The sequence below is a fragment of the Pithys albifrons genome, chromosome 1 (genome assembly GCF_047495875.1).
Source record: "Pithys albifrons albifrons isolate INPA30051 chromosome 1, PitAlb_v1, whole genome shotgun sequence".
NCBI lineage: Eukaryota > Metazoa > Chordata > Aves > Passeriformes > Thamnophilidae > Pithys > Pithys albifrons.
This window is the reverse complement of record NC_092458.1, coordinates 58697561-58758571: the sequence shown is the minus strand read 5'-3', so window position 1 is coordinate 58758571 and position 61011 is coordinate 58697561. Positions and strand designations below refer to the sequence as shown.

Below are 61011 nucleotides of genomic sequence, written 5' to 3'. Positions count from 1 at the left end.
CTGTTTTCTGTGTCTTCAGTGCACATCTGAGTCTTGTTAGGAGGCTCTTAGTGGAAACCTGTGGACTGGAAATGCATTGGAGTTGGAATGGTTGTAGCCAGGTGGGAGTCGGCCTCTTCGCTCAGGTGACTGGCAATAGAAGACATGGACCAAAGATGCACCAGGAGAGCTTCACTTTAGGCATCAGGATGAATTTCTTCACAGAAAGGTTGATCAGACATTGGAATGGGCTGCCCAGGGAGGTGCTGGACTCGCCGTCCCTGGGGGTGTTTAAGGAAAGACTGGACATGGCATTTAGTACCCTGGTCTACTTGGCACGGTGATGTTCGGTCATAGGTTGAACTCGATGACCTCTGAGGTCTTTCCCAAACTTGACTGATCTTGTGATTCCAAGAGCACCAACCGCAGATTCTCATGCAACGACGCGGCTGCAGCAGAGGGCGCATCTGGCCTCACCAAAGCAGATGCGCCGTCCTTTCTTCCCACACCCACGGTTCCCTGTGAGTCGCTGCCGCCTCCTCCCACCCTTCCCGTTCCGTCCCGCCGCGCCTCTCGGGAAGGGCCGGGAGCGGCCGGGAAGGGCCGGGAGCCCTCCCCCGGGCCGCTCTGCGCATGCGCCGCTGCAGTGTCCCCCTGGGCGGGCAGGGGCGCTGCCGCGCGGGGGGCGGTTCCTTGGCGGGTCCGCCCCGGAGCGCGATGGCGGCGGCGGCGGCGGGCGGGGAGCGGAGCAGCACTCGGGAGCGGCTCCTGGCGGCACTGGACGATCTCGAGCTCTTGGCCAGGTACCGCCAAGGGCCCCCGCCGACACCGCATGGCGGCGGGGCGCCGGGGGTGGGGCGGGGGCGTCCGGCGCGGTGCGTGCGCGGAGCCTCCGGCGGCAGCTGCTGAGGTTGGTGCGGGAGGGCATCGGCCCGGCCCGACCGCCGGCCCGGCTCGAGTACATGTTTTCCTGCTCTCCTGCTGTCCCCAGGCCGGCTCCTGCGAGACAGGGGCTCGGCCCGGCGCTGCCCTGGCGCCCACCCCGCTGGGAAGGCACTGACGGTGCTTCGTTTCCCGTTTTCAGAAGGAAGGGGAGGCTCCCTGTTGTCCCACTTGCCGTTCTCTCGTGGTTGACACCTGCATTTTCTGTGAAATGCACACTCACAGACCGACTGTAGGCACTTTATTAGTCACTGCCACTTATGCTGGAGTCAGAAATGGGTAGACGGTGTTGCATGACACAAGCTGTTCTGCTCATTGCGTGTATTTAGTTCTAAATGCACTCCAAGTGGGCTGCAGGGCTCGTCTTAGGGTGATGTAAGTTCTCTGATACGTAGTCCATGCTCTTGAGGCCTGACCTCATCCCAGCTGTCCACCATGTTGTGGAGGTGCCACTGGCAGTGAAGTTGAACTGGTTCCTCATTATTTTTCACCTCTTGAGGAGAGCAGGAGCTTAGGAAAAGATTTTCAGAGGGAATAACCAATACTAGCCATATAGCTGGCTCTATGATTGCCACTAATAGGGCAAGGTATTGGTCAGTTGTTCTTGTTGTTTTCCAGGTTTTATCCTCAATCTTAGATTTTATTGTGACATAAATGTTCATAGAGAACATGTGGGTTTGGAAAATAAAAAGCAAAAACAAACACTTGTTCTTTATCTATACATTTTTTTTTATGTTGGAACTAATGTTCCACCATAATGAATCTAGAGCAACCCTCAGCAGCATTTAGTGAACCTTCCTGTTGATCAGCAAAGTGTTTGCAACACCCTGGAGCAAGGCCTTTCACAGTCACAATACTGGTTTGCTGGTCGGGGCAAAAATGAAGCAACATGTCTAATCTGTAGCCTTCACATAGTTTTGAATCTGCGTTGTGCATTGTCTGGCTAACACAGAGCAGAATTACAGTGCCCCATGACATCAGCCTTGATGGCATGAGTTGACCTACCTAGTGCAGATTTAATTTGCTACTGCTCCGTGTTGCTCAGGTAGAATAAAAGTTTAGTGAGAATGACACGTTTCTTTTACTGTTTAAAATGGCTGTAGTATTCAAGAATGGGCAAGAGATATAGACCAAGGTGCTATTTAGAGCTTTGCTGGTTAGGGCTTTTTCAGACATTTTGCAAAGTATTTGTTTTCATTTTAAGGTTCTGGCCCTGCTTCTGTATCGGTTGTACATCCCACTGAGCTGCTGACAGTGGACCAAGCAAAGAATCAGCGCTTCCAAGGACAGTGTCTTCAGATAGATAGTTATTCATGCATAGGGTTGAACTGTCACATTAGGAGCCAATTAACTTTGCTGAGTTTACAGAACATGCCTTTTTGCATCGTGGTTCCTCAGAGGTTCTTGCTGTGGCAAAGGGGCTGGGTACCTGGAATCATGATCAAGAGGTTTGTTTGAGAAGTGATTGTAGCACCAGAATATTACTAGTTTTTTTGTATTTTTGTGTGTTTGATACACAACTAATATATCATTGTGAAAACACATAGTGTAAGAGTAGTTTCACAAGAGACTGTAGGAGTTTGAAAGTTAATTGCTCTAAATGCATGTGTAAAACTTGCTCAGTTGGGGAAAAATCCAGAAAAAGTAGAGAAGTAAAATAGTGAAGACAACTTTTGTACCCTCTTGCAACAAAGGCAGTAGAAGAAGGGTATGAATGCAGTTCATTATGCTGTTTCTTTTTTCAGCTTCTGCTTATGTCTTTTACAGTTTGACAGGAACTAAGCACATTTCTTGAGTACAAATACAGGAGTTCTTCATGAGCTCAAAGAAGAAAATTTGCTCTCTTGGTTGAGAAATGCCTGCCCACACTGTACTATAAAACTGTAAAATACTCAGGTCCCTGACTACTTTGTAATGATACCAATACTGTGATAATTTTATGAGGACTTTATGTGGTCATGCCCTTGTAGAAAACTGTGCAAACAGAGTTTTCCTTTCAGGGAACTGATAGAAATTTTGGCAATTTCAAGAAACCAAAAGCTTCCACAACCAGGAGAGGAGAGCCAGGTAAGTGGACTTTCTAAACTGTACTTCTTTGGGTAAGCATAATGCTTTACTTCTAATTTCTTTCTGTTCGTCCTTTTGTTCATTCTTTCTCTCTTTGTCCTTGCCTATACTCAAGCTAATGTTGCTGAGGGGACTTTGGCCCTGCTACAAAGGCATTCTTGGTTCTCGTAGTGTTGTTTATTTGTTGTATGCTTCATAGGCTGTTTCTGCAAACAGGAAGAAATTTTGTTTAATTTTTCATTCAGACAAAAATACTCCTATGGATGTCATTTGCTCTTCTTTGTAGCACAGCTGAGTGTGTTGTTATTCTAGCCAAATTAAAAGTTCTCCAAAACTCTTGTTCAATAGATCCTGGAACTGCTGATTCAGAGAGATGGAGAGTTTCAAGAGCTAATGAAGTTGGCAGTTGATCAGGGAAAAATCCATCATGAAATGCAGCTTTTAGAAAAGGTAGTGGAAAAGCGGGATAATGACATTCAGCAGCTGCAGAAACAACTAAAAGAAGCAGAGCACATACTGGTAAGTTCATAATGATGTGTGTTCTTTTGAGCATCTCCTTGTGGAAAAGGTGGTTCTGGGGAAAGTGGTGTTGTGTTAGTTTGAGAAAATTTAAATATTTAAAACTTCGTAAGAGCTTAGTGGTTTGGATTTTTCTCAGTAGTCAAATACTGTTTAGTTATCATGGTATTCAATTTTGTTTTATGATGCTAATTTTCTTCTAAACCTACTTTTATGTCTGTATATTTTGAAAATGTTCACTGACTAGTTTATCTCTTCAAATGCAATTAAACTAAGGGGTTTATTCACAGAGCTGATTTTATGTGTACAAATCAGATAGATTGAAGGTTTAGCTTACTTTGTGTGTTGTTTTTTTGTTTTGTTTTTTTGCATCTAGGCAACAGCTGTTTATCAAGCAAAGGAAAAGCTGAAATCAATAGAAAAGGCGCGGAAAGGTACCCGTGATTGTACATACTATGAAATGCAGTTGTAAAGAAAGTTGCTAGTGAGCTCAGATTTGGGCTTTTTTATTTTTTTAATTCTACTATCACAGATTTTGGATGCTTTATGTGGAAACGAATTTCGATTTCATTGTGAAACTATTTCCTGAGAATAAAAGCAGGAATTTAATATTTTTTGTGGCAAACATATCTTAATATTAAAGTGTCTCGACAGTGTTCTTGGACTGATAATAGTGTATCCGATTACGCAAGTGTCTCACCAAATTCCTGCAGTTGGTCTGTTGGGGAAAGGAAGACAATATTTGTTTCTATGTGCATTGTATTTGAAAGACTGAGTAGCTGCTGATACTAGTTGGTAGCAATTCCTGCATACTGTGGCACTTGGCAAGTTAAACTGACTATTTTGGGGGAGGCCTTTTCTTTTTTTTTTTGGTTTGAGGGTTTTTTTTACAATATCTTGTACTATTTTGTAATACTTCTTTCACCAAAAATTCAAGGAATTTCATAACAGTTTATTTCTCTGATACAGGCACATATTTAGAAGAAGTTTATTATGTATGCTCTACAATTATTAAAAAAACAAATTCTTTACTACAGCAAACTATAATAAATCAGGTGCTGAAGTTTTAAGAATTGTGTTTGTCAAGTACACTGTTTAAGAGATCAGTTTGTGTTTTTCTCAAAGTTGGAGAACTGTTGGCATCGAAGTTGTACTGAACGTGTGGCTGTAAAATCAGTGTGAAGCTCATCTTTGCATAGTCTGAGACTCTTCTAAACAGTTATTGCATTTGAACTAGGCTCTTAATATTTGACAAAATCACATTCCGAGTCTTTTAGATATTAGTGTTCAATATTGTGAAATAATTAAATGATGCAATCCTTGACAATATAGCAAATTTTTTTCCATTCTCCCAGGTGCAATTTCCTCTGAAGAAATAATTAAATATGCCCATAGGATCAGTGCTAGCAATGCTGTTTGTGCCCCTCTGACGTGGGTACCAGGTAACTATCCTGTTTATGACAAGAGATGTCTTTATTGTGATAAATCATGGTTAATATCTGGTCTTATAATATTTTTATACCACTGGGGTTTGTTAGAGTACCATTGTGTTCAGCTGTTACATCTAATATTATCAACAGAAATCGATATCCAGTTCACATGTCTTCAAAAGGCTATGAAACTGTATGGTTCCATTAGCTGATTGGTGTCCTCTCCTCTCCTTTGTTTGCCTTTTCCCCCCTGAATGTCAGCCCTGATTATAAGCATGCTAAAGGCTTTCACACATGCTTGGTTGAATTCCCTCTTGCCCCTTACAATATTCTTTTCAGAGGATGCTAGTAATGCATGGAGTCAGAAGCAGGACTGTCATTATGTCAGGTTGCAATTTTGGGTTTTACCCCCTTTGTCCAAAATGAAAATGTTTGATCCAATTCCTGTCATTGCTGTTTAGATGTGAAGTAGCAGGGAGAGCACAGGTATCTTCTAAACATAGTGGGTTTATTTGTAGTTGTTTTGGGTTGTTTGGGGTTTCTTTAAATGTGCACTTGCTGCCAAGTTTGAATGAACAAAGAAAGTCGAAGTGAAAGACAGACTTGGATTTTAATAAAAACAGATGTGATGCTTGTTGCTTATCCAAGCAGTGTATGGGGTTTTTTGGTCATTAAAATAGGCATTGAAGAACAAGCTAATGTCTGCAAGACAATTGTTAAATATTTCAAAGCATTCTTTTTTTTTTCCTTTTAAAGGGGACCCACGTAGGCCATATCCTACAGATCTGGAAATGAGAAGTGGTCTCTTGGGTCAGATGAACAACCCATCCACCAATGGAGTTAATGGACACTTACCCGGGGACGCACTTGCAGCGGGCAGACTGCCAGGTAAGAGAAATTCAGTTTTGGTTTGCTTTTTTTTATCCCTTGTACAGTCACAGCAATTACACATTTCCCTTTGCAAAGGCAAATCAGAGGTGTAAAGTAGTGAAAATTATGGTTAATGTTGTTTCCTAATAGCAGTGAAGATGTAGTAAATGAAGTTAACAGTTAGAAATTGCATAATTTTACTTTATTCCATGCTAAACTGCAGACACTACAGATATATCAACATAAACAAAACTCAGTTCATTTATTTTAAATGGCTTTAAACCAAATTAGATCATACTAGAAAGAAGCGTTTTCAGAGCAACCTTTTCATAGTAGTGATGACAAAGTATGGAATTATGAAAACTTTATTTGGAGGAAAAGAGGTTTATTGTTATCCCCTACCTTTCTTTGACTGGATTGAAAAGACACGGCAAGGGACAAGTGGTGAGATGGTCCATTGACTGTAGGAATTGAGCTTGAATCCCTTAATTGCTTAGTGAAAAAGGCACTTCCATTGACTTCAGTGGGATTGATTCATTCATGCTAAAATAGAATTTAGCAGTAAATGACAGTCATTGAATCAAGAGTTTAGTTGTTCTGTACCTGTGCAGTATTAATCTACCATGGCTGGATTAAATTGTGGAAAATTTCCTAGTTTGGATGCATAGGAGCTGTGTGACAGTTCTTACCTCTCTGTTAAGCCACTTTCAGGCATTATGGAAAACTTGTTTACAGAAATTATGCTGAATTTGTTACAAAACCCAACTATTTCAACTTCACTGGAAACAGTAAACTTGGCTTTTGTGTTTCCCATCATCTGTCTAATCCTATTGTTACCTCTTAGGAAGTGATGTGAAATTCTGCATCCTCTTGCTTGGTAAACCTCTGGCCTTGGATAAAACGGGTCAGTGAGCTGAATAGGAGTAGGACCCTGACATCTGTCTGTGGCAACCACGAAAATGCTGAGGATGGGTCCACATATCTTTTCTGTTCTTTTGAGCTCTATATGAATATATACTATTTTGAAGTGGAGTGATGAGAGATCAAGAGCCACCTACATAAATGGGCCTTTCTGGCAGAGCAGGCATTTACAATCAGAGAATCAGTCCATCATGAGATATTTTCGAGCTGTTAGAGGAGGATTTCATATGTTCAAAATTCAAAATGGATTTTAAAATTTGTTTTGATTTTAAATTGCACTTCTGATTGAGCTGTCTTGTGCAATTTTTTGATACACAAAACCCATAGTTTGGTTGATTATGCCCCTTTTTTCCAGATGTGCTTGCTCCTCAGTATCCTTGGCAGTCAAGTGATATGTCAATGAACATGCTACCTCCTAATCATAGTAATGACTTCATGTTGGAGCCTCCAGGACACAATAAAGAGAATGAAGATGATGTAGAAGTTATGTCAACAGACTCTTCAAGCAGCAGCAGTGACTCAGACTAGGTACAAGAGAGAGACATTATTTATCCCTAGTAGACCTTTCCTGTGGTGAAGGTAGGTTGGATGCTGTTCCTCACAAACTGCAATATCCTTTTGTTACAGTGGCAGCCTTTTGTAGGAACAAGGTTATGGCTGGCTCAGAAATAGGGTGACTAATTTAAAACCATGGACTGGAGATTTTTTTTCCCTTTAAAATGACTAGGAAAGTAAAATGACTGGGAAATTTCTGCTAGGGGAGAAATGTAAAGTTTTCAGTGAATGTATGAATGTGTGTGTTTGCAAGAGACACGTGTGTGTGTGTGTGTGTGTGTGTGTGTGTGTGTGTGTATGTATTTACTATACATTAGATGACAAAACCTCCTGGGAAAAAAAGGTGTAAGGGGAATCCCCTTGTACGTTTGTTAGTAACTTTACTCTTTTGATGATAACCTTTTCTATGCCATGGAAATGAGACATGAAGTTTGTAAGTTTAATATCTTTTTTTTTGTTACTGCCTAAATGCATGTTCTTGATAATCTGTGTATCAAGAAGAAAAATGCAGCAATAAGGTGTAAGTTTGTAATATCTGTATTATATAATGAATGATTTGTCATAAATAAACTCAGCTTTGGTCTAACTTTAATTTTCCAAACTTGAATATTAGGTGAGTTTCCTTGTAACTTCAATACTCAGCACATTTTATCTCAGTATGTTGTTGAATTCTGATTGAGTTTCAGAAGTTTGTACTCCACTTTTGCCTTTGCAAAATGCCCTGTCAGTGTTAGATGCAGCTGAGTCATTGTCAGAAACAGAAAGCCTGTCCTTCTCAGGTACACACATAGCTGGGCAGACCCTGAGGCAGCAGAGTGCCCATGCACAAGGCTGTACCAATACTTGGTTAAGCATCCTGGAACCTGGAAATGACACATTTTGAGGCGCGCTACAGCTTCAGTTCCTTTCAGTTCAGAGTGTTCACAGAGTTTTTTATTCTTGTCATCTGTAATTTTTTCAGTTCTTTGAACCTGCTAATTTGTTTACTTGGTCAGTTGCATTTACTGCCTCAACTACAATGTTATTTTGTATTTCCAAAGATATTTCCTTTAGCTTTCCTTTCCTTGTTCTATTTTTCTAAAGGAATAAATTTATGACAGCTGCTTTTCTCTTAAGTAACTTTGTGATCAAATCCAAAAACTAATGTGAACTGTTGCTCCTGGCAGTTACAGGTTTCTATCCTGCAGCAAGGCTTCCTGCAGCACAGATCACAATTCTCTTCACTTTTCCATTTCGTAGATTCCTTGCAGGAAGTGTCTGATCAATCAGGTACACTTCCTCCTTTGCTCAGACAGTCTTTCAAATATTGCTGTCAGTAATGCTGCCACATATGACCAACATATATACAAGTCCCATGGTAATACAGAAAGAGAAAGGACTTCAGTCAAGTTCAGTCACGTAATATGGGGCAATGTTTTTTATTTTAAGAGAAATGGATAATCTGTTTTTGTCTCAGCTGTTCCTTTTGGAAGTATTTTCAGAGTTATTAAACTGTCACCTCTTTCACAGTCTGAAGTTATTCATATACATATATTTTTTAACCTTTATTCAGTACAGTATTTTCCTCTTAGGTATTTGCCTCCAATGTCTTTCCTCTTAATTTATGTTAATCCCAATACATTTGCCTTGTCTCAGTTATCCTAGTTAAACCTTGCCTACCCCTGTTCTGGTTCACATTTTATCTTAAAATGTGTGATCAGATTCATACACAATATTGCAAAATGGAGTTTCTTAATGCTTTTTATCATGGGATTAGTATTTTCTTTCTAAATGCCTTTCAATACACGACACAGTTCACTAGTCTATCTTCCAATTTACAAGGACATTCTTTTGTTGGAATGAAATACAAAAACAGATAATTAAGTCATGGGATGTGTAATGTTGCAATCTATCCCAAACTCTTCTATGGCTGTTTCATGTAGTTCACTAACTGAAATACTGTGGAGGTGGGTGATTCTTTCCAGACATAAATAAGAGGCAACTGAAGCAATGACCACTTCTTTTTCTGGGTTGTGTGTTACTCTATTAAAAGATTAAATGGGATTAATGTAGAAAAAAGTAAGACAACAACTCTGCCCACTGTCCACTTGGCATAAAAACAGACTCTGGGTATAAGATGCATTCCAAACAGTTTGTATCAGTGCTCCAAAATATGTACAGTTCATGACTATGTTTCTCAATGCTGCCTAACTATAATGCCATTTTGGGTGAATTCTGTCTGTTACAAGCAGTTTAGTGAATCACAAAGCTGTAACTGAGTGTTCTGTTATTCAGTGGCTTAAATACATAAATAATAGATTTTCCTATTTAGCAAGTACCAAAAAGCAAAAGACTTAGTTGAAAGGATTGGGTCTTAGCACTTAAAATCTACTGAATCAAATTTTCAGGGGAGCGGTGATGGGAATGGATGGCAAATACAAATGCATGATCCATACAAACAGTTATTAAAGTTGAGGATTGCTGACAGCTGGCTGCAGTACTGTAGTCATTTAATCAGTCCACTTAGAAAGGATACAGAGAGGCGGACATATGGAGATACTATTTGTGTCCTCATTTCAGTAACTACTTGTGTATTTACAACAGAATGAATATAACCATTAACAAAATATGGTAAGAAAGTATTTATTGCATGACAAACCATTTTACAGTGGACCCTGTTTTCTCATCAGGAGCTAGATACCCTCGAAAATATAAAATTGTACTAAATAATTTAATTTTTTCTACATTATTCTTTGTGACAGAGGAGTAGGACAGCTGTCAACTATTGCTGCAGCTTCTTTGTTGACAGCTGAGCGGAATAATTCTCAGTGTACATAAGGTTGCTTTCAGGAAGTGAATCTCCACTTTTGAATAGAAAAAATAAGCTTTTTAGAAAGGTACAGTAGCAAAGGAGTTTTTGGTGGCATTTCCTGTTTCAAAACTGCTGAATAACATTATCTTCCTTCTTCACTGCAGAGACAGGGTGTTTGTCCTAAGGAAAGTTGCACATGGTTAATACTTTAAACTCTAACCAGGAGGCTTCCCATTGTCAGTAGCATCCTTACTCAGCAAAAAGAGTCATCTCCATTTAAGAAAATATATGTGCAAAGTAAGGAAGACCATTAAACCCTTCAAAGTTGTTTAAGAACTGATGAGTCCATTCATAATTTCAGACAATTTTAATTTTTCAATATTGTGTTTGTGGTTTATTCAAAAGAAATTGAAGATATCTCACCACATTTTTGTACAATGAGCATATCTAAAGAAAACAGACAAGAACTTTGGTTTAAAAGAACCCTGATGAGAAAAACAATAAGCCAATAATGATCTCTTTAATAATCATATCCAAAAATTAATTGCTGATGTCCCAGTGGCTACAGCTGGAAAAGAATCACATTTGGTTACAGAGTCTAGAAAAACTGAAAATACAAACTCATTGGTTTTGTCTGTCTTTGTGTACTGTGATTTTGTTCACTACCAATTCAGTCATTTAATCACATCAAACTGAAAATTCACAATTTCATCAAATCCCAGTAGCCATACAGAATTACAGCCCTCTGTGCTGCTTAATACTGACAACTCTCTTTAGCCAAAAAGTGTGACTTTTGCCACTGAGCTACACCTATAAATTAGATTAGTTTGTTACTTGTGTCAGCCTAGTATAACACTGTAGGCACCTCTCCATTATAAGAGTTTATAATATGAATTCAGATCAACTGCAGAGATCTGTGACATTTTTGCAGATAAATTCAGTGTAACCGAGGCTGCAAACAGAGCTCTGTTACAAAAGCAAGAGGCAAGAAAGACCAGAGAATTTGATTCCCTGCAATAAGCCACCATAACCCTTTCATATTTATAATGCTCTTGATTTTCAAGTATATACTGCTGTCTGCAGGAGAACAGGACATTGTCTATGAAATGTAATTTTTGTTCATGATAGCAAAGAAGAGACAAGGCTAAGTTTTAAAATTGGTCCAATAATTACCAGAAAGCAGCATGACATACAAAGTAGGTTTACATAGAAAGCAGGACAGTGGTTTAAACAAGTAAGTTTCCTTGGGCCTGATGCTGCAACTGTTTCCAAGTCAGTAAGGTTCTCCGGCTAGTTCTGACTTCCAAAGGGCTGTTCATCTATATAAAGATTAACCAGACAGAACACTCTTTAAGTTTTTCTATAAAAGCAAACATTAATTGATAACCACTAGAGCTGGAAATAGCTCTGGAATGAAAGACCACTGTCCTATGAAATACAGTAAAAGGACTACAGCATCTGGCATCTTTCTGGCTTTGGAGAGGGTAATATTTTCACACGGGCAGGGTGAGCACGATAAACCCTTTTTTACACAAAAAAAAGCAGGTACCCTTTAGTTTGTTACATATGTACAATTTGGTTTTAATCTAATTGGTGACTTCCTGTGTACCCCTTTAGATGATCAAGCTCTTCAGTAAAGGGATTGTAACCTTGTTCTCTTAAACAGCGCAAGGCCCAGAACATCTGATCTTCTGGAGGAAATTCATCCCATTTAACCCACTCCCAACCTGTAGGGGGGAAAGAAAGACAGAAAAATAAATCAGAGAATAGAATTAAGACAGGATCTGAGGGAATGGCATTGATGCCGAAGGGATTTTTGATTTTCACATTTTGTAGATTTTAGGAACACAGTAACTGTAGCAAATGTAGATGTAATGTGCTAATAGTCTGGCAGCCTAAGTTCATTGTTTATACATCCTAACCCTTAGCATTTATCAGTAGCTCAAATTCTTTTAGTTGCTTAGTCTCTTTTTCAAGGTACAAGATTGGATGGCTATCAGAAAGGCCTACAGAATGAAACATAAACATAGGTCAGAGTGACCCAGAAGTCAGAACTGGAAGAGCTCCAAGAGACCTTTGTGTGCCCGAGGAAGAGGAGCTGATGAAGACAGAGGGTCTTGACCACCCCAGACCCAATTCCAGGGGGTGGAACAGGGGTGGGACTGGGGCTGGACTGAGAAATATGTAAAGCAATGATTGAAGGGATCATATTATAAAAGCCATGAAAACTAGAACTGAAGAGCACATGCATGTCATCATGTATTCCTGTGGGCCATAGGCCTGTGTTATTAAAGGACCTTTACTTTTTATCTTACCCTACACTAACGTGGCTCGGAGTCCTGCTTTGGGGGGGGCTCTTACGGCATCAGCATAATACTGTCAGGTGAGGTTTAGGCTGGATATTAGGAAAAAGTTCTTCACCCAGAGGGTGGTTGGGCACTGGAACAGGTTTCCCAGGGAAGTGGTCACAGCACCAAGCCTGACAGAGGTCAAGGAGCATTTGGACAGGGCTCTCAGGTGCATGGTGGAATTTTTGGGATTGTTCTGTGCAGTGCCAGGAGTTGGGATTTTGATGATCCTTGTGGGTCCCTTCCGACTTGGGAGATTCTGTGATTCTGTGTTGTATCTGCAAGTCCAGACGGAGCGTGCAGAACCTACCAACACAGTCGAGTTCTCTGTCGCATGCAGAGTCATTCTGCAGGAGCAACTTCTGTTGTTTGAAGCAGCTGTGGATGCCCCATCCCTGGAGGTGTTCAGGGGCAGGCTGGATGGGGCTTTTTGCCACGTGGTCTAGAGGGAGCTGTCCCTACCCGTGGCAGGGGGGTTGGAACTGGATGATCTTTCATGTCCCTTCCCCCCCAGGGCATTCTGTTCCCACTGCTCATGACTCACCCTCGTTCTTGTCGGGCTCCTGGTTTCGCGGCTCCGCGCCGGGCTCGGCCTCGCCCTTCATCACCACGGTGAGGTAGTGGTGCCCCGCGCGCGGGCACGCCGTGTTCACGGCCGACGCGAAGCGCACGTGGCGCAGCCGCAGCGCCGCCTCCTCCAGCGCCTCCCGCTCCGCGCACTCCGCCAGGCTCTCCCTGCGGCACCGGAGGGATGGGCAGGGATGGGGAAGGAAGGGAGGGCACGGCCGCCTGGGGGCACGGCCTGGCACGGGAGGGGAGGTCGCAGGGCTCCTACCCGAACTCCAGGTGGCCTCCGGGGAGCTGGTAGGTGCCGGCCCCCACCGTGCCCTTCCTCTTGCCCAGCAGGACGCAGTTGGGGTGCGCGGCGCTGATGACCACCACCGCCACGCCGACCCCCGGCCGCCGGAGCTGCAGCGCCTCCTCGCCCATGGCAGCGCTGGGCGCCCGGGCAGCCTCCGTCACCCCGCGGGGCGGGCGGGGGCGCCTCCGCCAATCAGCGCTTGGCATCGCAGGTTTTGGGAGGCCCTTGCCCGGGGTTGGATGTGTTGGGAGCGCGCAAGGTGCGCCAGCGAGGGGAGCGGGGAGCACCCCGGGTGGGCTGGGGAGGGGGCGATGCTGAGTGGAGAGTTCCCCGGGCGGGCTGGGGAGGGACGATGCTGAGCGGGGAGCTCCCCAGGCAATCTGCAGAGAGGAGATGCTGAGCGGGGAGCTCCCCGGGCAGGCTGGGAAGGGACGATGCTGAGCGGGAAGCTCCCCGGGCGGGCAGGGATGCTGCCTGCGCCGCGCTCCGGTTTTCTGCCTGTTTGGGGTTCCTTGGCCGCTGAACGCAGAGCGATTGGTGAGGGCACCGAGAATGGAAGGCCCGTTTTTGCAAATGACGGTCGGCTGAAAACGAAGATACAGCTCGGGTTCTTCTTGGAGGTCCACGGAACCAGCTGGTCTCTGACTACTGATATGTTCAGAACTTAAAAAGTAGCGCTTCCTTGGTTAGGCCACAGTTTTACTTTGAAATTATTTGAAAAGGAAGATACAAACTTAGCTAAGCAGAGCTCCAGAGACAGAATGACAGTTCCTGGCTGATAAGAAATAAAAGTTTCTGCTAGCAAATAGTTAGTCATTTTCACATTTTTTTAAATCACAGAGATATGTAGAATATAATACACAAACTTTCATTTTCTTGTAAACAACGGTAAAGTTTGTCAGATTTTTCCCTTCCTCAGTCTATTGATCACAACACAGGGATGAAGATTTTATTTGCAGACCTTTCACATGATTTGTCATTGTTCGTTTGTTTTATAAGATTTTAAGGTATCTCTGTACAGATGTTTTTATTTACATCTGAAGATCACAAATTAAACTGAAGCTTAATCATTACCTTTTGTGTTACTGGTTTTCTGGGGTTTAATTGCTCAGTACAGCATCAGATGAGTCCCAGTGTTAGCATGAGGGAAATTTCGCAGGAGTGAATGGCTGGGTGTGCTGGAAGGATGCCCACTGGCAGTGGTTGGCTCTCCTGTTTAGCTGTGGTGGCAGCCCATACCCTGAATTACTGACTTAACAAAATAATAATGGCCAAGCTTACAAGCTAACTGACTTTTTGTGAACCAAGCTCATTCACTCATATCTGTCCCCCAGAACAGTTGGAGTATCTTAATCTCCAGATGAAACATCTGTCAGTTATGTTACTTCTCTATTTACATTTTAAGAAGACAGTGATCTTAGGAAAGCCCTATCAAAGACTCCTCACCCACAAAGCTCATTCTGGTCCAATACATTAAAACATCACAAGGCTGTTTATCTGAACAATAAAAACATTCTACTTTCTGTGTAGACCATTTTCCTGTACCTTTTAATGAACAGTATTTAGTAACAAGACTGAAGGTGACCCATTGTTATTCTACTGATACACTTTTAAGTACAAAAAATATTCATACAGTCATTATGCTTGTTTGGAATGTTAGCAGGATACAATTAAATGAAAATATATAAAGATTATTATGAAGAATATAAAAATATATTTTTATAAACAACTGTAATATTTGTCAGTAGGTTAAGACTTTCCCTTTAGCATCCTATTGATCACAACAAGCATGTGAATTATTACTCCATTACAGGACTTTAAAATAGCTTTTTTTTTTTTGCTAAGGTTTTGAAATCTGCTTGTATACAGGTGTTTAGATTTAGTTCTTTCAATTTTTTCACCTTACATTTGTAAATATTTACATAAAGAATGTTTTATGAAAATAAGCATTTTGTTGACTGAATCTGTTTTAATTGGTTTCACTCCAGGATTCATTTAGGACATGGCTGTCCTAAATCAGCTTTTGCAGATTATGAAGTAAATATAGGCTGGTGTTTCTGAGTTTGATAGTGAACAGACATCCTCTGAAAAAAGACATGAAAATAAGCCAAGAATGAGAAAATAGTAAGGTGGATCTTCTACCATAATAATATGTTGAAAGGATTGCAAGGTTATGATTTATATGCTGTTGTAAACTTGTTTAATAATATTTCATCTGACAAAGTACTTCTGTGAGACACAAACTAAAACAGTGTATTTAAAGCACCATGTGTCCAGGGGGCTCTTGAGAGAGAGGTACCTACTTTTCAGGCCCAATCCCTTTCTTTATGCTAACACTGTTAATAATCGCAGTTGCTGTGCAATGAGCTGGATGAGGAAACTGATCTGGATCTAGAAAACTTATTTTTTTTATTGATTTGTTTTCTGGCAAGCTGTGGGTGCACAGGGAGGGGATGGGACAGGGTTTGATCAGATTAAATAGCACAAAGCCAAACCTGACTCAGCAAACTGGGAGAGAGATTATTTTTCAGCAGGATATGTTTCCTGATGCAATTTACAGATCAGGTACATGAATGCAGGAGGCAACGAGAGCAGCTGGGAAAAAGAATGGTGGGACTAACCATGTCAGTAACAGGCCAGATTTATGTTAGATTAAAATGACTTCACAGCCATTCCCTAAGAAGAACATACATAGAGAAAGGAGGTCAGAAAAGCACAGAGTGTACAACAGCTTCTTAAAAAGCAGTTGCACAACCAGGAAACATTCATTTTACTGAGAATTTCATGCACGTGTTCCCTGGCTGTGGAATTTACTATATATTCACATTTGCTTAGCAGGAGTATGAAACGGAAGATGTAAGGATTATATTTAAATATTTCACATTGTAAAGCTGTCATTGAGAAGCTGGGTGGAATGTGACAGCAGTGCATGGCACCAAAGTCCCGCCAGCAACCTGGCTGAAACTTGAGCTCTGAGGATTTTCCCTCACTTGCATTGCAGTTGGTTGTTATCCTAAACTCTGATACTGAAAATTTAACATGGGTAACTGTTTCCTCACTTGTATTTTAGCAGAAGCATGATGCCTCATTGCTGTCTTTGACCATAAATCATTCCTTCCTGTAATGTTACGGCTTCATAGACATTATTAGTGGAAATAAGGCAATGCACAATATGTTGTTTTTATGTTGAAATGTAAATAGGATCTGATTGCATTTACATAATAGAGAATAATGGTGTGCATATACGTGACCAATAGGACAAATCAGAGCTCTGCTACAGCTGTACTCTCTTCATTGCTTGTTAATGATTTCTTTGCTCTTCCTTGTACTGAAAAGACTGAGTCATCCGAATGAGTGTAGGTGGTGAGGCAATTCTGTTTTGTTTGTAGCTCTGCCACTAACTTATTAAGTGACTTTGGACAACTGGTGAAGAAGATGGACTGTGCTTCAGCTTCAATCCCAGAGGAGACTGAATCAGAAAAATATGAAAGTATCCATTAGCTCAGGACAAAAATTCATCCAGCATAAGCACCTGGCTGTCCAGAATGGATATCTGGAGTATAATAGGCAAGAAATCATGACAGGGCTTTTGACTACTATTCTACAGCCATCTATGTCTTGGTGACTTCTCAAGGCAGAGGTGGTTTCTGTGTATTTACTAACCCTCTTCTTGTTTCTCATCTTTAAACCTGCCAAGACTCCTCTCGAGCCCATGTAAACTTCCATCATTTGCAGCATCCATCGCAAGGTGCTCCACAGGTTAACTAAGTGAAGAATCACTTTTGGAAACAAAATTCTTTGCTTTCATTGAACCTTTCACCACCCAGCCTCCCCTGGTATTTCACAGTTCTTCTGTTGGGAGAGACGGTGAGCTGGTTCTTAATGTTTATACTGTCCCCTCTAGAAAACTGGACCCATCCAGACCTGAGACTGCAAGTATTAGCTGTTTGCTAAGACAGATATCAGAATCCTTGACAGAGGCTTTGGCTTTCTCTCTCTGATGTCCTTCTTGCAACACCCTCTGTCCTGATGTTTTTCAAGTTAAATATCAACCATTGGAGCTTACAAGATCTGGGAAACTAATCCCATTGTACTATTGTCACTGGGAGATGTAAATACATAATAAAGCAAATTCATATCTATTTCTTAATGCCTGAGCCTTCTGGGATACTTAATTTGGCCTCAAACAGCTGCTTGAGGCTCCTTCTACCTCATTTGTACCTTTTCCTTCTTTGTAGTTTTAAATACAACTTCAGAGAGGGCCTCAATTCTGTGTTAAAAAGCTTATTCTGACTTCAGCAAGAAATCTCAGCATTTTAAACTTTGAATAGGAAGGAATCTATTTGTGGAGATTTAGAAAAACATCTGGATATCTACCAGAATACTACAGGGAATTTCCCTTTTTGCTCAGTCTCTGCATTTGCAGTACAGATACTGAATTAGGCTGAGCCTGTACAAACCTGAGTTAATTTAACTGGACTCACTAGGAATTCATCTGGTCGTAGTCAAAATTGTTATATTTTCTTGTTTCTCTAAGAAAGTGAAGAAAAGTTGAATGTGTCATTTCCAAGAACTGTTGTTTTTAAGGTTTGAGTTGTCCCCTTGTGCTGACAGTCTGAGCCAAACGGTGGCACTGCTGATCAGACATGCTTGCATTTTTACAGTGTATCCCAGTTATCACAGCTGAGAAAGGAATCAGACAATACATCATCCAGATAACTAAAGCTCTCCATACAGCTGTGTATCAGACTACAGACAATGGCATCAATCTTTCTAGAAGTCCTTCAATATTGTCAACCATGTAACATTTCTTTTGATGTATAAGATAAAAACTATCTTAATCTTAAAGCTGAAAGGGTAATTCACTTGTAGTGAGAAGAAGAAGATACAGTAGTAGTTTTACTCTGAATGTCTTACAGCTCTTTGCTAAGGCAAGAGTGAATTATAAGCCCAGAGAGAGCTGTCCAATTTTCTTGCAGTAATAAGCAACTGAGACAGGGTATTAGTCTGGTTTCCTGACCTGCAGCCAGTACTTATCTCTGAACAGTAGCTTTGGGCTTACAAGCTTAAGGTTTAAAGTTTTGCTAAGCTTCATTACATTGTCTTGTAAAATTTCTTGCATACTCTTTCCAGGGTGGAGGTCATTCTGGGGACTCTCTCGGATTAATGAGACTTCCTGAGTTTTTATGTGAGGAAGTGGCATCTGGGTACTGTCCTGTGATGGAACCACAGGCAGGCCCAGTGACTAGAGTTGAACCACTGTGTGAACAGAGAAGAGAAAGAGCACAAAGTTTAAGTGCTTTGTTTTTCCCTTTCCCTTGGCAGAAGGAAATGTTTTATCAACTCTGGTGGAAAATTTTGGACGGTCTATCAAAATTTTGCAGATGCTTAAAGGTCCAGTAACACATCCTCCTACCTTGCATGTCTGAACAGAGGTACACAGCTAAGCATTCTGCTGAGCTCACTGCAGTGCTAAGGGGTGACAACACAAGGACAGCAGAGGATCAGAAGCAAAATAACTGAACCATGGTTACTCCGTCTTTTGCAATATTCACCCCAGGAGAAGTTATGATAATGCATTCTCAGTTTCAGAACAAAAAGAGGCAGCTTGTCCAGTTAATGGATAATGCCAGCTACAAAACTCAGGAGAATCATAGCTCCAGCATGGCTTTCCTTCAAATCAGATCTAGCTTTGATGTTCATAATGTAAAGAAATAACTGCAATTTTCCTTATCATTGGTAGAGAACATTCTCATTCCAATTTCCTAGGCCACTACTCTTTTCCCTGGCAGTTCAATGCCTCCCTGCCATCCCATCCCGTCACATCTCGGATGCTCAGCAGGGTCAGCCCCGGTTAGTACCGGGTGCTGTGACAGTCCCAGGGACTTCCCTGTCACTGTCCAAGCTCGCTCGGCTGTGGCAGATGGACCTCAGGACTGAAACGGTGGGACCAGTTCTGCGCACGCTGTGCCTCACGTAAAAAATCCACTGCGCAGGCTGGAAGGGCACGTGGGGAGAGCCCTGCCCAAATCTGCATTTGCAAAGTCTGGGCATACACATACACATACACTCTTTTCCCAGTTACTGTTTTATTTTAGAGCAAAAAGCTTCACCTCCTTGTGAATCACAAGGTCTGGTCACTGGTTTCTGTGGAGATGCAATTTCTCAGTGACTAACTGAAGGCCACCGAGGTACAGACCCTGAATTGCAGAGGGGAAGGCACAGCTTGGAGCTGCGTGAGGCACAAATGGGGTTTTTGGCATGGGGTGGGGGAGAGACCTGGTATGGGCTGCAAAACACCTAGAAATACTGAGACTTCGGTCACAGAGTCATAAAATGGTTTGCGTTGGAAGGACCTTAAGGATCATCTGAAGGATCATCTCGTTCCAAGCCCTCTGTCCTGGGCAGGGACACCTTCCACTAGACCAGGTTGCCCAGAGCCCATCCAATATGGCCTTGAACACTTCCAGGGATGGGGCGTCCACAGCTTCTGTGGGCAGCCTGTGCCAGGGCCTCACCACCCTCACAGCAAAGGATTTCTTTGTAAAACCCAATATAAACCTGCCCTCTTTCAATTTAAACCCCTTCCCTCTTGTCCTATCAAAGAGTCATAGAATCATAGAATCGATTGGGTTGGAAAAGACCTCCAAGATCATCAAGTTCAACTCTTGGTCCAACTCCAGTCCATTTACCAGATCACGGCACTCAGTGCCACAGCCAATCTCAGTTTAAAAACCTCCAGGGATGGGGAATCCACCACCTCTCTGGGCAGGCCATTCCAATGCCTGATTACTCTCTCTGTAAAGAATTTTTTTTCTGATCTCCAACTTAAATTTCCCCTGGCAGAGCTTGAGCCCATGCCCTCTTGTCCTATTGCTGAGTGCCTGGGAGAAGAGACCAACCCCCACCTGTCTATAACTTCCCTTCAGGTAGTTATAGACAGGGATGAGGTGATGAGGATGAGTGATGGGTGCGTTTGAGTTGTTGCATGAAAATACCCTGAAATAGGAAAAAAATCCTCAGAGTAAAAATACTGGAAAATTTTCCATTCTGAAGCTGTGCCGGTGGGGCGAGGTGGCCAGAGAGGAGCTGTGCCCCTCTCCTCCCATTCGGCACAGGCAGCGCCAGCCGAGGCCGACGCGGCGGGAACCATGTCGGTGGATTGCAACCCCTTTTTAGGATCCTCGTGAGAAAAAACAACCTTTATTAAAACCAGAATCCCGGGAAAACACGAGGCAGGGGGCAGGGCCGGGCGGGGCGGAGCCGCTTCTCCCTCAGGCCGGGGGTTGGGGAGGGGGGGATGGGGGTGGGGGAACATTGGCGCGAGGCGCTTCCTGCCCCGCCCGCGCGGCGCGTGCGCGCTGCCGGCGGCGCCCGAGGGCGAAGGGGCTCGGCCATGGCGGCCTCCATGATCTGCAGCCGGGCGTCGGCCGGGCTGAGGGGCAGTGGTCTCCGCGCCGCGCTGGGCTCCGCCGCGGCGAAGGTACGGCGGCGGCTCGGAGAGTGGGGGAGGGCGGGCATGCGGAGCCGGGGCCGAGGCAGGGCTGGGCCGGGGTCGCGGTTGTGGTCGCTCCCTGAGGAGCGCCGACGGCAGGAGCGGCCGTCTCACTCCACTGCCGCCGCCGTCCTGCCCTGCCCTGTCCTGCTGTGTTTACCCTCTTGCTTGTGGCAGCTCTTCCCGGCATGGTTCCCTTTACATCCCTTTTCAGCGCCCCGCTCCCCTAACCTGCTTGGAAAACCCAGTGTTTACATCTCCGCCGTCACCTTGCCCATAGGAGGGGTCACGCCGTGCCACTTCACCTCTTCTAACTCTCATCCCCGCCAGCCTCTGCTTGGTCCCTGTGAATGCCACTGCGCGCTTGGTTTTGGCTGCAGCACCTCTGGCAGGCGGCGCAAGGGAAAGCGTTCGGGGGCTGCAGTGTGTGTATGTGACACTGTGTGACACTCGGTGCCACCTTCTCCTCCTGCCACGTTATGTGACACTGTGTGACACTCGGTGCCACTTTCTCCTCCTGCCACGTACGGGGAAGGTCGCTGTGAGCGCCCCTCTCGTGTTACGCGCAGCCTCCTGGCTGGCGGTCACTCGGCGCTTCTCCCTTGGATTCCGTGCCAAGGAAAGGGCCTCCTGCTTGCAGGAGGAATCCTTTGGAGGTTAAATAGAGCCTGTCGATTCGCCAACTTGGAATGCCGTAGTAAAAGCTCTTGTGTTGTCTGCTTGCTTATGTGAAGTGAAACAAAACCTTAAAATCAAGCTCTAATACAGGCTGATTTTTGCGGTGCTTGTGCCAATGGTGCACACTAGAAAAAGATAAAAATAAATGCAAAAGGTTTTTTTGTATCCAAGTTTGCTTTTTCGTCCTTTTGCTGTGAATCTTTTGGTACTAATCTGTGTTCATGGATTAGCTAAATTCAGTGTTCTTGCTGTTTCATGTGTGTAAAAAATTAAGGTCTTGTTCCTGTGTAGTGAAGTACGAAAACAGAAAACATTTTTTTACTTTTGTTGTTACTAATTTTCGTGTTACGAAATGCTTCTGAAATTCCTTGAGGTTCTTTTCCTTACAGGTGTGTTTTCCTTAAAGTACTTAAATGCTAACTGAATACTCAAGGGTGTTTTAACCCTGCCAGTCCTTGTCAGTGCTGGCAGCTTTGCCAGCTCTTTCCCACTGCCCAATAAAACCTCCAAAACCCAGTACCTGACTGGACATGAATGACTAATATGAAAGGTAGGATTAAGTGTTCAGGTGTTTGTATTGGTCCACTGAACTGTACTCATTTAATATGTAGCCTTTTTTTAACCTAAACAAAGAGGGCAGTTTTTCACAATAGTCATGTTCTTTTTTACTTTTTTTTTTGTATTTTTTTTGTTTTCCTTCAGACACTTGCTGGAGGTCCAGGGATACTCAACAATCATGGATTTCAGGTGCAACAACAGCAGCAGAGGAGGCTATCACTCCATGAATACCTGAGCATGGGACTGTTGAAGGAGGCTGGCATTTCTGTTCCGCATGGAGTGGTTGCCAAGACGCCAGAGGAAGCTTACAAAATAGCAAAAGAAATAGGTATAACATTAAAGAGAACATATACAGATAGGCATGGGATTGATACAAGGTGTAACTACTTTGTCTATCTGTCCTGGTACGACATTGGTTGGAGTTCTGAATATGCCTTCTCTTAAAGAGAGCCTTTCCTGTGAAGCAAGCTCCTTGTTGAGAAGGAATAGGTCATGTATAAATTGTATTAGCCTAGACTAATATAACTACCTAAACTTCTTTGAGATGAGTAAAACACTCTGTGCAAATCCTGGATTTCTTTCTACTTTCAATCAAGGTTAGATGAAATCTTGTGTAAAAAGCTTCAGTGGTGGTGACAAGATGCCACAGAGAACAGAAGATGTAAAACATGCTTACCTTTACCTTTAGGCTGCGGAAGAAGAGTAAAATCATTTCCCTTTGTGAGTGCACTTTTCTGGCAGAATGCAGCTACTTCATACAGGAGGGGGTAACTTTGGTGACTTGTGCTTATACTCTAAATTCCTGGATTGCTGGTGAAAAGGTGTCCAATCTCATTTGCCTGGTGCTTAAACACTTCATTTAGGCTGAGCTTTAGTTTGGACTTGATTCTGCCTACTAATTTGCCACTTCATGTACTATGTGTCCAAGTAGATTTTTTTGGTTTAATTTGGATGTAATATAGAAGTCAGCTTCTATTGCGTGAGACACTAATAGGTGGGGATTTTTTGGATGGTTGATTTGTTTACATTGTTTTTTAGTTTAAAGTTTAGGGTTTTTTCCCCCCTGGAAAAATGTAGTAGGCTTGTCACAGAGTTTTAATGAAGGATATAGCTTGTCATATTTCACTCCTATATACATGCCCAAATCTCTATTCACCTCCAGATGGATACAGTTGTAATGATTCCTGAGGTTATAGGTTTTGTTAGATCCATTTCAGTTTCATGTGTAGTTTTAATGCAAGAATTGAGATCTGAAAAAGAAGGTAATTTTTCTTCTAGAGCAAGTTATGCTGCTTTGTAATGTAAAAAGTAGTTGAAAAGCTGCTTTTCCTTCTGATCTGATGTCCCAGAAATTCAGGTATTGTCTGCCTGCCTTCTTTATCTTGTTTCTCTTAAAGAGTAAATGATACAGAATTATAATAATTTTATTAATATGGACGGAAGATTCCAAATACATCTGAGAATGGTTTAAAATTCAGACCATTGCCTTCTGTTAAGGGTGAGGTTGTAGTAGCATGATCAGAACTTCACAAATCAGGCATACCCCTTTGCTCTACTTTAATATCTGCACAGATCTTGCTGGTGGCAAATGGGACAGTCTTGGTCTATGACTCCTTAATCAACAGCCCAGAAACTCATAGGTCAGGATTCCTTTGTTTTGCTCCTTATTTGGAGGGGAATCCTATGGCAAAGTAAGGTATGTCCAACTGCTGGTTTACAGCTCTGTGTCATCCATGTGATGTCATAGGTATGCCTCTTATCTGGAAAATGTCACTCTGGGCAATTTCTTGAGGAAAATGAAGTTGTGCAGTGTTAGGATCCTTTAGTAAAGGAATTCAGGGCTTCTGGTTGACAGCCAAATACTTTGTTGCATTTGACAAAATATACAAATACTTTGTGTATTTGACATTATGGCTGAAATGAGGAAGGCAAGACTTCCCAAAAGGAAGAACACACTGAAGGAACTTGAAATTTTTGAGGCATTGCTTGAACATGTCCAGAACTTATTTTGAGTGATGACAGATTATCCTTTGCTCCATTGTTTTGATTTTCTTTGTTATTGTCACTATTTATCCACTAGTTTTCATTTAGTATGTACTTAAAAAAACAACAAAAAAACCCCAAACAAACTGAGTCTCTAGCAGAATGAAAGACTCACTTTTTTGCCTACCTGCTCATTGGTATTTTTTGTTGTGTTGCCAGTAGATAGAAAATTATTTTTTATTTCTTCTTGAATGTTAAACTGGTTTTTCAGGTGTTCTTCTAGACTGTTACAAAGGTAGTTGGTAATACTCTTTGCTCTGTGTCCCTAGTGCTGAACTACATACTCCTGATAAATTTACACAGAGCAGATTTCTGACTAAAGGTTGAGTTTGGTGTTGGATTTCTTTTGCAAATACTTCACTTAGATATGGTAACTTTTTATCCAGTGTATAACAAATACAAACTTACTGTTAACGGAAAATATCATAGTTGGCTTCTGGCTGTAGCTGAATCACTGTTACACGAGCATCTCCCTCAAATTTTGAAAAGATGAGCTAAGTTCTATTCCAGAGTGTTGATAAGAGGCTGCAGTGTGTCTTGATGGCTGCCTCCAAGTTTATGGTTTGCTCTCAGCCATCTGTGCATTCCAGCTAGCACTGTGACCAGTGCTGATTCAGAAGCTGATATGTGTTTGTTATCAAAACATGACTAATGGACCTAAAGACTATTTCTTGAGGAACAGATGCTTTATCAATGTGATAGCAGATAGCTCAGCAGAACACACTATTTGAAATGTATAACATTGCTCTTTGTTAAGACAGCACCAATGAAAGTGTATGTATTGCTGTGACTGAGATTTTGATCCTTCCTGACACCTTCCACTAGTTGTGTGGGAGTGACATACTGTATGCCTGTAGCAAAGCCTGCTTTTCTTTCATAGTTTATATTTGCTTACGATGATTTGAGAAGTAGGACTTTTCAAGTTTTTAATATCTTGAAGCAGCTTTTGTGTTTTAGGAGTTTTGTTGGATTTTCAGATAGTGAATCCCACAGCTTTATGTTCACTGCAGACCGTCAAATTTTAGTAAAACAAAAAGCTGTACAGAATAGGAGGTGTTGAGAAACTGAGTGCATAACATTTCACTTTTCTACCTCAGAGTTCTTGCAAGGAGACTGAAAGCAAGGGAGTTTGCTCCTTTTGCTGTTGCAGTGTTAGAGATCTAGTGCAGCTCCATATCTGTGTGGTTTATAACAAATATTCTATTTTTGGTATGCTTTCTATGGAATGACTCCAATAATTGGCTTGGCTGTATTCCTGCTGACAGTTCTGTGATTAATAGCTGGTTTTTTTCAGACCTCTTAAGTTCTTTTCAATGTTATTAAAACCTCTGAGGTTTTTTCTGATGTCATTTATTTTTCCATCCATTGTTTAAGCATACAACCTGTATCTGTTAAAAAATACCCCAAAGTAATGTGTAAAACTGGGTTCATTTGTAAATGGAATTTTTTACCTCGGGCTTGATTTAGTCAGAAATCAAAGTTTAGTACATTGTGTGAAATAATTTTCTTGGGTAAAGTGCTAGCTTGTTCTTTATTAGCTCTTCAGAAGAAAGTTGTTCCAGGCACTGTGGCACAAAAGCTGTGATGTTTTCTTCCCAAGTGTGTGCCACACCTTCCTTGCTCATCTGTGCTTAAGTTGTTGGGGTTTTTTATTTGTTAAAAGTTCATGTCTAGATTTTGTTCCTAGTATTTTTTGGTTGTTTTGTTATTATCAGTTTTCCCTGTTGGTGGTCAGTTACCTGCTGACTATGTTATCTGATGTCTTTTAGGTTGTCTGTAGAGTCTGAAACTCCAGAGCATTTATTCAGGTGCTGCAGGACATGGATGTTGATCTAAGGCGGCAAAATTGTGCGGAAATCCCACAGGTGTTAAAAAAAATTGTGCAATTATGTTCCTACTTACCTGGTCAAAATCTCTAGATAACCAGCAGTAGTAGGTAGTAGTCTAAGCCAAACATTTACTTAAATTCTGGCTAATATTACCTTTTTATCATCTGATACTTAAATTTTGCTTCAGCTTTTCCCTTCTTCTGAAGCATTTCACTCCTTTGAAGTTAAAATACTAAAACATGTTGATGATAATTCACTAATTAAAATGAACCAGTAGATTAAAATTTTGACCTCTCTGTTTTAGTTGCTTGACTTAAGCTGTTGCCAAAACCAAACCTGTCTTGTAAGTTCATGACGAAGTTGATGTGGTTGTTTAATGTCAGGAAATATTTGTGTAGAAAGTATTTTGTAATAGCAAAACATCTTGTTTGCTCTCCTGACTGGTATGGTCCTTTTAGTGAAACTATGAAGATTCCTGGCACATAATTACTTTTGTTGTCATACTTTTGATTTGCATGAAATGAGTCTTCTAACACTCAAAAATTTCAAATGCTGAAAAAATGTAATTTTGAAGTTAAAATTCTAAATAACTTACTAACAACACAGAGACAGTATACCCTGAAGAGATTCTCTGCCTCTGTTGAGACAACATATTATTTATGTTGACACTTCTGTTCTTAGTTACAAGCCCATCTTTTTGCTTCCTAATGCCAGTAAATACAACTATATTGTTTAAACATAAGAGTTTTTATTGTTACTGTGCAACAAAAAAAAAATTAGTTTGGGTTATAAATGGAGACATACTTTTTCTGGTACAGGAACTTGGAAACACAAACTGAGGCAAAAGTTCTATGTCTCTGTCTCTCTCCCAGATAAGTTTGCAGTTGAATGGTAGTTGAGAATTTGATTGGCACTTGTGTTACTCATCTGTGACTGCCTTTTCCTGATGTCTGTCTTGTCAGAATACATTGGGCTTGCATGGTTATCATGATGGTGTCTGGAATACGTGGAATGCAGTACTGCTGCTACAGTTAGTCCTGGGCAGAGAAGTGGCTATTAATTCAATGTGACCAAAGCCTGAATGGAAACCTGTAAAGCAGACCATTTTAATAAGTTTGTCTGCCCTAATCATCAGACTTTATACTTGCATCATGGAAAACGTCAGAGATGCAATGGAAGCCTTCTTGCCTCTTAATAAGTGTATTTGAAGGTTGTATTTTACATAGATCAATGCGTGTGTGAAAGCGGAAAGAGACCTTTCTCCCAGTTTGAAAGCTTTGGTTATGGAATCAGAAATTACTCCTTCCAATAAATAAATATTAGTATTGATAGAAATTAATTTCCTGTTGTTTCCTGACTGTATAACTCTTTCACTATCTAGTTAATAAGTGACTGTTGAAGGTGAAACCTGTAGTGTTAGCAGTGTATAGATTTTTGTTGTCTTGAATGCATTAGTGCTAAGTTAGTGTTCTGTTCATTTCAGACACATGTCCTCATTGGTATCTACTCTTTAATTTATAAACATTTCCTGACTTTTTTTTCAGGCTGTTTTACTTATATGTGCATTTAGTGCTGACTATCATTAACATGGAATGTGATGCTTAACAAATGCTTGTTCTGAGATTTGTGCCTTGCCTGTAGCTTGTTTGCCTGGGGCAGTATCTGGACTGATGTTCTAGTGCACTGTGTGAAGGCTTTGCAGTTTGTTACTGCTGCTGTAAAGCTGCAGTCCTGCTGGCTGAAATGTCCCTGTGCATGTGTGTCACATGGCGTATAAGCCTGCAAAAGTACTGTCCACTCCATGAGCTTTTGCCTTCAGGGAACCACTCTTCTGACCTGCTTCGAGGCATGAGTGCACAAATGCTAATGCTGGCACAAGAACGAACACTGGAGTGAAAAGCTGAAGACAGAAGACAGGATAGGACTTCAGTGGCATTGTGTGTTCTGGCATAAACTGTCCTGGTTGTGTGTGGGTACCTGCTCTAGGGCAGAAACTGTTAGATTTTATTGAAACAAAAGCCCAGCAATATTTCAGAGCCGTGTAAGCAAAACACAAAGGCACAGCTGTTGATATTGAGTAGAAAACTGTGGTGGCTGCTGGTTTCCAATTTTTTTCCTTGTGTTACCGTGTATCAGCAGTTCTTTGTTGTGTCAGATATGTGTGGCCGTGCTGCAGCTGTGACACTGCAAATGCGGCATATGACCAAACATTTCTGTCCTCTAGTTTTAGGGGCATTTTGTATAGGAGCTGTGGGAAAAAATGTTTATTGAACAATGAACTTTCTGCATGATGGGTTAAGTTATGGTCTTCTGGGGACATATTATCTTAAATTTTGTTTCAGGTACATCTGTGAGGCTTAATTGCTTGTAAACATAGCTGGTGAAATAAACCCTGAAGTGTTATGTGTTTATGCAATCAAGCAGCTAGCTTGCTTGGAGTGCTGTAGGACAACAATTTGCAAGTCATTAGTATCCTGCTCATTTAATTGCACAGTTGTTGCATAAGGAATAGTCCAGTGATGTTATGGCCAAATTGATTGTGAAAAGTTAAAAGTTGTTTTTCTCACACTTTTTTTCAGATGTCTAAATGTTGACAAAGTGTAATAATGCATAGTAGTGAAATGTTTAAGAAATATCTTATGAGATCAGGGCAGTGATGTGTTTAGCCCAATACTCTGCCTAAGGACAAAAGAAATACTATTTAGGGCAATTCTTAGCCTGCCTATTTTCTGTAGTCCATTGTCCCTCATTATCCTTCACCATTCATATTTGTTGTCTTGGAATATCACAGGGAACATCACCCAGTTTCTTTTGACTCCTCTGTTCTTCCTTCATGTCTCCTGACAGACTTCATTATGTTTTGTATTAAGATCTTTTTTTCTTACACCTTTTTAAAACTGACTTCCCTAGGTAGGTGGCTTTTGGTTTTGGCTGGTGTAGAGCAGAAACCAGAATAAATGATGGACATGTAGTTCACAGAATCAGAGAATATGCGAAATTGGAAAGGAACCAACAAGGATCATCGAGTCCACTCCTAGCCCTGCAAAGGACCATGCCCAAGAGTCACATCATAGTTGTGTGTTCTAGTTCTGTCCTTCGCAGTTATGGCTGAAGACTGTAATCATGTTCTTGCTTTCTTCTCCTTTGGTATATTGAAAGAAGTGCTAAGCACATTCAGCCTCTTCTTTTAAGGGTATCTCTTCATTTCAGTGGTCATCCTAGTTGCCAGTCTTTCTCATTTTAAAAACTTCTGTGCTCAGAGCTAAATGTGATATTCCAGCTGAGATCTTACTGGACCATTAGTTGGGATCTAGTTTTGACTTATTCAAATTCTGGTCTTTATTGCTAGGAGGAATAATCATTACAAAGAGATGCCTGTGGGTGAACTTCATGGCTTTCCTGAAAAAAACCTGTCACTACTGAGAAGTTATCTTCTGGACTTAGTGTAGGAAATGAAAAGTAGGATGGAGAAATAGGACCCTCTCTTCTGAACTTACTAGTGGACTGTAAGTTAAATCTTTTAGTCTTGATTGATAAGGATATTAGTTCTGAAACATTGTCGGATCTTCCATGGAAACCACAAAATAGTAAAATAATGCTGTGAATATAGTAAATCTTAACTATTTAAGTCCCTTCAGATCCTTGTGAAGGAGCGTAGGTAGATCCTCTATAAGCAAGGGAAGAAGTGTATGAGGTGGTGGGGTTTTTTTAACTTCTTCACAGATAAAAAAGTGTTTTCCTCTCTTTTATACTAACACTGAGAAGTCCTGCTCCTTGTATATACAATAAATTGTTTTCAAATGGAAGGAGCTTCAAGCTCGCATGTTGAAGTGTGTGGCTTCATTTGTCCATGAAGCCGCTACTTACAATCTTATTCATACATGAGGTGGTGTTTCCTAAAGTAGACTTGGTACCTGGAGTAATGGAACTTAAATCTTCTGTGGATTCTGTAAAGTATGTTAACTTACTCAATTGTCAGTATGTGGTAGCTGTGAAAAAAGTTATCCTCAGGAACTGAATTGAATGTTAGAATCAGAGGCTGTGATAAGTTGAAATATATTTGCGTGTTTATAATGCTTCATGTGAAAAAAGGAGCTTTAAATCAGTTGTGAATTCAGAGATCTGTTGTTAGGTTGGCAGCCAAGAAGTAAAATCAGCAAGTAGCTGGTTGAGAGTAGTAACTTGAGTACTCCCCTTGCTGATAGCCTCCCTGGTTTGTGATATTGTGCAAGTTTAATTTTACTTATCCAGGCAGGAATTAGGTCAAAATAGGAATCAACACAACTTCTTTGTGTCTGCCATAATCTTCCTCAGTGTGTGTATTGACTTTTTGCTTGAGTGATTTTTCTTATGCTTTTCCATGGTTCCCTTTTCACATCCAAGAGAAACAGCAAGTTCTTTGCTCAGAAAGACCAAAGTGGCTCAACTAATGGTAGCATGAGAAAAGATGGAATGTGCTGAAACAATGTGAATGGGGTGGCTCTTAACATCTTCCTATCTATTGCTCTCTGTACTCTGTGTAAGTGAACTAGAATAATAACTCAGGACTTTGTTTTTCTTCCTTTATCACCTTAAATGACTTGAACATTTTTCTTTTTTATCTTTCAATGACACTTCCCAGTTTAATTTTTATTATATTTTCATACTTTTAAAACCCAAATGCAGTCTCCCCTACCTAGAAGAATATTTTGTGAAAGATTTTTAAACAGTTAAAACCAACTGAGGGGCTTACTTTGCCTGCTGTTGGAAAAATAGTGGATTTCTTTAGGCCTCCGACTTCTGCAAAGCACTCAAGCTTATGCTTTAGTGCTCTGCTGAAAGGAAGCCATAGCAGACCTGCAAGCTGACCTGGGTAAGTGCTATAGTTACATATCATTGCTGGGAGGATAGTGGTTACAGATACAGGGTGTTTGTACTTGATTAAGGAAAATCTTGGATAATGATGTTTCAGATATTCTGTTTCACTGTGTTAATATTCTGTGAGATAATAACCATTTCTTACTACGTGCCTAATCATTTGTGATTCAAACTTGTTAAAGATGTATCAGAACACTCAAAGTACCAACACTTTTGAATACTAACTGAGCAAGGTTTGTTCACAGAACAGATTAAAGCTGCAATTTGTGGATTGAGATTTTTGGAATAATCTGTGTGAGTTACAAAACAGTCTTCAATTCACATGTTTGTGTTTTGAATGGTGGGGGTAGAGAAGGGGGTATAAAATTAAAGCAGCCTTTATTATTCTACCTGGGGCAATTTGTTTAATAGTCACAAATGACAAATTTTTGGGTTTTCTTTTGTTCTAGGTACAAAGGATCTTGTGGTAAAAGCACAAGTTTTAGCTGGGGGTAGAGGAAAAGGAACATTTGAAGGTGGCCTCAAAGGAGGAGTGAAAATAGTTTTTTCGTAAGTTGTTTCTAAATTATTCAACCGAGTGGAAAAACGGGTGGAAAAAAGGTATCATATTAGGGATTGAACCTATTGCTTTCTTTAAAACAAGTGTTTTAATTCTTAACTCTAATATTACAAAAATTAGATAAGATTTTTTTAATGCCACTTCTGTTTTCCAGCAGTTTCCGTGTCACATTCTGAGCTTCTTTTATTCTAGTCCAGAGGAAGCGAAAGATATCTCCTCCAAAATGATTGGAAAGAAGTTGTTTACCAAGCAGACAGGAGAAAAGGGCAGGATATGCAATCAAGTATTTATCTGTGAGCGCAGATATCCCAGGAGAGAATACTATTTTGCAATAACAATGGAAAGGTCTTTTCAAGTGAGTAATATTAGAAATAGAAGTAAGCTAGTTAACTTGTTTTAACTGAATTTTTAAAAAAATCAACGAAATTGTTTACTGTTCACTTGTGTTTGAAAATCAAAAATATACATGAGCTAAATTTTGGTTTCTAGTATCTCTGACTAAATGATTGCCTTAGTTTTTAAGTGCTTTAGAGATGTAATGCTACAATTTAAAGTTGCAGGATTTATATGGGTAGTCCTAACTGAAGTTCAGAGTTATGTGGCTGAAGGGGAGATGGATGGAGTGAGGGGGTTATTTTATTTTTTTTAATTTGCACTTACCTACCATATGCCTGTATTAGCTGTATTTTTAAACTAAGTTCTGTATGTGTGTATGTGCACGTACACACTATTTAAGTGTGAGGAACAACGTAAGTAGAAGTGTTGTGGAAGAGCAAATGGTCCTGCATAAATCAGACATACTTTTTCTCCAGCATGTGGAGGTTCCTAGACGTGTGTGGGTGTGTCCCTTGATTTTGAGAGTGCTGGTAGCTTTCAGGAACTGGAAAAAGATTTGGGCATAGAGATCTGCCTTCAGAGCTTTCAGGAACATCTAAACCATAGTCTTTTCTGATTCCTGACATGGGTCAATGTTTTCTGACAGAGAAGTATTCTATTGTGGAGCATAGAGCATAAATTGGTAAATCATTTTAATGAAGCCAGGCTAAAACAGATCCTGGAACTTTATTTTCTGAAGCTTAACAAAAATTGGTTTTTATCTGTTCAGATTCTTATGAGTTTGCAGAAGCACTGGCTTTGGTAATTAGAGGAGTATTTCTGGCATGAATATGAAATAATTTTCTGTGGAGGAATTAGAAAACTAGTCTTACTTGCTTTTGTAGCAGTATTAGGAATTAAATTTTGTATTTGTTCTTATCCTCTGTAGTGTTCTTTTTGATAGGAAAGTGTCAGTTGTGTTGGATTTTAGTACAATTATAGGGCTTGGGCACCTTCATGCAGGTATTTACTGTAATAGGGCAGGGAAGAGTGAAATGTCTGCATTACTGTGCACACCCGAGATTTACCACAAGGTGGCGTTAAAATGCCATAAATTAACAGATTTTAGACTTAAAATTGTGTAAGCAGTAAGCAAGAATCTTTATAGAAATAAAATTTACTGTAACCAATTTAAGCAAATTAGCTAAAGAAAGGAAATGTTTTCCTGAGTTGTTCTTGCTCTTGTATAAAAAATAAATCATATTAGTGCATATTGAGTATACTGTGTGGGCTATTGCCTTTTGATAGGAGTGTGCTTTGTTTTTACTGCTGACTCATAAGTCATGTTTTTAAATGTGCTTGTAATTGCTGTAACTTGTATAGGGCACTTATGATGAGGAAATGCCTTTCAAAAGAGGGAATTGTGAAGATTGAATAGCACACAGTGTTTATTCCTGATGTTTCAAACCTCTTCCTTTAAGGGAGGGGGGTGGAAAGACTAAAATAGCTGAAACTGAAAGTTGATGAGTTGGATATTATTCACCAACAGGTGTTTATGCTTTAAGCAAAATTGTTCACATTGGTCAGTTCTGTAGAATGATGAGTTATTTTACGATGCATTTGTGGCTTCCTGACCATTCAAGATATGAATGCCCAGAAGTGTTCATTGTGTTGAACCTTGTTATTAGTTGCAGGACAATTTGCCGGCTATCTGTTTCCATTTGGAAGGATGGTAATGGGAGGGGAGTGGTGTGGTTATTAAGCATGTTCTCTGAACTGGGGTCACATTTCTGTAATTGTCAACAGTTATAAGGTTACTTAATGTGTAAGATCTCTCCTGATAAGTACATCCATGCCTTAGTACACTCATGGTCATATTCCATGCATGAGTGGTGATAAGGGATGGTAGGTTGGGGTGATAGATGTGTGTCTTTACTGTGAACTGGAGGAGAGATTTTATAAGTTCTGTGATAGTGAGTCCTTTATTTAGATTATCCTGATTTAGATAGCTTTAAAAAACCCCAAACTGCTGCAAATGCTATCAATTCTGGTTTTTTAAATTTCTTTTATTATGGAAGGATTGAGTATTGTTTTGTCAGAACACCATGCCTTAGTTTAAGTTGTGGCCATAGCCACTGGATGTTGTGGTCCTGCTGAACAGGTGTGGCTTGCAGGGATTTATCACTGGATTCTGCAGACCAACATTTGTCCATGGAGTTGGAGCATGGCAGAATGAATAAATGAGTGCCCAGTGTTTGATCTGTGTTTGCATAGGGGTGAGTGGAGAAGGTTGTTCTTTTTCTAGTGACAACCTAAAAGATAAAATGCATCTGATTACTAAGTTGAATTTTTCTAGCAAAATTTAAAACTGTCTGCGTTAATTGCTCTGCTGCTACAGTGTTTACAAGTGGCAGTTTTCCTTTTTAAAAGTAATTGGATCCAACATACACCTTAAAATTTAGAAAGTATTGTTAAAAGGTTTTATATAGATGTATTGAGTAGATGGTAACACTCTCTTCTGAGCATACAAGTAAAAAGCTCAAATAAAAAAATTTCTAACAAGCAAGGTTTTATTGCTGTGAAGTATCATATGGGAAGACCCGAGTTTCAATTGTGTGGTATAAAATTACTTATGTTTTTTTTTTCCCCCTTTTTGTTCTAGGGTCCTGTGCTGATAGGCAGTTCTCAGGGTGGTGTTAATATTGAGGATGTTGCTGCAGAGAATCCTGACGCGATAATTAAGGAACCCATTGATATCGTAGAAGGCATAAAAAAGGAGCAAGCTGTTAGGGTAATTGCTAATGTGGAAAAGTACACGTTATTGAGGATGGGAGGGTTGCTTCTACATTTCGTAAAATGTGTGTGCATTCAACCTGCTGAATTGTCATAAACCCTTTTTTGAAACAGATTGGAATTAGATATTTAAGTATTTTCAGGTGATAGCATAAATACAACTACATGGCAAGTGCTGTATCTATCTTTTATGTGGCTTTCTAAAGACACATGATGATAAATTTTTACTAGCTCTGTTTTAGGGTAAGTGCAGTGTTTTGTATTGAAAACACTCTTTCCAAACCTAAGAGTCACTTCCCCCTCCACAACCTGAGTAGACGGGACATGTTCTACATCTATAAATTCAATTGACACTGAAATAGTAGCTAAACTGAGCCTCTAACGTGAGTTAACTGATAACCAATCTTTACTTTCAGCTTGCCCAGAAAATGGGATTTCCTCCTAATCTGGTGGATGAAGCAGCTGAAAATATGATCAAATTATATAATCTCTTTCTGAAATATGATGCTACCATGATAGAAATAAATCCTATGGTGGAAGATGCATCAGGAGTTGGTAATGTTTCTTATTGATATTCTTCACGTAACACCTTGACATTTTTGTAAATTGTGATTGCTTTGCATTGTGAAAGCTTCAGCTGTTTACAGCAAGAGGACTTAGCCTTAACATGGTATGGTGAAAACCAAATTTAATAAAGCATATACATTTGAGAATCTAAACGTAGTAGATACCTGCTTTTAATGGCTAAGAAGGATTTTAAGTTTAGGTAGCTTCCTTTTTTAATTTTTCAAATTTTTAATTTTTTTTTTAAAGAACACATCTTCCACTCTTGACTGACTATCCAGGATAAGGCATTCCTGGAAATTAGGTCTGTTCAAAATTCCTGAATTGGAACTTGAGCCATCTCATGTATCAAAATTGGTGCTGTAAAGGTAACCAGAATAGTAGCACCTCCTAGAAATCTCTTGCCTTTACTATTCAGGCATCAGAAAAAGTGAATGACTGAGTTTCATGTTTGGTGTATTGAAAGACATTATTGATCTACTCAGTAATGTCTTTATCAAGTTTTTAGCATATATATAATTGAAGAATAGTTATTTAATACTGAATCACAGGTAGTTCCCCTCTCAACAAAAAAGAAATCTGTAAAGAATATTTGTACTTGAACTCAGGTATGACAGTTTTAAATTTAAACATGAATGTAGCTCTTTCATCAAAGTTTGTAATTACTCTATTGTTACTTGGGGTTTTTGTGGCAGTGTTTTGGTTTTATTTTCTTTTAATAATACTGCTTGAATTAACATGGAGCAGTCTCTTCCATCTGTTTCTTGTGCCTTGTCATTTTTATATAATTTGTAGTGAAGGATAGAAATGAAGTGATAGATTTGTACAGACAGAAACCTTGTTCTGATGTAAAGAATACTCCCGGTTTTCCACGTCACCTGTTCTATCTAAGTAAAACTCAGTTTTGTGTGTTTTCTTCCAACTCAGACATTTTTTTCATTGGTATTTCTTTTGTGTGCTTACATGCATGCACACACACTATGGATATTTAATCTAAAAGCAAAAAAGTACAAGGGATTAAAAAAACCTGAAACCAGAGATCTGCTGTAAAGATTAATTTAATGCTAATTACTGAAGCACAATTTGCCCAGATTTATCAAACAGCTTGTTGTAAGCTTTTTTGGTTTTAGAGTGTCTCAAGAAATAGTTAACTCCCCTTTTTGTGCAATTAAAGGTATTTAACTGATTGTGTGGGTAAAATGGAGAGAATCTTGTATTTACTTGCAGTGCTAAGTGTATATTTTCTGGAAGACTTTGTGCTTGGACTGCATGGCCTAGCTGCCAAGTTTGACTTAACATACTTTAACACATTCATGTAGCAGTTGAGCTGTTGTTCTAATATTAAATGATGATTAGTTGTGAGGTTTTCTTCCCCTTTCAGTGATGTGCATGGATGCAAAGATAAACTTTGACAGTAATTCAGCCTATCGTCAGAAGAAAATCTTTGATATGCAGGATTGGACACAGGAAGACCAAAGAGACAAGGATGCTGCAAAAGCAGATCTCAACTATATAGGATTGGATGGAAACATAGGCTGCTTAGGTATGTTCTGTTTAATGAATATTAAATGACCTAATGTATTTATAAACTGAATTCCTAAATGTTATCTCTATTCTCATATAGTCAATGGTGCTGGTTTAGCTATGGCCACAATGGATATAATTAAACTTCACGGCGGAACTCCAGCAAACTTCCTTGATGTTGGTGGTGGTGCTACAGTGCAGCAAGTGACAGAAGCCTTTAAGCTTATTACCTCTGATAAAAAGGTGAGGGAAGAGTTGGCATATGAAGGTCCTACACAGTGGTAAAATAGGCTGTGATTTGGAAGACCATGCTTATTGCATGTTCTCCAGAAAACATGTTTCTGTAAGAAATGAATTGGAAATGAAAAAAGTTGGAGATGTTAGCTTAATCTTAGTGCAGAGGAAGGAGGCCTGAAAACATATTGCATCTTTTCCCATTTTAAAAAGTAGGTTCTCTGGCTGTGTACCGAGTAGAAAGTTTTGTGTCTTCTGGTTGAAGTTGCAGTTGTATTTGAATCTTTCCAGAAATCTCAGAGTTGGAAACTCCCACTGCTCACTATTTAAACAGCAAGCAATATTCAGATGGGTTTCCACTTTTTTCTTTTGGATCCATTTTGCAGCTGGGTCTGCTTTGTGCATAGAGTTGTAGAGATGAATATTTTCTGTGCTGTGCACAAACAAGTTTCTAAGGTACTGATTATATGTAATGAAAGATAAAATAACTTTGTAATGGGCTTGGAGGGACATTAATGTTTCATCTTATTAAAAGTTTATCAGAAGTTTATCAGTTTATTATTTATTAAAATAATAAATCAGTTGAAACTAGAAGAAGAGCTTTACTATAACGCGAAGACTGGAGTGATGGTCTGCATAAAGGTGCTTATCCCAGTGGGAACTTGGCAGTTTGGGACATTTTAAAAAGAAAGAAAAATTTTAGAAAAGGGGCAACAGAAAAAGGTGGGAGTGACTTGCAGGATCTGGTAATGGTGTTCTACTTTTACACCAGAATTTTTGGGCACTGCTTGCTCATCTTTGGAAAGGGCCAGAAACAAGTAATGAGTGATGTTACAGAAGAGCGTAGTCTTTGTCATTGGAAAGACTTTTATTACCAAATGCAGGATCTTACACACTCTCCAAGATTGCTTAGAATCATTGAACCATTTAGATTAGAAAAGACCTTTAAAATAGAGTCCAACCATAAATCTACCATGACCCTAAGGACGATGTCTACAAGTCCTTTAAATAACTTTGAGGCTGGTGACTCAACCACTTCCCTTGACAGCTTGTGCCAATGCTTAACAACCCTTTTGAGGATGAAATTTTTCCCAATATCCAGTCTAAAACTCCCCTTGTGCAACTTGAAGCCATTTCCTCTTAGTGCTTGTCATTTGTGAGAAAAGACCAACCCCCACCTGGCTACAGCTGTCTTTCAGGTAGTTTTAGAGAGCAGTATGATCCCCCTGAACCTCCTTTTCTCCAGGTTAAACAACCCAGCTCCCTCAGCCACTCCTCATAAGACTTGTTCTTTCTTCACATGCTTTTAGCAAATTGAGGGAACAGTGAGGGACACAGGTACAAAACACCGAATTACAGAGAGAAGAGAAGAAAGAAGTAAGAATCTGAGGGTTGGTCATTTGGGACAAGTTTTTGCAGTGCCAGTTCTCTGCTGATGTATGGACAGAGGGTGTCCAAAGAAGCTTCTTAATACAACTTTTCCTTTCTGCCCTCTTTCAGTTGGTTACTCTTTTATCAGAAAATGATGACTATAGCTGGGATTCCTGGTGCTGAAGGTCAAAGAGCAGTGCAGCCCTCTGGTGTCATGGACTGCACTCTGGCTGGCACTCAGGGTTCAGTTCAGGGGTAGTTTGGAGCAGCCATCGGAGTGTCAGTCTAAGTTGCTTCTGCCCATATTGTAGCAGGAACAAGAACGATGGCACAAGTCTAATTGCAAAATAGTGAGAGCTACTGTTTATTAACCAGTTGCATGGGAGTGTTTTTTCTTGTTAAGCTTATTCTGTCCTCCAAAACTTTATCCATTTTGTCTCCTGCTTTATTTCATTGTTCACCAATGACTGATTTTTTTACCCTTCCTTTCCACTGCTTGAGTAGGAAAAAGGCTTTCCCTTAACTGCTGGCTTAGTCCTCCTGAATAAAATTTATTTCAAATAGCTTAACTCTAAGCATGCCAGCTGTTCTGTAAACTGTACAAACACTGTCTTGTGTATGAGTTTTTAAAATTTTCTGTGTTCTTCAGTGCAGCTTCTTCAGTGTGTGGAGGTACCAGTGCAGGAGGTACCTCTTCTGGAGTACTGGTAGAAATGGAAAGACAAGTAGTTGACAAATTTAGTGTTCTGAAGTAACTGTATGTTATGCTGTACTTTAAAGAACTGTACTTTTGTTGCTGATATTATCTAGAACAGAAATGTTCTGTGTCTTTTGCAGAGTCCCTTCATACATTTAAAGAGCTTGAATTTTTCTTAGGCTGAAAGGCTGAGTGGTGGTTTTATCTGATGTGCCTCTGGCCACTTTTAATGTGAATGTTGTCATTGAATCTGTAGGTACTGGCAATTCTGGTAAATATTTTCGGTGGCATTATGCGATGTGATGTTATAGCACAAGGCATTGTTATGGCTGTAAAGGATTTGGACCTAAAAATCCCTATTGTGGTACGGTTGCAAGGTGAGTGTAGTTCATACATATTTGGATATATTTCTGTCCATATTGAAAACTGTTACTGAGCTTATATATTGTGTAGCAAGTTGCCTGTAAGTTGAAGTCTATGGAAAAATAAGGCAAACCCTGAGTTTAGATCATGAGGATTGGCAAGTTAATTAAGAGTCTTCCTGCTTTTAAACTACTAAAGATGTCTGCTAGATTTATTCACTAACTTTTGAACTGGCTTCCTGTACTCCCTAGTACTCTCCTGTTCAATGAGTGGCATTTTATGTTTTTTTTTAAGGTACACGAGTTGATGATGCCAAAGCTTTAATAACAGCTAGTGGCCTCAAAATCCTTGCGTGTGATGACTTGGATGAAGCTGCAAAAATGGTAAGAGTTGGTTATGAATATTCTTTTCAGGACATAACATCTGTTGCAGGGTATTGAAAAGTTGAAACTCCATTCAGTCAACTAAAGGTGGCTTAGGGTAAATCATAGTGCTAGTTGTTATTATCAGAGCCTGAACAAATTATCAGGGCCTTTAACAAATTAGTAAGTACATAGTTTGTCAGGGGAACAACTAAGCAGTCAGAAGCTATTAAACCCCACAAACCAAAGCCAGCTCAATGATCAGATTAGTCACTCCCCTTGGCAGGGGAATGACTAAGAGATTAGCTTTATTAATTTGGAGAAAATATTTAAATTGAGGTGGCTGAAAAATGCAATGTAACACTTCCTCTGATAGACCCCTGTATTTCAGTGTGCATGTTTAAAACTATAGTTGAACATCCTGTTGCCTCATAAGATAATTAGAAATTCAGACATTCAGCCTCATTGTGGGCTTTTTCTTTTGTGTATTTTGCCTTGCTTTGTTTTTGGATAAGCAAGTCATACTAGAAGAGTGTAACAACAGTGAAGATGAAAATTTTTGATGTGCAAAAAATTGGAAGGCATCTGGTGGATTTTGTATCTTGGGGAAACACATTCCTAAATCTTTTTTTTTCCTACAGAACCACTTAGTTACAACATTACATTCTAAGCAGGAAACAATTCAGGAGATTTAGAGTTGTTATGCAAGAGAATATGAGGCTCCATAAGGTATCAAAGTAAGATCCAGAAATGCTTACAACAAAAACTCAGAGGAGAAATAGTTCTAGATATATAGACTTGAGGGAGTGAGTAAGTGGGTACCCCAACACTTCCCAGGATAACAAGGTGGCACATAAAATTTAAAACTTGTAGGATTTTATCAAGATACTTGGCTGTTTATGAGAAACAGACATTATTAATTCTATGAGAGGTTTTCTAGAAGACTTGACTACCTTTCGTTTAAAAGTGGTTAAGAAATACCGAACTAAGTAATAATCTCATTCTCCCCTCCCCCTTTAAGATCTTACTGATGGTTCTCTGGCATTACATTGTTTAAAAAGATTGATTCAGCTCAGTCAAATTAGGATTGTTTTGAAATTAAGTAATTATTTTCTGTTTTTCAGGTGGTGAAGCTGTCTGAAATAGTAAGCTTAGCAAAGCAAGCTCAGGTGGATGTTAAATTTCAGCTGCCAATTTGATCTGAGAAATGTCATGCCAGTGTCTAACATGTTCTCTGAAATACTGTGTTCTGTGGGATATTTTTAATTTTTCTTTTGTGTGGAGGTATTGATTGACAGGCGCACAATCTGAAGTATCTGGTCTTTAATGTTAACATTCAGAATGGTCAGAATTCTTGTAAAAGCGTGTACTGCTGATACTTAGTCCTTCTTTGTGGTTATTCTCAAGCCTCCAGCTTTTGCTGCAGAATGTCACTTGCAATATACTTCTGCATTGTCCAAAGTAAAGCTTCTGGTTGAAAAATAATTATTCTGAATAAATTGCGAAGTTACTTTACTTGTAAATTTGTATTAGCCTTTGTTAAAAGTAAATATGACTGGATTATCTAGTTGTCCATGGGGAGAAATATATTGAAACGGTATTTTATGTTGAAGACAGTTGTACTTAGCAGTATAATGGACATGAGCAAATCAACCATTATTTATGAACAGATGCATTTGAACTTGATCAGAAATATTTTTAGAAGTCGTTCACTGAAGTAAGTGGTAACTCTTCTGGACAACGTGTTAAATCACTACAAAATATACTGTAGCACTTAGATTTTCCCAATTTCCAGTCTTGACAAAAAGTGTTGTGTAGTTTTATATATGAACAAGCATTTACCAAACTTCAAGGAGACAGGATACATAGAGAATTAAGATGTCTATTGTACATTGCTAATAAAATTGTACATTAATAAAATATCTCCCAAATCTTCTACTGGCTTTTTCTTTATATGGTATCATCTTAAAAATGGCATATACTCATGGATTAAAGCATAATTTAAGATAGCAAAGCGAAAGCTTTTTAGGACTAAAATTATAGTGGCACACATGTTAATTTATTTCCTCCTTGAAATGCATTGTGTGATTAAAACAACATGAACTTGTGTTGAAAAACTTGGACAGATACCATGCACATAACATGGTACTTCAGTGTCCATAGCTGATCTCTACACATATAAATACACAGGAAAATATTGCTTTTGGGGGATATATTGCTTCTACTTACAAATCTAGTATTAACCATTAATACAACCTCAATGCTGTTGATTTTGTCATTACATTGAACATGGAACTTGGAGGATGGTCCTTTTGCTCAGTACTAATTTTTTGTTTGTATTCTATGGGCTGTTTTTGTTTACAATGTTATTTTCTTGGTAAATGATAGTGTAGTTTTATCTGAAAATAATGAAGCCTTGTCTATGATGGGAAATCATATAATCATGAATTAAGGACTTACAAGGATTTTATGAAATGTGGGGAAACTTACAGGCATGTCAGTAAAGACGAATAAAACGTGGTTTTGAGGTAGGTGGGGTAATGAAGAAACTACACTAGGATGGGGCGGTCCCATGGTGTAAAGGAGAGCACTCCAGACTCTGAATCCCAAGGACCTGAGTTCGAGTCTCAGTGGGACCGTCCCCTGGCAGTTCAATGCCTCCCTGCCATCCCATCCCGTCACATCTTGGATGCTCAGCAGGGTCAGCCCCGGTTAGTACCGGGTGCTGTGACAGTCCCGAGGACTTCACTGTCACTGTCCAAGCTCGCTCGGCCGTGGCAGATGAACCTCAGGACTGAAATGGTGGGGCCAGTTCTGCTCACGCTGTGCCTCACACAGGCTGGAAGGGCACACCCACGTGGGGAGAGCCCTGCCCAAATCTGCGTTCGCCAAGTCTGGCCATACACACATACACACTAGGATGGTATATTTCAGTATTTTTTGGCAGTACTAAAAAGAAAATCAGAAATCAAACTCCCTCTGAATTTAAACTGGCTTATTTTTGATTCTAGTTGGTCTCTCACAACTGACTGCTGTATGCTGTTGATTCATCATGCTGAATTGGGCTTGTGGGTATGCTAGGAATTGCTTTTATTTATGGGCCTTGAATTGATTTTTGGAGATAACTAACTTGAATACATTTGTTAAGCATTGAATAGTTTAGAGAATATAATTAATTTCTAGTATGTGGGGTTAATTTTAGCTTTATATTTTTTGACTTTGAAATCTTTGTGAACTGATAATGTTCCAGGTTCATAAGGAGGTATTTTTTTTTTAAACATACAAGCCAAAGGTGACTTACTGTTGTGAAAAAATGACAAACAGACATGATCTTTTTATACAAATCTGAACTGGAATCTAGGCAAAAATAAAGCCTGCTCTTGATCCAGAATTTGCTTACACCTTGTTTGAACTGTTAAATGTAGTTGAGTAAGGGAGAGGGAACCAGTCCATCCTTGAGAGGAATGTAAAATACTGACATTCTCACTAAAGTATTCACAAGCAACAGACATGACAAGACAATGTTTATCCATCAGAGGAATTCTAAAGCCCATAGCACTCCTTTAACAGCAGATGAAGAGTTGGTGTGAGATAGGGAAAGTGGCTGCATACAGTTTCCTGACCAGTGTGTTCAGAAGGTAGCAAATCACTTTTACGGCTAAAAGAATCTGTAGAGTGGAACATAGTTGCTTTAAGTTACTTCAGCAATACTTAGGGCTTTGTAATCCAAACACTTGCTAATAGGGAAAAACTGGAATTTTCCTTTGGATTGGCAGTGTGTAAGGGGCTGGATATGATGCCACAGTTAGGATGAGAGACATGGGAGGAGTGCAAATGGTGATATGAAGGACTGTGACCAGGATGGTATATATAGGTCATGCATATAGGTATGAGGCATGCCCTTGTCCAAAGACAGGGGTCTGGAAACATTATTTCTTGGTATTTCACTTGATAAAGAAACAGAATTAGTGATTGAGTTGTTCATGTTAAGTATCTTGAAACTAAGTAGGCACATGGAGATTGCTTTAATTAACAAGCTACAAGAGTGCTATGGGACCTTTTAATTATGTGTATGCTTTAATCGTTCTTCAGATTGTTTTGCCTAAATCAAAGGATGTTGCAACGAAGGAATGTTAATCTGTTTGGTGCATAATTCATAATTTAAAGGCCCAAAGCTCATGTAGGAACTATCTAAATCTATTTAAAGCCTTGTAGAAAACCTTCTTACCCGTACTGTATTGTAATATTAATAATCAAAAGATGGGTAAGAATGGAGTTGTGCAGAAATTAGTCTATACAGCCAAAAGCAACAGTTCTAACAAAATAAAACATGAAAAATGTGTAAACAACTTCTTACAGATGAGAGCTTCAAAGGAGCAGTAATTTTAATGACAGGAGATTATATTAGATGTCTTGCTGCCTTTTGATGCATTTGTTATTAACACAGAGTTTTGCAACTGTTTTTCAAATAGCATAAAAGCAAATGCCTTTTTGTAAGAGTAGTGTAAACAACTGCTACCAATCTTGAAATTCAGAAATTAGCTGGTCTCGTGTTCCAGCAACCTCAAGTATTAGACTGAGGCCAGATGTGGCCAATGTGCTTGAAGACAGCTCTGGTGAAACTTAAGGGTGAAAATTACTCCATAAATATTAAAAAAATATTAAATATCTTATTTTAATTTTTTTTAAAATAGTAACTACTCCACCAGTTTCTTTTTAATATATTAAACCACTTTCTACTGAGATTCTTCAGTGAAATAGTTGACCTTCATGGAAAAACAGAACATAGGATTCTAAGTGGTATTGGAGGATATAGTCCAATTTGGTTAAAACAATTGTTATGGTAGCATTCATATGTTGAACCGTTTGAAAGAAAAGTAAAAAATGAAACACTCAAGGAGTTGGGAATAAAGTTGTGTTTCAAATTACTTATGACTCTAATGAATTTAATGTGGGGAAGGCCTGCATAGTAACACCTTGAAGAACTCCCTTCAGCAAGGAGAAAAACATCAGTTTCATGGAAGTGAAACTGCTAAACTTGAAGTAGCTAGCTAGCTTCTCACCTTGGGCAGATGAAAGAATAGCTCCAGATTTAATGGAGGCTTAATTGCAAGCTAAGAGTACAGTATTGTAAATCAAACATTTAAAGTCAAATATGAAGCTGTTACCAACAAAAGAGAAAGCTGATGGAGGATGTGCATGAAGCAACAGCTCACCTTTGAGCTGTGCAGGGCTATAGACAGAAGGTAGCAAATTACTGCTATTTTGTAAGGGGGAACCTGTGCCTCAGTGTACCAAAGCTTGCTTCTAAATCATGATGTCAGTCTGGCTGATTAACTTCTTAATTGCTGTAGGTGGTATCTTTAATATCTGCTCTATCCCAGCCATGGGAGGCTGCATTGTAAGAAAACTTATGTACTGGCTGGTGTCTTGAGAAAAATGTGCTTTGAGGTTTTCATCTTGAGAGTGCAGATAGGGAGGAGAAAAAGGTACAGCTCAATCTCCCTAGTGAACAGAGACTGGGGCTACGGGGAAGGAGGAGGCATCAACTGTCTGTTCTTCCCAGAAAGTTGCCTGGAAGTCAGTTGAAGTACCATGCACCTGAGGAAGAAAGAGAAGAGTTAATTACTTGATTTAATTTGAAGTCTTGCTGTTTCAGCCAGTCTGGATAGACATCAGCAGCCTTGGTGCCTACTGGCTGCAAAATTTTAATATCAACTGTAAATACCACAGAATTTCAGGTACTACTGTTTACATGACAGGGACTGACCTCATGGATCAGGTAAAATGTTCATCTAATAGGGGATGCCTGGGAAAGGTACTAGATCTGGATAAGTAATAATGATGCCTCACAAATACACTTGCCCAGTCAGCAGTGATTTGGGGTTTGGAGTATTTGTAGTCAGAGGTAGACACAGCTGAGCCAAACCCACTCACAATGGGCAGTGGCTGCACCCTGCAGTTCCTGGTCTGCAGGTGTGCTTTAGCACATTAGCTGCGGTTATTTTCATTTAAGGTGAATAGCTCAAACACTCTGCAAACCAAATTACATTACCTAAAGACAATTGGGATAATTAGTTTTCTAAGATGGTATGTCATAACTGATCAATCCTTAAAAGGTAAAGAAATATTTGTGCGTGTTAAAGTGCAAGAAACCTAATGAAGAGCCTACACACAACAGTTCTACTGCTTGGTTTGTGACCTTTTTTTTACCCTCTTCCATTTATCTGGGGCAACTTCCTTCCATAAGCAGGAAATGCTGAGGCAGTCAGGTGCTTTTCTCCCATGAAGAACAGGGAACAGAGGAGTAAATAACTCAGTTGTGGTAGCTGATATGAGGCCAGTAAACAATTTAACTCACAAAAAATAAAATCTAAAAGACAGAACTTACTGAGAATTGATTTTTGACAAAGTGTTTTTTGGTTTATTTGTTTTTACCTGTCTCCAAATTTCATGTGTTAAAATACAAGAAACTCTACAGATGACTAATAGACAGAGGGAATGGTGTATGAGCAACAGACACACAGCCAGGGGGATAGTTTATTCCTAAAAGAGAATTGTGGTCTTCTGTGACCACAGGATGGGTTATTTCTGTAATGGTGTTTTTTGTTTCACGGAAAGTAATTATCCCCTTGCTCTAGGAAAGCAGAAATTCACAGTGTGTGAGGAGAGCCTGAAGAGCTGTGTATTAGACTCTCCAACATTTCTGATAATTCAGTTTCCTTAAGGGATATTTGCCAAGCTGAGGTTGTTTTGGTTTTTTTTTTTTTTTTTTTTTTAATTTGATTTGTGGTTTTATTTGTTTTGGTTTTTCCCCTTCTTACTTTCTTCTGATCTTGTATCATGCTCTGGACTAAAATGATCTTGTCTGATTTCCATCTGCACAAAAGTACTGTGAGGGGCCTTATCTGTATTTCTGTTTCCCATAGTCTGTCTCCTGCTGCAGCTTCTGCTACTGCTTGAAATCTTCACCTGTCTGTCCTTTCCTTTGCAATGATGGCTGATTTCTACAATATGTTGAGGGAAATGAGAAGGGACCTGAATGAGTACAGCCTGAATAAAAGACTTCACTGCAAAGAGTGTGAAATGATTATTTGTATATCTTCTATTGTTTTTATATTTCACCCAGATTCTGACAGAGAGAGCATGCCGGTAGTTTTATAGTTACATGTATGCCTATGTGTACGTATGTGCATGTGTCCATGCATGTGTATGTATAAACATATTGAGAGTGAGAGTAATGTATACGAATTTGGGAACAGTTCATCAGTTTTACTGCACCACAATGTATGTTGGATTTTATCAGTAAGTGTTACTATTCTTGGTCCATTGAAACAAAAGATGTATTGGCTGGGGGAAAGAGTCAGTATTGCCTCGTTTTGGGCATTACCTATGAGAGGGAGGTGATGTATCATTGTTGCACTGTGCATCTCTCTGCTACTACTGACTTTGTTATCTGATTAAGTGCTGCTTGCAGAAGGTGTGGGTAGGCAGAGCTCAGTGGCTTTGGAAGCGAGGCATGCACTCAGCATTTGGGAATTTCAGGCTGGAAAGAGAATGGAATTGCATTCACTGGAAAATAACATCATACATGTAGGACAAAACCAAGACTTGGGGAGGGTATCAGACCTATGAACTAGTAGTAAGAAAGCTCTTTCCTCTTCTTTTTTCACACTATTGACCTTTCCTGTCCTAGCCAGCATCAAATCTTTTCACTGAAAGAAGCTATATCAGGTATGGCATGTGAGCCAATCTGGTGGCTTGGCTGGGTCTACCCACTATGGCTGGGCAAGTGAACAGCATTCGTGGTCCTTGCAAAGTTGGCTGAAGATGGAAGGCCCACAGATACTTCCTGGCAGGCAAACTCCAGCAGCAATTTTCAGTATTCACTAGCATCTTTCCCCTTTTCTCTGAACTAATCATCTTAACTTCTTTAGGGAAATAGCAAGTATGCTTCTAATGTTTTCCTTTTATTCCCTTTAATTTAGCATGATCCCAAAGGTAAGTAAGATGCAGTGTTGTCCTTGCAATATGAGCAACAAAAATATGTATAAGAAAAGGAGCTAAATCTCATGAAACTTGCAGCTGTGGGATGCTGAATGGTGCTCTCATTGCTGTCATAAGACTAAGATACCCTTTTTCCCTCCCTGGCATGGCCTCAACCTATCATTGGCATAACAGGTCTATTGCAGTCTGGAGCAATTCCCGGACTGATGTCTGCAGAGATCACACATGATTACCTCTGACACCTGCCATTTCCTTTCCTCTGAGACCAATTGCAGCCATGACCCCTAATCAGACAGGGTCCTTGAAACAAAATCACCTGAAGCAAATGCATTTCAAAGAAAATGGATTTAAAGCTGCTGCTGCTCTTGGTGTTCCTGGAAAGTAACTAATGCGAGTACAGCACAACTCTGTGTTAGACATTCTCCCTAACGGCTTGATACTACTCTACTTTAAATAAGGAAAACAAAAATCTTCTGTTTACTCCCCCCCCCCCCCCCTTAGTTCCTTGCATCTAGAGAAGTTTTGCTGCATGTTCTGTGTGTTTAAAGCAGACTACTCTCCTTTGCTTGTTCTTTTCCTTTGACTTCACTGCTTTTTAGCATCTTGCCTCTGTGTAACCTCTGTGTTGCTTTGCTGATTGATTGATTTTCCCCCACAGCTGTCTGTCAAGCAGTGCTTTCATGCATCAAGTCTACTACAAGTAATGCCATAACCCTACTTTCTTAACTAATGCATTGTTGGCTGATTAGGGAATCCTTGCATATATATCCCTAGGTGGTACCAAATTTGTTGTTGTCTTAGGCAAAGGAATTTTTTTAACTGAAATCCCTGTTATCAAGATGTACTGGGCTAGGATAGAGCTAACTTTCTTCAGAGCATCCCATACAATGCTGTGCTTTGGATTTGTTATCGAGACCATTGATAACATAAGTGTGTTTTGTCAATTGCTGAGCAGTGCTTGCACAGTATGGATGCTCTCTCTGTTTCTTACTCTGCATTCCCTGGTGAGAAGGGGAATTAGCAAGAGGCTGGGAGAGGACATAGCCAACACAGCTGACCTCAGCTGACCAAAGGGATATCAAAGGGATATATGTCATATAACATGTCCTTAGTAAAAACAACACTAGGGATTTTGCCTTCCAAGCTCTGTTCCTGCTTGATTGTCCAGCCATTGGTTTGCTTGTGGGAGGTGTTGAGTGAGTGCCTTTGCATCACTTTATTAAACTCTCTCTATGTTGACCCATGAAGTCTTCCTGCTTTTGGTCTTCCTATTCTTTCTCCCATCCCACTGGGGAGGGGGACTGAGTGAGAAGCTGTGTGAATGCTTGTGTAGTTGTGGAAAGATCCTGCTTGAAATGTATTCTCTACCCATCAGAAAGGCTATTCAAAACTCACTTGGAATAGGTATATTGTGAAGAGTCATGTAAGTTAATGCTTTCTCCTACGTATGTGAAGCCAATCCTTAAAGTTTCCTTGTTTGGTGTGGGTTGTTTTTTGGGGTCTTTTTGGTTTTGATTGTTTTGTTTTGGTGTTTGGTTTTTTTAGTTGTTATCACAATGGTTGCTGGTGTGATCCTCAGGTCAAGGAAAAGATACCTGTTTCCCACCTAGCTTTTTGTAAATAGCTGAGCTGCTAGACACAAGTGCTGCCTATTTGTTTTGGAGTCACACGCTGAGTGTTTCAAGGAAAAATGATCACTTAACTCCCCTGACCTAAGACTTGGCACTGCTGGGGCCATTGAAATCTAAATTGCTTATTTTTATAGCAATTGACCCACACTTGAACATGACCTGCCCATCTCTGTGTGTGCCTGAGTTTTGCAAACTTAAATGGTGTGCTGTCAGGAGTGCTTTCTCTCTTCTTTTCCATATGCTTACCCTCACCATCAGATACTAATTTCTTTCATGTCTTTGTGATGGTAGAAAGAAAATAATGCAGAACAAACTGAGGAGAGCAGGCTTGGAATTACAGCTGGATGAACTTTGAGTATAACTGCATTGTATTTGAGTTGCATTATCTAAATATTTTACTGAAGTTCTTTCCTGCTTTCCCAGCTCACCTTGCTCTGCTGTCCTTCACTGTGGGAAAGCTGTGACTGTCTGAGGGCATCTGGCTTTGCCCAAGGACCTGCCTCTGCCCTCAGCTCTCTCTGGCCATGTCCCATTCCAGATAGTGCTGCTGCTGTGCTTAGGTTTCCCTTGTTCAAGCAGCATGACTGGTAGCAGAGCATGGGCAGGCTGCATTCAACCAAGAGCATTGGCAGGGGAAATATGACATGATTTTCTATCAGTTACTAGGCCAAAATGAGAGGTTTGCTTCCCCTTTTATACCATGTGTAATGTGCTGCCCTGTGTTTTCCATTTGCTGTCTCACTGACTCGCATACTTCACACAGGTTAACATGGGTCCTGCATGTCTATCCATTTACATTGCTTGGAAAAGTGCAAGTTGGTTGCACGCATCCTAGTTTTACTAGTCTCTGTCCATAATTACATGACTCCATCCATACTGTTCAGTGTACCAGATCTGTAGTTTTCTGCATTTAAAGATTCTCACCAGTTGGCATGGACACTGAGAGAGTTAAATCAGCCCAAACTTGCTGGAGCAGTGTGACTTGGTGTTTTAACATTCAGAAGTATCTTATAATCTCATCCATTAGATTAATACATCCTCACCTTTATTTGAGACTCTTACCTATTTTCAGAGTTCTTTTTCTTCCACTTTCACCAACTTTTCATATCCTCTTTTAATTTGGACAAGTCAGTATGTGACTATTTTGAAGGCTTTTGCCCATTTCAAGAGGGCAGGGGGATGGATGCAGGACTTCATGGTGGCTGGTTAGCAGGGAGTTGTCCAAATCTGTCCTGACCCAAGCATGAGTTAACACCAAGTATATGGCAATAGTTCTTTGAAATAAGTAAAACTCTATTGCTTTTCAGCTGGATGAAGCCTAGAAAGGTCATGGAGTATTTGGGAGTAGAAACCAGCCTGCAGAGAACAGTTTAGGTAGTCCCAGCCTGTATCCTGTGGAAGGTTTGTGCTATCAAACCACTTCTGCCTGCAGCACCACCAAGCTGGGAGGGCAGGCCCTGTATGCCAGGTCCCACACCTCCTCAGGCCAGGGTAAAAAACATAAGCAGTGTTATGGATTAAAAGTTCATCCTGAAGGAATGAAGTAGGCTGCTGTGGTGGTTTTGGCTGGCATAAAGCTAATTTTCTTCACAGTAGCTCATATGGGACTATGATTTGGATTTGTGACCTAAACAGTGTTGATAACACACTGATGTTTTTGTTACTGCTGAGCAGTGCTGCCATGGAGTCAGAGCCTTTTCTGCCTCTCACCCCACCAGTGAGTGGCCTGGGAGTACACAGGGAGCTGTGGGGGACACAGCTGGGGCAGCTGACCCAACCTGGCCAAAAAGACATATGGGGTCATGCTCAGCATATAGTGATGGTGTTTGTCTCCCCAAGTCACCATTACACATGATGAAGTCCTGCTTTCCTGGACATGGCTAAACACCTGCCTGCCAATGGGAAGTGGTGAATGAATTCCTTGGGTTTTTTTGCTTGCATGCACAGCTCTTGCTTTACCTATTAAATTGTGTTTATCTTAACCTGTGAGCTTTTCCACTTTTACTCTCTGATTCTCTCCCCTAGCCTCACAGGGGGCAAGTGAGCTAGCAGCTGCATGCTGCTCAGTTGACATCTGGTGTGAAACCATGACAGGTGTGAAGAGAGAGTCTCTGACACCAAGACAAGAGTTGAGATGACATGAAGCTGAGTGACACAAAACACAACATTACTCTGAAGAATTTTTAATGTTAGTAAATATAAATGTTGAAGCTGACTAAGGCCAGAAGCAGTAAATTTTCATACTTGTCTACTTTGCATCTTTTTGTCCTGTTCAAGTATTTGAAAACCTGACTGAATTCAAAACTGAGCTTCTGATAACATTCCAAAGTCAGATTTTTGACAGCAACTGCATTTTCTTGGTGTTACACATTTGTCTGATCCCTAGAGATGTTCACATGCTGAGCAAATGGACTATCTTTGGGAGCAATAATGAAAATAACACAAATACCCCAAGTTCATGCAGAAGCTAGGAAGAAACTGAAAAAGCAGAGACATATCTGGTCCCCTTATTTGGTGTATTTGAACAGCACACAGCTAAGCTTGGTCCAGGAAAACTCCCCTATGGCACACCTAAACATCTGTGGCCACATACACACCAGTCAGTGAAGTAAGCACAGGACCTCCCTATCACTCTGAATTGGACTGGCATGGAATTGCCTGCTTTTATACTTCTTACACTCCAAAGTTTACTGATGACACAAAACTGGGAGGCGCATTTGGTAACTGAAGTTCTTGTGCTGCTATCCAGAAGGACCTTTATGGGCTGGGAGTTCAGCCATGTAAAATACAGTGTCCTGTACCTGTGGAGGAACAGCCCCATTCTCCAGTACACACTGGGGGAAGATTGACTGGAAAACTCTGCAGAAAAGGGTCTGGGCCTCCTGTTGGACAAGAAACTGGCCATGAACTAGCAATGTGCCCTTGCAGCAAAAACCAACAGTCTCTGGGCTACAATAAGCAGCTTGAGGGAGCAGATCCTTCCCCTCTCTTCAGCACTGATGAGCACATCTGGAGTGGTGGGTCTAATGCTGGGCTTTTTGGTACAGAACACATATGGACACATGGACATAGTGGAGAAAGACCAGTGCAGGGCCACAAAGATGATGAGGGGACTGGAGGATCTCTCATTTAAGAAGAGGTTTAGAGAACTAGGACATCATCCTGGAGATGAGAAGGCTAGAGGGTTCTTATCCATGTGGATGAGTGCCTGATGGGAGGAGTGAAGATGACGTGGCCAGGCTCTTCTAATTAGCGCTTAGGTAAAGGACAAGAGACAATGGACACAAAGTGAAAAGCAGCAAACTCTGCTTAAATAGAAGACTTTTTTGCTATGAAAGTGGTCAAACACTGGAGCAGGTTGCCCAGAGAGATTCAGCCTTGGAAGTATTAAAAACCTGCCAGAACATGTCACTGAGAAGCCTCTGAGGTTGTTGGGTAAAATGAATTTTTGTGAAAAAGGGTTATTGGCATCCTGGCAGATTGAGCTTGAAATGAAGAGTACCTTTCCAATGAGACAAATGAACTTTTTCTCCCCCAGCATTTGCTTGCAATGAAACAATTATTTAAAACATTTTTTTTCCTACTTAGCAACTGGATGTTCTTCTCCAAAATTCCATGTTTTCGGATGAGCATTTCCCCCATTTTACTGCATGCAAAGAGGAGGAAGGGAAAGGCTGCAGCTTGGATGGTGATTTCTATCCTGAGCTATGTTCCTGCTTCATATTCTATCTGTTGGCTTATAAGAAGCAATTTGAATTGCGAAACAGACAGAAGGAAAACGTCAAGGAAAATGTCAGCTCTACTATTCCATCAGATAAGGGGCTGAATGGGGCACTTGAGGGAGCTATTCACCTTTCTGTGGAAGTGATAAGGAGAAGGAATATCCTATCCACCAGCCTCATGAAAAAGGAACTAAAATAAAATAGTAATTTTTAAAAGAAGTAACAATTGTTTAAAGGAAAGCCAGTGCTATTATAGCTCTGCAAATAGTGTAGTTTGAAATACATAAAGCAAAGCTGTGCTATGGGTAGATCATCTCTGGAAAGAACTCTGCTTATGCCGGAGTTAATACTGGAGTGAGACTAAATGTTATTGTGTTATAACATAATCATTACAGATTTTGAAAGTCTGCTTTCAAGGTGTGGGACCTTTTTGCTCAGAGCTGCACTGTGTATGGCTGCCTGTAGCTGTGAGTTGCCATACTAGGAGAAGCAAGAGACAAAAACCTAATTTCAGTGATGAGAGGCCAGTGGCTGTTCTGTTGATAATCAGGGGGTAAATCTGAGCTTGATCAAGAGGAGCAGCAGCCTGACTTTTCCAAAGGTGCCTGATTTTTCCAGAGGTGCCTGAGATCTCCCAAGTCAGGCCACTGTTCTAAGTCTGTGCTTAAGAGGAGCCTGTCTCTGTTGATGATATGAGAGACTGTCAGCATAAGACTTGATGCTTCTCTTTGATTTCAGGAATCATGAGTGCCTGGCTGCTTATTTGGGTAGCTAAGTATCTTTAACAGGCAGGCCCTTTGCTATTTCTTGGTTTTACTGTGAACTTCATCCAGCTACTGAAGGAATGTCTGGTACTTACTGGGAGTAGGGAACACCAAATACCAGGAGCAAGGGTACACCCTGCAGATCATCTGACCAGGTGCAGATGTAGTGTGGTACCCTTGGATGCCTGGGAGATATCTCGGCAGCTTTGCATGAACACCCTCAAAATGTCAGTCCCTCCCTCTGCCACTGAAAAAGGAATGAAATTCCCTAAAATTGAAGCCAGGTTCTAGTTATAGCAAATAAAAATAGCTAATGAATTGACCTAAACTAGAGAAATTTGTCATATTGGTTTATAAAAGTATGTTTATAATATAAAACTAAATTTTTCTGGTTTATTCTAAGATCATGTCCCTTCTTACTCTACATTACCAAGACTGATTAAATACACTTGTATTTAAACCCTTCTTCGAGGTCTTCATGGGATCCCCTTTGGACTTAAGTCTTCCCCAGGTCCCTGTTTCACCCTCTCTCCTGACAGCGAAGCCATCAGCTTCTGATGGTTTAAAGTCATGCCTTCTCTGTGTGAGAAGTGTTCATAGTCCTGTGGCAGATCTCTTAGGTTCTCAACAAGATTATGAACAAATTAATCCACCAAGAGCTGAAAGGTTCTTGTCCTGCTGAGAAGGCAAGGTGGAAATAGCAAAGGGAAACATTTCTAAGCTCTCAACCCTATATGTCCTATTACTGTACACAAGCTGTCAGTCATACCTGATCCAAGTAATTTGTGTGAGTGGGTTATTAGGAATTTCTGGCTGAGACCAGACATGTTGTTACCTCCTTGCTCAGGGAAGTAGCAACCAGCTGGGGATAAGTGATTTCTTGCCAGGCCATCTCTGTCTCAGAGGGAAATATACTGTGACAGAGGGGACCAGAGAGAGGACTGTGGTGGCTCTTCTCCTTCACAGTTAAACTCCAGTCTTGGTCCTGCTCTTGGGAGGAGCTGGGAGACAGGGACCCACCAACTGACTGAAGATCAGTCATCTTTGCTGTAGTGCTGGAAGGAGAAAGGCTGGGAATCAAAACCCACCAATGCAGATGTGCACGAGAATTCTGGAATTATGCTCCACTGACCTGAAAAGCCTGGGCCAAAAAGGTTGGTTCGTCAAAGAGCCAAATGTGCTGTTTTCTAGACAAAAGTGATTTCTTGGCTGTCAGTGACAGCTCCTGTTTAGGAGGATCTTGTTTTGTAGCTGTGAATGAAAAGAATGGCTTGGCAGCTGGCCAGCAGCACAACTACTGTATTTACGAAAGGAAACTTTGAAGAAATGGGGAAAGTTTGCTAGAAAACAGGTCTGCAATACAGCAAGCTGTGTTTCTCCTTCTTGCAACAGAAAATCTGAGGAAAATTTGAACGATCACAGAAATATATTTTGTGTACTCACATTTACTGAACCATACAAAATCTAGTGGCTAGAATAGAGTACACAGAGTAACTGCATTTGTCTTGGTCCCTGAGTGCCAGCCCTTGGACCACCTTGCACCTCCTTGAATGTAAGACAGTCAGTGCCAGCTGCAGGAGAATGCTTGGAGTGGGTAAATCTTCTGGGGAATAAAATCTGTCAGATCACAGCATTTCTGAGAGCTCAGGATCCACATCAGCAGGACATTCACATCCAAGCAACCAGGAAGAGACTATTTTAGTGATAGCCCTTGCAGCTAGAGCATGGCTCCTTTTGGAGATTCTCCTCATAAAAAAGGCCCTCCATGCTTCCTGCTGGCACCTGTCAGCTTTGTGGAGTTTGTGATGAGTCAGCCACCAAACTGGGCTTGCAAATGTAAATTTTCATTGGAAAATTAACCTTCCTGTGACTCCAATAGCATACATCTCAGTTGGCAACCCTCCTGAAGCATAGACTTATGGGCAACTCCTTATCCTGCTGATCTACCTCAGTGTGCCCCAGCTTGTGGAAGAAATAAATTCTGTGGTGTATGTCCCCCTGCCTTCCCAGTATTAGCCTTGCATTTTGTCTTATTACTGGTGATTTTGGAAGCCTCAGGTGCCAAAGTTTGTGCTCCACTCTCCCACACAGTTGCCCATGCCTTACCTTCCAAACAATTCCAGCCACCCTCTCTTCCCTCTCACCAATACTCAATGTTTTCTGTAAAACTTCTGTAATGCCCTTTGGCATTTCGAGCCTGAGATCTGCAGCAGAAGGAAAATTAAAATTTAGGGCAGCATTAAGTTAATTAAACCTACCATCGAATTAATAACACTAGAAATGCTGTGCAGACTACATTATTCATTGTCATGTTTTATTCAGTAAAAACTTCATTTTTAATGTGTTTAGTATTACTGGAGGATTTTTACCCTGCTCTACTAGAGCTACATGGCACACAGAGTTTCTGGGATTCTGTACATAGAGTCAATGTAATTTGCACTCAGTTGGTAAAAGATCCACAATTATTAATAAAATGAGAAGTTTCAAGTGTCTGGTTTCTTGGAAAGAAATAGTCAACACAGGGAATCAAACTCCTGTATGCTTAGATGAATTAATTTTAATTCATTACCTTTTCTGTTATCTCATTTTCTAGCACTCCTACTATTCCCTCCACCATCAGTTTAGTCCATCAACAAAGTTCCAGTTCACCTCTTTGAGGTTTTTCTAAAGGTTTTTGTGCTGAAGCCTCATTGCTCCATGGTGGCATATCCCAGCATTATTTGTACAACTCTGCTCCTGACCAAACTGCAGGAGGTAGTTATTTATGAATAATGCAGTAAAATACTACATAAGCTATGAGGTTAGGACTGCAAGGCTGAGTGCTTCTTCAGGTTCTTTTCTTTAAGTGCAGCCAAGCAAGAGCTAAATAACATGGTTCAAAGAGTTCTTCCTTTTCAAGGGGACTGAGGATCACAGTCTGAAAGAACTAGTGCAAAATGAAATTATGGACACAATAACCCAATGTAAGCTTTGAAAAGAGGCAGTGGGAATGTAAGTTCCCTTGGAGAAAGAAGGAAATTAATGAAAGCTGAAACCATGGCACAGAGGCAGCATTATTTAAGGAAGGCATAAAGAAGGAGTCATTAGGAAATGTGCAGTATTGCTGTAACATAGCACAAGGGAGAAAGGGAACTCAAAAAAACATATTAGAATTTCCTTGCTTAATTGCTATGTTTATTAAAAGTTATTGTTTATTCTTCTATCTTCTACCTCCTTTTGCCACCTGCCCCACTTGTGTTGAGCAAAGTCTTAGCAATTACAATATTACTTTTCTGACAGCTGGAATTAATGTCTGAAATCTGCATTTTTCAAAATTGTGTCAAGAATCCACTCACCCAGAAGTGTTCAGAGTATTCTTCTAAACCAGCTTCTTTATTTCCTTTTAAAGCAGATTTTCTAGTTCTCAGCCACTTCATGCATTTTTATATTCTCTACTGGTATCCTTGTAGCATGAAGGTTGGTAGCCCTTGCCAACATGCTTCAAGCCAGAAGCCTTTAGAGCATCTTTAGCATCAAAAATAAAACCCTGTTCCGGCGGCTGTTTGAAGAAAGTGTGAAAAGCGGACTTTCATGGTGTGATATTCAAATGCTGCAGTGTCCAGAACAGAGCTGCTGTCTCCAGGATGCGAATTCACATGGCTTAGTGGCACCCAACCAGTGAAGGAGGGAGAGCTGGGTGCCTCAAAGTGGGATTAGCATCCCATCAGACATCAGTCTGAGTGGGGAAATGAGAAAAAGCTGAAGCTATTCCTGAAGTAACCAACTACCTGTTACTGTGATACTTATACTTTGATAAGCGTAAATTGGGACTTTCTCTTCTCTTTAGAGCAGGAGGTGTGAGAAAAAGTTGTATTAGTAAAGTTTGCTTTGATTCTTGCTCAGGAAATAAGAGACATGGTTTCTACATCCTTTTTAACCTGAAAAAACTTGAACCTATGTTGCCCCTTTCTCATTTTTGCTAAAACTTTCAGTCAATAACTGTAAAAACATCCACTTGAGGCTAGCCATTTACCCCATTGAAAGGCTGGCTCCAAAGAGAGTATTATAATGTTGCAACTATAAAGACATTTCAGGAGGTAGAGACCTTTGATAGCAGGAAAGAGAAGCTGCCTTCAGGAGATTTCCTGTCCTGTGTTATCAACCAAGACTAGACCTTCCTCAGCATCTACATGCATCAGGATGTTTAACTCAAAACCTGAGGGCTCTAAGTTCTAAGAATGTAGAACAGGATGACTAAGCCACAGATGATACAGGGTACAGTGCTAGAATCAGGGTTTGGTTCAAGAGCTGCCATGGACCTGAGGGGGAGCTGTTGCCTTGTGTGACTGCAAGCTGGGAAACATTGATCTGCCACAGGTATCTGCTGGGGTCAGGAAGAATCAGGCACTGGGAGGTTCTCCCACATTTGCAGCTCCTGTGCCCTTTGCTGGTTGCTCAGGGTTTCAAGGATCCCACGTACAGGGCAGTTCTTCTCTTTCTGAGGTACTGAACATCCCCTAAGCAAAGAGCACAAGGCACATCCCATAGCAGGACTATTTGACTGAAAAGCAGCAACCTGGTTGTGGGTGAAACAAGGCAGCAGGGGCCCACCATACAGCCATACACTGGCCTGCTTTTGTGGGCAGAGAATTTACCATTGAAAGGTGAGTGAAGTTATTGACTCACTTCTGTAGTGCCCATGGCTTCTCAGCATCTTGTGCTTGAAAGCGTTTGCATGACCATACCTTCAAAACAGAGACACGTTACACAATTGCAGCTCAAAAGGATTATAACCCCATGTTTAGTTTACAGCATGCAGTGCAGGCTCACTGACCCACCGCTCAGAGCAATATTTTTCATTTACTGGCCATGTAGCATGATTTGATTTAGGGCGTGCGGCTTTGGATACCAACCCTACCAAAGAATGCAATCAGTGGAGTAGTTAGAAAAGTCATGGCATGTGACTAGGAAGTGGACCTTTTTTTTGGGGGGGGCCCAAAGACATGTGGTGCAGGTGGCTCATTGAAGGACCTGAGCACTCACAGCTTCTTTGTTGGGGGGTGAGGGAGATCAGCACCTTTTGCATCCAGCCTGGAGATGAGATTTTGCAACAACAACTACTTTGCCTTTTTCATTGCTGTCCGAGTAGTGTCCTCAGGAGAAAATTCCAAATGGAGAGAGCTCATAGCCTTGAATATGAATTATACAATTCCCTGCTTTCATGTTAGGACTCTACAGCAGATGTGGAAATCCAAGGCTGACAATTCAAAGTAACTCTCCTGTGTCACTCTTGTTCCAAACACGGGAAGAGAGGCATTATGTGGGCTGTTGGACTGAATAAATGGAGGCTTTTAGAAGCAGACTTCATAAAATGGCATTTGAGGATGCTATTCAGTGAACAATAGGGCAGCACTGAAAACATTCAAAAGTCTACATAAGATTTTAGGATTTGGGCTTCGAAAGAGACTTGCAGAAATAATCATACATGTCAGCACTGTTTCAGGGAGGCAGGAAGTGGACGAGTACTAATTGATGAGCTTTGTTTTGCGTTCTTTGCCCTGTTTGTTTGGGTTGTCAGGCTGAAATTCAAGAATCAATCAGCAAGCTATAATGGACGTATTTTCATTATGGCACAAGGAGCCTCAAGTGTCCTTCACTCATGTATTATTCACACAAATGGATGAACAAATAAGTGACCTATTGCAGCACACAAATCCCAGGATATTTGCACAACTTGAAACTACATTCAGGTCCAGGCAAAGCCTCCACTCCCCTGAATTTGCCAAGGCAAGAGTAAAATTTAGGCTTACTGCAGAAGTGTAATCACTTGCCCCATTTCTTTTAACTCAAGCACTGGCAGACAGCTGGATGCAGAGGTGCCAACTGTCTGTGTGCTGAGTGGCCTCTGAAGTGTCTTCAGGATGGACATTAAGATCCTTTCCATCTCTAAACAGTGCAGGGGACATCATCTCACTGTAAAAACTGAACAGCCACCACTGAAAGCCATAAGATGCTTACATTTATCTGCTGAAGAAAAGAAATAGTGATGTTATGCCAAACCCACCTGTTTCTGTAACAGTGGTATAGATTAATGCTATATGAGGAACCCATCAAGAATTATTCCAAGTTAATCCCATATTTTTCAAATATTAGGGGAATTGTTTCCCAATTTTTGTTTTATCTGTGTATTAAGTGTCTATTCTACCAGGGAACTCTATATCTGCATTCATTGAAAATCAGCTGAGAATGGTTGATACATATTTTCCAGGATTTCACATATAACACCCTGAAGAAAAAAAATCTCAGGAATGCTTTTTGAAAAGCCCAAAAAGTCAGGATTATAACCCACATTTTGTGAGATATTCACAGGTGTGTAATGGGCAAAGCAGGGAGCATGTAGCAAGGGCTTTCTTGAAGAGCTGGAACATGACCCTACCTCTGCCATAGATGCAACATATGAATGTTTTTCAGTTGAGCATTTCCCTGTTCACATGCTCCTTATTTTCTGGATAACTGAACTGTGACTCAGAGCCTGTGTGCTAAGAGCTGAAACAGGAAGAGACAATTTTTTTCCAGATTGTGCATGTAAAGTGCTATTTAATACCAGCTACTCAAAGTTCTTACCCTGAGTCTCCCAATCTGAGGATTCTGAATTTGCAAATGTCCCTTAGTGTCTTGTCTTGTGGCTTTTCCTCCCACCTGTGAAATGGGAAAATGCTTCCTTGAAACAAAGAGGCTTTGTGTGAAGAAATTTATGTAATAATGATGGGTCCATAGAAATACCTTGATGATCAGAGGAGGGCTTAAATACTGCATTGTATGTCAGGGGTGAACTCTGGGCAACAGGAAGAGAACAACATGTTGACCTGCTGCTCATAAACTGAATGCCTTCCAGAGTGTGCAGTGAGGGAAATGAGCGTCCTAAGGTAAAAAAAAAACCCAAACCCATAAACTTTCATGATTAAAGACTAGCTTGACAGAGGTAAAGAGGAGGCATAAAATGCAGACTGCACAGGGCTGCCTTTGCTGTGCTATCTGACACAACTCCTCCAGGATGTTGCTGCCATGTTCCTTGACTGTTCTCCCTTAGGACAGTTATAGGCACCTAAGGAAATGAAGTGTGTAGTGAAGTTAATTTATGGGTTTATTTATTTTATGTTGGCTTTATGTCTACAAACAGACAGTCATGTGGCTATATATGGGTCTTGGACTTATTTTTTTTAACCATTCATATCTGAAGCCTTTTTGTGTCTGGAGGTTTTTTGTATATTTTTTTTGTTAGTTTGTTGGTTTTATTATGTCTCAGTTTGAGGGGAAAAAAAGAAAAAAACCCAAACCAAAATGTTTACCCACAAGCTGAAGAGGGTGTTTCCTCCACAATA

General features: G+C 40.5%; 3 protein-coding genes across 6 annotated transcripts; 2 read left to right on the top strand and 1 right to left on the bottom strand.

Moving 5' to 3' along the window:
• Window positions 1–665: 665 nt before the first annotated feature.
• MED4 (mediator complex subunit 4) lies at window positions 666–8789 on the top strand. 2 transcript variants are annotated; one of them, XM_071551186.1, is made up of 8 exons: window positions 709–782; window positions 2126–2369; window positions 2922–2988; window positions 3337–3507; window positions 3884–3941; window positions 4863–4949; window positions 5694–5825; window positions 7084–8789. In XM_071551186.1, the coding sequence occupies exons 2-8, from the start codon at window positions 2293–2295 to the stop codon at window positions 7254–7256; spliced, it is 765 nt and encodes a 254-aa protein (XP_071407287.1). In that variant the 5' UTR covers window positions 709–782; window positions 2126–2292; the 3' UTR covers window positions 7257–8789. The 2 variants fall into 2 exon arrangements, with proteins under 2 accessions (XP_071407277.1, XP_071407287.1); XM_071551176.1 differs by lacking the exon at window positions 2126–2369 and having other exon boundaries at window positions 666–782.
• Window positions 8790–9619: 830 nt separating this feature from the next.
• Window positions 9620–13453, bottom strand: NUDT15 (nudix hydrolase 15). Of its 3 annotated transcripts, none has more exons than XM_071551209.1 (4): window positions 13258–13453; window positions 12967–13157; window positions 11724–11801; window positions 9620–10254 (listed from the first exon to the last, which is right to left on the bottom strand). In XM_071551209.1, exons 1-4 carry the CDS (start codon window positions 13410–13412, stop codon window positions 10217–10219), a joined length of 462 nt encoding a protein of 153 aa, XP_071407310.1. In that variant the 5' UTR covers window positions 13413–13453; the 3' UTR covers window positions 9620–10216. The 3 variants fall into 3 exon arrangements, with proteins under 3 accessions (XP_071407310.1, XP_071407320.1, XP_071407302.1); XM_071551219.1 differs by lacking the exon at window positions 9620–10254 and adding an exon at window positions 10423–11393; XM_071551201.1 differs by lacking the exon at window positions 9620–10254 and having other exon boundaries at window positions 10423–11801.
• A 7178-nt stretch (window positions 13454–20631) lies between these two features.
• SUCLA2 (succinate-CoA ligase ADP-forming subunit beta) lies at window positions 20632–41464 on the top strand. Its single transcript, XM_071551163.1, has 11 exons — window positions 20632–20767; window positions 22160–22343; window positions 31194–31293; window positions 31496–31658; window positions 34281–34409; window positions 34828–34966; window positions 36357–36518; window positions 36600–36742; window positions 39058–39178; window positions 39459–39547; window positions 40651–41464. Exons 1-11 carry the CDS (start codon window positions 20681–20683, stop codon window positions 40723–40725), a joined length of 1392 nt encoding a protein of 463 aa, XP_071407264.1. The 5' UTR covers window positions 20632–20680; the 3' UTR covers window positions 40726–41464.
• The last annotated feature ends 19547 nt before the right edge of the window (window positions 41465–61011 follow it).

Coding starts and splice junctions, on each gene's coding strand:
- MED4 (XM_071551176.1), top strand. CDS start 697: ATGGCGGCGGCGGCGGCGGGCGGGGAGCGGAGCAGCACTCGGGAGCGG. Junction 2,989..3,336: donor AACCAGGAGAGGAGAGCCAG/GTAAGTGGACTT, acceptor CTTGTTCAATAG/ATCCTGGAACTGCTGATTCA. Junction 3,508..3,883: donor AAGAAGCAGAGCACATACTG/GTAAGTTCATAA, acceptor TTTTGCATCTAG/GCAACAGCTGTTTATCAAGC.
- NUDT15 (XM_071551201.1), bottom strand. CDS start 13,412: ATGGGCGAGGAGGCGCTGCAGCTCCGGCGGCCGGGGGTCGGCGTGGCG. Junction 13,158..13,257: donor GGAGGCCACCTGGAGTTCGG/GTAGGAGCCCTG, acceptor CCGGTGCCGCAG/GGAGAGCCTGGCGGAGTGCG. Junction 11,802..12,966: donor GGAGCCCGACAAGAACGAGG/GTGAGTCATGAG, acceptor TCCCCCCTACAG/GTTGGGAGTGGGTTAAATGG.
- SUCLA2 (XM_071551163.1), top strand. CDS start 20,681: ATGGCGGCCTCCATGATCTGCAGCCGGGCGTCGGCCGGGCTGAGGGGC. Junction 36,743..39,057: donor TTATTACCTCTGATAAAAAG/GTGAGGGAAGAG, acceptor TTGAATCTGTAG/GTACTGGCAATTCTGGTAAA. Junction 39,548..40,650: donor TGGATGAAGCTGCAAAAATG/GTAAGAGTTGGT, acceptor TCTGTTTTTCAG/GTGGTGAAGCTGTCTGAAAT.